The sequence below is a fragment of the Pempheris klunzingeri genome, chromosome 14, assembly GCF_042242105.1.
Source record: "Pempheris klunzingeri isolate RE-2024b chromosome 14, fPemKlu1.hap1, whole genome shotgun sequence".
In the NCBI taxonomy this organism is placed as follows: domain Eukaryota; kingdom Metazoa; phylum Chordata; class Actinopteri; order Acropomatiformes; family Pempheridae; genus Pempheris; species Pempheris klunzingeri.
Genome location: NC_092025.1, coordinates 2,571,736 through 2,643,824, shown reverse-complemented (window position 1 = coordinate 2,643,824; position 72,089 = coordinate 2,571,736). Strand labels below are relative to the sequence as shown.

The window sequence follows — 72,089 nt, the reverse complement described above, 5'->3', positions numbered from 1 at the left end:
ATGCACGGGCCGTGGTTTCTTAGGAGTATGAATTTGAAGTGTGCATGCGTCTTAGCATCAATCAGATGAAAGCCTGACAAACGGCCCCATTCTTTTTTAATAACAATAAATCAAAGCGTGCGCATGACCGTCTCTCTGAGACAGAGATAATGAAAAGCAGAGCGAGAGATGGCCAAACATCTTGTCTAATGTCCCAACAAACTGAGGATCAACTGTTTCCAATTAGGATTACAAAGACACATGCAGAAAGTAGAATGAACCCATCCACCCTGTCTCCCTTTGTACAAAATGTATTTTACACGGCATGTTTGCTTTTCTTTAAAAATAATCTACATTGAATCTTATCTCATATTTTGTCTAATATTTCTCTAGTAAACAAGATATGAGAAAATTCTTGCACATGCACAAAGCCTTGTGCACTGTAGTCCATGTTAGTTTTCTTTTCTCACTTCTTTCATTGCTGTTTAATCCAGTCACATCAGCTCCCTGAGCAGGTGAAGTCAGCCAAAGACTTTCCCACGGTCTGAGAGCAAATCCAACGCCCCGAGCCCTTCCTGAGGGCCGGCCATCTGTCCATTCTGTTTGGAGTGTGTTAGGGGGTAAAGCGTCAGCTGCATGACCATATTCAACGTTCCAACACACCCCTCCTTCATGAAGAAAAGCCCAAAGCATCCATTCAACTCAGCACACACACACACAGCTTGTGCCCAAACACAAACAAATCAACACACAAACAGTCAGATGTGACTCCTCACATTTAACAGATTTGCAATCCAAAGCCCTCACACACAATCTGTTACTGTAACAATTATACACAGTTTTCTATATCTTACAGTTTTCTGCAAATTAAAAACAATAAATGTTAAAGAAAAAAAATCCAGTAAAAGTAAAAACGGATAACTTCCTTTCCCTCCTTCCTCTTTTCATGATTAAAACATGAAAGTTGCTGGTTGGAGAGAATCCTCATTAAGATGATATCTCTGCCTCTCGACAAAAGGGGTTCACCACATAAACCTTGACCTTTGCTCTCTCCGAGGATAAATCATCTGTGCCTCTGACTTCCACAGAACAATACAGTTTCACCACAAAAGCAGCACAAAATGTAGAGCGGGCAAACTTCAGAACATCATTGTGGCTCGCCGAAAAAACATCTTACTTTGAATCAGGATTTGCTACGATCATGTGACGCATTTCTTTCTTTCTCTAGCACATGCTGCCACCCCCATCCCAAAGCATTCCCCCTGCTCTTTTTTCCCTCCTCAAACTGACGTGCTATCATTTTATTTCCCCTCTCAAAGAGCGACTCTGCCGCTGGTGGATATGGTCCTCGCTCCGGCCTGACGCATTTTTAAAATGCGTGACATTGCCTCTGTGGGAGCATGAGAACGGAGCTTCCTCAATAGTAGGGTCCCCATACCCGGCCCGTAACCATGGAAGCAGATGCCTGCCCTCCCGGCCCTCCTTACCTCCTGTCGATCGCAGGCTGTGAGCTGCTTCGGCAGTGAAAAGAGGCTGTGCCTGCCTTTCTCCTCGCTCTGACCGAACTTGCCCCACTCCTCAAAAGGAGCCATTGAACAGGTCACTGGTCTAGACTTGTTTGCACGGTCCAGGGAGCAGCCTTGATGTAACCCTTGCTCTCCTCTCTCTCTCTTTCTCTCTCTGCCTGCCACACCAGCCGCCCAGCGACTGCAGACTGTGGAGGGGTGGCGGGGGGGACATTGGAGACGTGGATTTGAAAAGGAGCCCGTCCGATTTTGCCATTGTGCCTTTTCATTCATCGATCGAATGAATATCGAACCTTCTGTCCCTGCGTGTGTGAAACGGATAGCTTAGCAAGCATTTTTTTCCCTCTCTCCTCTCAGGTCTGTGTTGTGGGCCCAGAGCTGTGATTTATTTTCTCACTAATTGTAAGAATGTCATTTTTATTTAAGACGTGTATTTTCTCTTTAATAACTCCTGCTATGTTTCATTCTGATGTGGCCTAATATTTTGATATGTGATGCTTGCACAAATGAGGTCTGGTTGACTTTTTTGTTTAATCTATCCTCACTAAATAATCTAAGTATGATGTTCATTATATTTTTTTATTGATTAAACAAATTTCTACATGTGAGGGGGAAAAAAAACAAAAATCGTGTACTAGTGCAAACAAAAAATCTACATTTTTCAGTTATAATTATTTTGGTATAATGTGTCATGAAATGAGCAACTTGACATTTGGTGAAACCAGAGGTGTAAAGCAATTATAAATAAAAAATGTTATGCATTTGCTCCACTCCAAAAATACATCTGAAGCCTTTGTATCAAATACTTCAATCTTATGAGGAGATAAAAAAAAGCAAACTAGGTAAAAACTAATTTCTTATTTTCCTAGTTAACATTTCATTTAAAAAAAAGAGATAATTAAAATGAATGCACAAATTATTGAATTATCTGCCCCAAACTAATAATTTGACATTTAGACAATGGCACATAAATAACTATAATTATCATTTCAAGTCAAAATGCACTAAATTTGCCAAATCCTGCCAACTGAAAATGGCTTCAATATAATCATTATTTCAGAGCTGCTAAAATGATATTTGTTAATATTACGATAAAGTGTGTGTGTTTATATATTAACTTCTTGCAGTAAATGGTCATGGCTGAGTGTACGTGCAGCTGACAGGGCGACAGAGAGAGAAGACAGACGAGAGCTTCGATAACAGCTTTAGTAAAAGGTGAGACGATCAACGTTAACATATCAATGGTGTTCAATCAGGGACGAGGCCACTGACTATTTATTCAACCTGATTCATAAAGCAAAACTCATTTTGTTGTTTAGTTGACACATGATTTTATGATTTGTCACCCTCTTCTTTCTCTTTAACATTAATGCTGGTTTAGAAAATAGAACAAATGTATTCCCGGTTTGTTTTCATGATTTATCTTATGCATTCAATTGTGTAAAAAGCACTTAATCTCATCTGTAAATGCTCACAAAGCCAGTTAAACTTGTCAATGAATTTACCTTCATGATAACATCTTTTAAATGTTTTGACTGAATATCTCATAAATAGATCTGATGTATTCTAACAGCCTACAGTAGCAATTATATTTCAGCTGTACTTAGATGCTGTAATGACAGCTAAAAATACAGCACATAATCAAATGAGGTGAGAGCTAATTGCAGAGACTGTAAACATAATAGTTAAAATCAAATTTAGGGAGCAAAGCCAGCAAAGAGGAGCAGTTCCAGCTTCCATGCTCCATGTGACAAGTTGCTATGCAGGGGCCAATCAAAGGGGGCAGAATGGGGAACAAAACAGGGCAGAAAATGAGCAAATTCAAAGGCAGAGGAAGGAAAGCAAAAGAACCAGTGAAGTAAGAAGGCAAAGGCATTGTGTTCGCACAACAATCAAGTCTGCTCCCACAGTGAGTACCAGGCCTGCCGCCGAAAATATTGCCACTACCACAAGCCACATCCAAACAGCATAAAACCAAAGGGCTGCAGCGGGAGGTCTGCTTCTGCTTTAAGAAAATCTGGCTCTATGTGAAAATAAATGATTTTGTAAAATAGAGGGAAAAGCAACACCGCAAACAAGCTGCAAAAACCCTTTTGCAACAGTTCACAACTGCATCTAATTAGAGTTTTATGTGATTGAAATTTAGTAAGACTATAATCTCAGAATCAAACCTTAATAAACATAAATAACTAAATATGTTGATCTAAATAATACTAATGCTGTTGAACACTTCTGTATCAGAACCATGATGTAATATATATATATATATACACACACACACATATATAAAATGTATTATTTTTTATATATAATTTTTACCATTTCACATTTCTATTATGAACAAAAATGAGAATAACATTTAGAAAAAGTGTAATCATTTTAAAGAGTGAAACATTAAATTGTGCTTTAATTTATCATCAATATACTTTTTGCCATCTCTTCTGCTTAAAAGGGATTATCTAAAAATGAAGATGGAGTATGAACAAGGACAGAATAAAGTAGCCCACAAAATAATGCAGAACATTATTTATCCTTTTGGTTAAGAAAAAAAACAGACTGTGATATACTAACAACAGATGTGGCATGTTGAAAATAGAGCTGGTTGATTTGAGCAGGAACAATGGTGGGGGGCTGAGGGGTGGGGGGCTGAGGGGATGTCTCGACTGAACCAACATACAGCACACAGGGACAGGGACAGGCCGGCATAATCTGCCACACAGACACGCTCAACCTTCCTGTCTCACGTTACACACAGGAGCACGAGCCCATATTTTACAGCTCGTCATGTATTTCCAGGTCTAACTAAAATCATTTTTATACTCACTGCAGTTTTAAAACAATTCCAAAATGTGATTATTTTACAATACAACATGGTTAAATAAACAGAAATACAGTTTTAAAGATGAAGATGAAGTTTGTTTTTTCTTGTCAACATGTCAGATTACCCCAGAGGGGATCCTGAACTGACACTCACAGCGCTGGTATTGTTCATACTGTATTAATCGCATTTTGGTTGTAACATAAATGACAGGCAGAGCCTAAATCTATTAAAATAAACAAAGAACAGCGTTGGATTTTTCTGCACCTCACACACACAGATGCACACACACCCCAATGACAGCTTTGGCAGATGTTCCCTGGGACACACAAGTACACCAGCATCCCATCATCACCATCATCCTGCCTGGAAACAGTGGCAGCCGAATGCCAAGTGCAGCTCCACACCACGTCTGCTCACACTGCCGCAAAGACACGACCCAGTGTCAGCGGCACACACGCATCATTACAAGGCAGCCAAGCTAACCAAACACAGGGAGGTGTTTGCAGGGGATAAGAAGTTCCAGCACCCACTCTCTGATTTCACAATTTTTTCCCTCGTCTCTGAACTGATCCTGTCCTGGTTTCCTGAATGCAAATTGGACAGACAGCAAAGAGTGTGACTACAGCTTACAAGTGACATATCTGCAGTGCTACTACTGTGCATAGGAGAAGACAGGCAGTGTTCATTAGTGCTGCTGATAATTAGAGTTTGGCTTATATGAATATAAGATAATAGAAGTTACATTACAGTCAGCAACATTTGTGGAATATATATATGTATATTTATATATATATAGAAAGAAAGATAGATAGATAGATAGATAGATAGATAGATAGATAGATAGATAGATAGATAGATAGATAGATAGATAGATAGATAGATAGACAGACAGACAGACAGATAGACAGCGTCTGGAATTAAAAATGTTTAAAGTAAAACTTCAGTTAAACTCCCCTGAAATCCAAACTAATGAAATTCTTTTAGGGTTGTCAGGGTGATGGACTACATCAATTAAAAGGCGTGAAAATCCTGGTAGACACTGTGCCTTTACTTAAGGATTTAATTCATAAAATTAACAATTAAACTAAATAGTAAAATGTGTGAAGAAAATCTAATTTAATTGCAGTCTTAGTCCTAGTCCATCCCCACAGCGACACATCGGTGTAACGCTGCTGCACACTTCCTTGACACGTACAAAATAAAAACTGAGGCAACTGAACAAACTTCGACACCATCACTCATGATCTGCCTTCCCTTCTCAGGGCCACAGAGACATGTGTCTCCCTCCCCCAGGTCAAGCCCATAGGCTGCTGCACAAAACACAGAGGGCATCATAATCTCCTAACCCCCCTGGAGTCTGCCCTGCTAAAAATCCACCACACTAAGAAGATCCAAAACATCTTCACTACATTATCTGACTCACACCGCTTCACAATGTTTGGCTTCAATGTTAAAAATGCTCAAGATTCAGTTATGACTACTGATTAAAATGCTGCTTTGCTATGTGAAAACATAATTAAATAGGTCAGGTTTGATCATGACTGTGGATGTGAGGGATCATCTTATGAAAACTTTACACTTTCTACATGAAAACATGCACTTATTTGTGAGATGAAATGCAACACTGGACACCCCTGTAGATCACAAACAGCGAGGAGCTCTGATCATTGTGTATGAAAGGCAGCGAGGCCGGCATTCAGGCGCGCACCATCCCTGCCACAAAGTCAAACATTAAGCTTTCGAAGGTGCTTTAGAAGGTGAACTGGAACAAAGGGCCCCTCGCCATAACCACTACTCAAAGCACGGTTTAATTAGGTGTAGAGCAACAAATCCTCCCTATTCAGTGGCCGGACACTTGTGGTGTTGGAGTGGAGTGTATCGTCGGTGAAAGACTCCCGTCATAACACTAGAGGAGTGTCCCCTCCCTCACAAAGACACACACTGATTCACTAATGCCTGTGTGTTAACAAGCCCATCGTCTGCTTCTCTAACTCATTGTCTCTTGAATGGGTGCTAATGGAGAGACAAAACAGCACACACACACACTGAGGCCCTCCTGCAACGCACTGCTCTTTTTATAGACTGACACTGAACACTTGTGCCTATAAGTTGAGGGACAACACACCGGGCTTCAGCTTGTCTGATATTATACGCTGACTGGGTGTCGTGATGAAGACTGAAAAGGCAACTAAACAGCCACCAGAAAAACAGCAAAAATACACTTTCCAATTAAATGAAAATAATAAAACAATTGGTCTACAACAATTTTCATATAATTGTTCTAGACAAATTGTTTTATTATTTAGAAATTTGCTACAAAAATAGTCTTGAATTCATTATTTAATCTTATTTATTTCAATGCTAAATAAAAAGAAATCAACATGCTGATAAAATGCAAATAAATGTTCTTAATAAAAGTCCTGCAATCTTTGTGAAACAAACAAAACTTGAAATCCTTTGTAATTTTTAACAGCAGTTTGGTATTTCATTAAATTGAATAAGAAAATCAATTTTGCACTTTGTATTTACTTTACCATATTTTGTATTTTTAATTCGTAAAATGAGTGGATCAGTGGAATAAGCTAAATTGCAAAGACAGTATTTAAAGTTTAAAAATGAAACAAAATTTCCCACTAAACTCATTAAAGCTGTACAGGCACACTTTTGGCAACTGTCTCGATGCACAAAAGACAAAGTAACTCTGACTCAGGGTGAATATGGGTGGTGGGCTCTAATCCTAAAGGACAAAACCAGCATATCCACCGAGACAAATCTTGTTTGATGGATCCCTGCTGCTGGATCCAACCGCAGCAGTCCGGTCTGGGAGGCCCATTGTACCCGAGACGCTCGAGAAGGAAACACACTCAAAATTTATTAGAAACGGCACTCCTCAAATACAATATTAATTCACAGACAGCATAGTAAAAGCAAATTATCTTAATCCAACTGAGGCCCATGCATTCTCTCAGTGGGAATCCACAATTTCAATACTCTGTTTTCAGTATTTATCTACTCACTCAAAACCCCCCAAAAACGTAAAGCTTTTTTTATATAAATATATTTGTATTTTTTTTGTATATTCTCATAATATAAAACATTTTTGGATGTTTCACACTGAAAATTATAAATCTGTTTTAATTGCAGCTATTCTAAAATATCTCATTTTATCCCAAATGAAGATAAAAACACAGAGGTCTAATTCCACTGTTAAACATGATGAACACAATGAAATGTTGATCATAATTAAATGTAGTAAAATAAAACTGTACCACTAATTGCTCTTTAAATTCTCAGTACTTCATTATCTGGGTATTACATAATTTTCTGGCCTTATCAACAATACAAAAGGTTTCAAAAAATAAATAGATAAATAAATTCAAACTTTCTTCTTGCTGCTAAAGATGTACCATCATCTGGGCACAGGGAAGGTCTGGGTGGGCAAGAGAGGGAAGTGAGGGTTAATAAAATAAAGAAAGGATTTGAAAGAAAAAGGAGCGTATTGCGACAGTGGCGTCTCCCTGGGATTTAGCATGGCTGTCTGTGCATGTGTGAGACAGAGACAGCGACAGAGGATGAGACAGCGCTCAGTGTTCCCAAGTGCTCAAGTGTATCTAATTGTGTGAGCGCAATTATGAGCATCTGCTTTTTTCATCTTTAGTGGAAGCGAATGTATGCGAGCACATACGCGTGTGTGTGCCGCAGCTGAAAATGTGCTCGGCTCTCAGCTCTGTGGTCTGAGGGCAGAGGCTGGCCAGTGCCTTTAAGCCGGCTCTGGGTCAGTCCAAACACTGGCAGCTATTCATGGCCAGATCAAGTTGATGCGAGATTCTGTCCCTCCTCTGCCCCCTATTTCCATATGAATGTGGAATATGCTAAAGAAAAAAAAACAAGCAAGATCCTTGTCCCAGGGAGCCACTGCAGGGTGAGAAAACACACATTTGCAGGGAGGACTCTACATCCTCCCCCATAGCAAATAACAGAAATATTGGCATCATAAGCACATTTAGGCAGAATAATAAAAAAGGGGGAAAACAGCATTTACCCACACACACACTCTTTCTCTCTATCTCTTCTCAGCACACATTCAATCCCGGCCAAGGTCAACGCCGCTATCAGCCTAGCAGCTTATGAACCAAAACACAAATGCATACACATTTTTAGAAAAGCTTTATCATGAATGGACACACACACACACACACACACACACACACACACACACACACACACACACACACAGACACACACCATGCTCTATGCAGGCTACATCCCAGCCACTCTGTATAAAGGGTTTAGCCAGACAAAGGGTTTGTCCTGAAAGACAAACAGCAGGAAGCATGGAGACGGCAATGAACGTGATGCACACAAGACGTACGCATCAAGCGACCCCCAGAAGCGCGAAGCCATGTTGGAGAAACAGCAGTGGGTTGAAAAGATGTGAGAGTGAAAATGAGCAAAAAGCAGAGATGTGCCTACCCTGGATGTCCTGTATTCTCCCTCTGCTACCTGGCAGGCCCAGTTTGAACCCGGCAACATCGACACAACGCCATTTCCTGCTCATACGTGTGTTTCGGACAGACGAGGGCCTCTTAACACACACAGACAATGTCACAGGCTCCTATTGTTCCACTCCATCGTTTGGCCCGAGACAAACCTCTGTGTCGTCTAGCCGTTTAAAGGTGGGCTCAAACCCTGAGCGATGAGGCCATCTATTACCAGGAGGGATGAGGGGAGGGGAGACAGAGACCCCTAAATATGGGGGAAGCTCAGTAAGCGAGGTTTATAACTGGCGGTGAGCACCAGGAGACCAAAGCCTGCGGACCAGGGCGTCCTCAGCCACATACATGCACTAAACATTAAAACACCTTTTCAGATTTACTGCTTGCTACTGTGCAGAAGCCTGGACAGCCAACACATTAAATCACATGTTTTCACTTTCATTCGGTCACACACTGAACCATAGATGACCTTTTGTATTATCAGGTTATAGGTTGGACTCTCCTTTTCACGCTACCAGCTAAGTACGGAGAAACATGATCAGGAGTATCAAACTAATGTAAAGAACATAATCCAGCAGATATAAAAACGTGAAATATTTTGCGTTAAACATAATTATTTTGCTTTTCTATTGTTGTTTTTCTTCCCCCTGATTATCAAATCCATTTGGTAGTTATTGCTGATAACAGTAACCGGCAAAGTATTGATATAAACAACAAAAATAAAATCCCTACATATCTGATTAGGTGCTAGAATGAGGAAAAAGTGAAATGGTTGCATACATATTCATTCATTTTGTTTAATTAGCAGAGGCACCTTTCACTTTTTATAACAGCAATCTTAATGGAAAAACATCTACCAATTTAGTTTATGTTGATTTAGGTTTTTCACAGTTCAGCTCATTTTGCAAAAGGACCTCAAATCTGACTTAATGGGTTTTTTTTATTTTATTTCAGGCTTTCAGGCAATAACTGGGAAAAACAAGGACGTTTAAAAGAATATGTAGATTTTTTTGTATCCAGTGTGGATGCAATCATACACCAGTTAAAGGAGTCACAGCGATGTTAATAAAACACTCCGAAAACAAAAAGAGAAAAGGCAGAGGAAACCACCCTCATGTGAAGAGCAGTTTCCACTGAGGGAAATGTGTTTCAGTCCACACTTATTACAAGTGATGTGTATGTAAAATTACTATTTGTGAAGGCTTTGTAAAACAAATAGCCTTTTACTAATGCCAGGAGCTGCGTGCATTGCTGGCTGCAGTGCAGTAATCATAAATAACGCACCACAAACAAACTCTAACCCTAACCCCACGACACAGAGAAGGCAAACAGCCTGCTATTTTGCAACAACATTGCAGAGTAATTTGATTATAACCATCCCATTTGCAAGTAACTGCATTAATGTAAATTCAGTCAGTGAGATTCAGTCCAAAGTCCCCGGCAGAGTGATGATTCTCACTCCAGCTTTCCATCGTCATTTTCTTTTCCTTTTCCCTCGACTGTGTCCTGACACTGGGCCCCATTTCACAACTGTTGGCGTTTCGAGCACAGTGAATCATGCTACTCAGACTTATCTGTTGCTGCTAATCACTGGGGTACAGCCAGATGTGTATGTACATGTTTTTATTTAGAAGGAACCAATCAGACAGCAGGGATTTTGCCTCCCCTGGTTGCCCCTTGTGAGACACAGGTGATACTTGTTAGGACCAGTCACTGTGAGGCCTCCCCACGATTTACATTGTACACAACCTGATGATATTTAACAAAGTTTGACTGTGCTGCCGTGTTGGAGTTGGCTCATTGTTTTGCGCTGTGATATCTACTGTGAAAGACTTCCGTTGTGTGATGTTTCAGTGACCCAGACATAGTTTGAAAAATAGACCCTTGCCTTCTGTGATACTACAGCAGTGATTTATTTTCTGCGTGCAGACATCAGTCTGGTCTGGTTACCATCAGCCCAGCGCCAGCCACCTGTGCACAGGCCCTCCTGTATTTACGTTGCGATAATCACAAAGGGGATCTCGACCAGATTGTGGGTCTTATCTACAAAGAGTGCTCACTCCCGTCCGGATCAAAAAGTTACAAGAGACTCAAAAAGATTAAACACATGGAATGTTGGTACAAGATTTCAAATCATCTTGTCAAAACAGAATCAAAGAGAAAGCCAGAAACCCACAAACACAAGGCCTATGGATTTTTGTGGCAGCTGGGACAAAAAAAGAGACTTGATTTTATCCTTCCTTTTTGGACAATCTCCTATTGGGCTGCTTTGGACTTGTCTGAGTCATAGTGTGCGACCCTCTCCAGTAGCACGCCGGCCTCTGCCAGCTACACAAACAGTGCGAGAGAACATGACATCACCCCTCTATCATCCACTAGATACACTCGAGGCTCACAGTTCAGCAGGTTCAAATGCTCCATGTAGATGGAGGCTAATGTTAACCCACTGAAGCAAGAGATCTTAGCCTCAGCATGGCTGCCGCAGTATCAGGAGATACAGCGGCTCACCCAGTGATTGCAGGGTTGGCGGTTCGATCCCCGTTCATGTGCCGAAGTGTAGTTGCGCAAGACACTGACTCTGATGGCAGGTCAGCATGGCAGCTCCTTGAGAATGTGAATGAGCGGTAAAAAATACACAAGGTTTTCTGTCCATTACTGTAGATGTAGTTACATGCCCATTGCTGTCACAGGCACCTTTTTTAAACTTTCCCTGTGCTGGCCTGCTTACCACACACTGGAAGTCATTACAAGGGGACTGTGTTAGGGTTTGGTGAGAAGCAGATTTTTTTCTGGCCCTAACCATCCCCCCCAAAAGACACGGACGGAGGGAGACAGACAACAGTTTGCCCACGTTAGATGTACATATAAAGGGAATACAGTCTCTCAGTGCCATCGCCTCTGCAGACATGTTGAGGATGTTCCCATCTGCCCCTGGCCATTGTAATAAGTACGACCAACCTCAGCAGGAGTAAACAGAGACGCAAATCTCTCCCTCCCTCAGAGCGGCCCGGGCAGGAGGCATCAATTCCCCCTTGCAATCACCACGTCTGCATTCAAACAGATTTCATTACACCCACGCGACATCACACCATTCAACAGCTAACATGCGGAAATGATTTTGGATTTTGTCTCTGTTCAATAAACAGACCCCAGTGAAGACTCTACGACTGGCAAAGAGCAAACAAGTGTATTGTTGTTTTTAATGGGTCAGTCTCAAAATGACATGCCATCATCAGAACATAAAACTGTCGTGACCTGTGGTGCATTTTTCAATTTACCTATAACATGAAAAACAGAGGTTTCTGACAAGAAAAATACAACCGTGTCAAACTGAAGCAGAGTGAAGGCTGGTGGAAGGAGAAGGAACAAGAGAAAGAAAAAAAAAAACAGTAGTCCACCATGTGGCCCACAATCTATTCATTGCTCCCGTTTAATTTCTTTTGGGTGCATAATCCTTTCAGTTTCAATAGCAAATTTAACAGTCCCCAAGGCCTAAGCACCAGACTGGTCAATACAAAACCAGACAACTAATTACTGAGCGCACCACGCTCTCCTTTACCCCCTCCTACCTCTTCCTCCCCTTTTCTCTCCCTCATTCCTCTCTCTCTCCAGCAGCTGTGGGGTTCATGTACACAAGAGCAGCAGTCAGGCAGTATTAGGTTTCCACTTCCCAGATCTCCCTTAAAAGCCTGTCCCATAATGGCCCTTCAGTCACACAAACAAGCATAGGGTTTCATACAAAAAAAGCACACACAGTTGGACAACCGCATGTGAATATAAACATGTTCACTTGAGCCATTTTGAAGATTCCTAAAATACAAATCTGCTTGCCTAAACTTTTGGGTTTTTCTCTGTCTTTGCTTTCTGAAGTGATTTTTCTTTCTTTGAAGTGAAATGGGTAATTGTTCTGATTACATTGTTTCCCAGTGGCTAAACAACCCAAACGTAAATTGCATGTTTACTGAGAGTCAACAACATAAATGTTCATAATGTCTTGCAGTTAAGCGGTAGCATTAAGAGCGTGTAATTACCATGTAATTGACGCCTTGTTTTCAAGTAATAAATTAGAGCATAACTTGACAGGCTGTTTAGCTAATAAAAAAGGTTAAAAGCTGACCTACATCTGAGCAATAAAGTGGTTAGTAAAACTAAAACGAGTAGTCAATTAATCAATTATTTGACCGACAGAAAATTTACCTCCAACTATTTTGACAATCAATTAATGACTGAGGTAAATTTTTTAATATAAATACCAGACGTTCTGTTTCCTTCCTCTCCAGTGTCGAGATTTACTGATATTCTCAGTAAATCTCATTGTAAACTGAATGACTTTGGATTTTAGGCTATCGATCAGGCAAAACAAGCAATTAGAAGCATTTTTTGAGGAAACTGTGATGGGTATGGACATTTTATGGCCTAAATTATTTAATAGTTTGTTGGGAAAATAATTGGCAGATTAATCAATAAGAAAAATAATCGTTAGTTGCAAGCCTAGTTGGTAGTACATTTAGGATCTGTTTTTAGAAAGCATATTCAAAAAAACCCATGTTGAATGGGTAAAGCCTTACATTGTGTCTACAGCTCTAACAATCAACCATCATTTTACACAAAGGGAACTGACATGAAAGTTGATTTTTCATATAAAATGATTACACAGTATTGTTGTGCAGGAGAAAACAGATGATTGATTCCTCAAAAACTAAGCTTTAATTCCAACTCTGAATAAAAAGATAGCATGCCTGTATTTTGGCTAACCTGAAAACATGTAGTGTTGGGAACCTCGGTTGACCCTATGACATGCGATGCTTGTGGTGTTTTTAGTGTAGATGAGAAACCCGGGTTGTGACAATGATAACATGGTCATGATAGCATGCTCAGTGCTAACCCAGCCCCATGTTGTGGCGTGTTGTGACTGCTGTCCTATGCTTTACAGCCTTCCTCTATAAACAGACGCACTCTCAAGGCTTTGATCATGACCCAACGAACACAGCGACTCAGCACAGCCCCTAATTTGCTGATGGGTTTAAAAAGTCCCTCAGTTAAGATCACTTCCCTCAGATAATAGGAAGAGTTGCCCCCACTGTGACCTGAGTGCAGTGTCCTTTGTCTCACTCCTAATGTTTGCCTTAGCCCATTGTGTCTGCATTATCCAGCACCTCCACCCCTCCTTGCAGCACAGCTTTGACGCGACAACCCTGCTGCACCACACTGGACTGCCCTCAAAGAGGAAATACTAAATGTATGGAAGCCATTTCCCAGTGTGCCCCTGAGCTCTGTATGGGTTCCTCTCACCCGTGGACCCCGCCCCCCCCCCCTTGTCTGTGTGACCAACCGAGAGGCGGAGATGGTTAAAGAAGCCGAGCTGTTTAAAATGGTGAAGAGTCATGTGGCTAGAAACACTAGGCCCGACATACACACCCGAAGACACACACACACGCATACAACGGATTCCACAAAGAGGTCCTGCACCCCTTTCCCTTGCAAACAAGGAGGACGAGCTCCTGTCGGCTCAAAGACAGGCCGACAAATTGCCTGTGATCTGTTGACCCGGGAAACAGACAACGGTCCAAAATAAACGGCTCTAAAATTGATGGAACACAAAATAAGATAATAACTTCTGCCCAATGATATGTAAATTGGATACACGGTACAAACAAAGATCAGCACTTTTTAAAATGAGGTGTTTAAATAGCCAATATCCAGTAGCAAGTTTGATCTTAGCATTTTAATGGTAGATACAAGGTTGGCTGGAGGTGGGTGGAGAAAGGGATAAAAAACACACTTTGTTTCTTTCTTTTGTTCCTTTTCTCTGCTTTGCATCAGTAAGGACAGCTGGATAAGAAATGGATCACTGGTAAAGGGACACACAGTCCCCAGCACAGACATGACATCACCCCCTTTATAACCAACCCATTGGGGGCCATTTGTGCTAGAATTCAAAGCAGTGTGTGTGTGTGTGTGTGTGTGTGTGTGTGTGTGTGTGTGTGTGTGTGTGTGTGTGTATGTATATGTGTGTGTGTGTGTGTGTGTGTGTGTGTGTGTGTGTGTGTGTGTGTGTGTGTGTGAGTGGGTGAGTGTGTGTGCATGCATGCAGGCTGTAAATGGGTTGACTTTGCAATATCTATTTTTTTTAATCACTTTAAGTTCAAAGACCAACATGTTGTTCTGCTTTTCTTATTCATATGGTAATAATAGGTTTAACTGAAAATGTAGCCAGGGGTATTCATTTAATACAGACAACAATGAACACTAAACATCTGTGCTATTTTCCACTGGCAAAGCCCATGACTTGGCTCAAGTCATTAATAATTCAATAAGGAATCTGACATATGATGCATATCATCTGTCATCATTATCTTAGTGTTGAGTGACATTGTGCATCCATCTGTCCTTGATACGATTAATCAAAGTAAGTCGTGCTAATGACCATAGTGTCGTGACTTTATCAATGAAAAAATGTGACATGTTGAGAAGTTTCAATGTTAAATCTTAAGTTGTTTCCATAACTTCCATGGAATACCTGAAAACACTCCATGGCAAATCATGGTGTTGGATCTCCAAAGCTTTAAGCTCCATGTTGATGTGACTCCAGGTATCACTATGGTACTGTCGTTAGATAATTATGTGATGTCTGAATTCAAACTGCAGCAGCCCAATGCATTAACACATTAACTGTGTGATCAGGGCCCTGAGTGATTTACTCAGAGACTGCATGTACCTGTACCTTAGATCTACTTTGAATCCTCTCAGTACACAAAGAGACGTCCATCGTGGTGGAGTGAGCCACAACTGGTCAGTCAGAAGCTTGTAGAAGTGTCAGTGGGAAAGACTACAGACATAGAGTCTGGGTACACACTAGAGGACTAGGAGTTTTGACTGAGCATACAGCGAGCCAAACTATTTTCACACTCACCATTTCCTGCAGTTTCAGTGTTATAGGAAAAATAAGGAATCCAGACAAGACAACTCAACCAGAGAAGATACACAGTTCTCTCATGTGCTTGTCACAGCTGACCAGGAGGACACAAACCTGACCGTACAAAGAGCTACTGTCAAAGATCCGAACTAGAGATGATACCAGCTTTGAGCAGAATAAACCAACCTGTAACATCAAAACTATTCCTGCTTCATGAGGAACACAGTTGGCCGCTCTCTTTAATAGAGTTTGCCATCCAAATTTGGACAGGGTCTCCTGCCTGAGCATAATGAGGAATGTATGATCAGGTTGGGAACACTTTGTGCAGGATGTTGTCAGAATAATGAAGGAGCAACCATCCAAGCTTGATCAACAACCTGAGGAGGTCTTTCTCAGGAAGTAATGATTGTGCCAGTCAGATTTGTCTAAGCACTGAAAAGAGACAAGGGTCCTGGCACAAGAAGTCTACAGTCTACAGCCTGTTTTCTTGGCCACCAGGGTTATGAACTCCTTAGGCTGCATGAACAGCTGCATTGTTGGAGCAGTTATTCTCACAATTATTTGCATCATATTCCTCCCTGGAACAGCACAGATCCACAGTCACACACTGTGTGCCAACATTAGTCAGCAAAACTTAACTAGAGGAATATCCCTTTATCCAATCTGAAGAGAGGAACTTGTGTCTGCCTTTGGTCTACTGTCAGCGAGGAACTGGGGTGAATCATTGTGGGTAGCTCACGATTTGTTCACATTCATTGCAGAAACAGCCTCACACATAGAATCCAGAGGTGTGCCTGAATTTCTGAGCTAAAATATTTCCTGTTCAAGAGGTAAAAACTGGTGGTTTCTGCCTGTGACAGAAAGTGTTGTGGACAGAACAGTCGAGGCAAACAAGGTTGTCACTCATTGCATTTACATGCACTTTAGTAATTTGATCACAGCCCGGGTAAGGCAATACTGACATTATTGCAGCTGTCATACAAACACCTTAACAAAGTTATCTTACTTGCATTAAGGTGGTAATCAGAGTACACACAACTCAATTTACAGAGATGGATTACCCATTGATCTTTCAAGTGACTCTTGACATGTACACACCATATAGCCGCAGTGAATTTGCACATATGACACAAAAGTCAGGGAGTGGATCGATGTAAAGCAGTGGACAAGCTGCTGTGGAAAAATAAAACATACTTTTTGGACCAACAGCAAATAGATTTCTGACTGCAAGTACCACTGCACGTGACACAAACTGCATTACAGGGATCTGTTTTCCTGTAGGCCCTCACACATCCTCATGGATGTTAACTAACAACTAATGTGAAGTAGGGAGTGGCACAGATGTATCTCCATTAAAATAATTTTAAATATTACATGAATTACATTGTGGCACTATTAGTGGCTCTCTGAACCACTACAACGTTTCTGGGAGGGAATACTAAAAGGTAAATCATGCCATTTCTGTCTTGGTTGGGTGGCAGAAAAGGAAACCACCTTCTATTTCCTGCCTGCTTTCTGAGCTTCTGTTTTCATCCTGAATGGCACCTCTGTCATTCACGTGGCAGCAGCAGGCTAACAACTAATAAATCACTTCTACTAAGTGAGCTTTTCCTTTCACTGCTTGCAAACAACCGAGCTAATTTATAACCGGAGGAGGCATGAGGGAGAGGCTAAAATTGGCTGTGGAGGTCAGGCAGGTTATCTATGACATGTCTTCACCTGGCATAAAAGGACAAAAAAACAACTCCGATCATCTATTGACATACACCAGATGTGTGCTATTAATAAAAACATGAAGCACCTGTACTCCTACACTATTACTGCACTACTATTCATGAACAGTTTAACTCATCTAAAATGTGTGTCTTTTGACTGAGGCTCTCAAATGACTTCATTGTTTAATAACTGTACCGTATGATTTATAGAAATGTAGTGGATGAACATCACTTACAATACACACAAACAGCAAATCCTGGTGCTCCAAAAACGTACAAAATTACACGATGCATACAACTCCCTCGAATCTCACATTTCCCCTTGAGGGATGAATAAAGAATTTTGAAATGAAACACTGTTATAAACCTCTTTTTTGTGATCAAAGCACAGACAGTTTTGGGATGGCAGACAACACAAATATGTTTAGAGTTCATTTGAAATCTTTAGATTAGATTTGTTCAAGTGCTGTGCCCATGGGAGAAAGGATTTGAAAATCTATAAAAAGCCCTTGATCAACAAGAAAGTAATCAAATGACTCATTTTCTATTTCCCAGTGCTGAGCAAGCAATTTTATGTTTCTAGACTTTGTCATTATGTGGCTGAAGCTGAAGCAGTAACCACCCAAACCAAGGATACAACTTTGTGTAAGTTACTTCACAAATCCTTATTAAGAAGGTTTGCAGTGCTGTTTTATTAGATTGTGACCTACATGCCCAGAATAGAGAACTAGATTCTGCAGCAGACACATTTTGTGTGTATTTATATAAGAGTAGTAGTAGTGACTATAAATTAAACTGACATTAGGCTGCGCAGTGAGCAAGCCAGAAATAAATTCAACTTTGTTTTTTCCATCCCTTTAAAATCTTGCTTTAATACCACCTTTCAAAGGTGCCGGTGGAGACACTCTTCTCCCATGTTACTGAGATGTCTAATGAACGGAGGGAGCGAGGGCGGCACGCAGTCAGTCAGAGAGAAGCGCTATGATTTCCTCAAAGAGACGAGGGAGTGAGGTCAAAACCCCAAACTGCCAATGAACCGACAAGGTGAGACACATAAATCACTGCACTGCAAGTTCAAAAACTTCCTTAAAGGGGTTCACTCACTGACCTACTCAACTCAGATCCTTTCCTAAGTATGTTGTACTTTTCTCAGAGGTAATACTCCTAACTTGTAAAAAAAAACTTGGTTATGTATTTGAATTCAAGAAAATGATCATCCATGGTAAAGGACAGTTTTGTTAAGGATTTCACTGGTCTGTTACTTAAATGTGTTTTTTTCTATCATCCAGTTTTATCTCAGGCAACGATCTGTGTGTATAATCCAAAGGATAACAATTAGAGATGTATTAGTTAACATTATTAATCTATATTAATTATCATCTATTGAAACAAAACTTCTGGGAAATGTAATATAAACATGCAACAATTGCTCGTCACCAAGAATAATTTTGAACTAAATGGCCTCCACACTAACTCCTCTACAAGTCAGCTAAAACATGCAGCAGTTTCCACGTTTTGAGGCAGGCACATGTTCCACTGTGACAATGTCATACTAAAAAAGTTTTCAGAGCCATTGTGCTGCCTGGGCCAAGTGCCATTCTCTTTGACCCCTCCAAATTCCCTTCCCCCAGTCGGCCCCCACTCCACCTCCCTTCTCACTCTACCTTGACCCTAAAAACTTGGTACAAATTCAAATGCACAAAGCCCCTCTTAACACTAGAGCTCACAAATTAACTACAACAATGAAACTTGAACTTGGACACATTGAAGGGAAGTGGAGGAGAAATTAGGCATCATTTTTAAGCTCAAAAATAGAACTTCAAATACAACAATAAAAACTCAAAATAGTTACTGTTGGCAACATATGAATCAAAAGCATTGAGGAAACAAACTGCTGAGGCATATGGAGACTCTTGGGGAGTACAGAACTTCCAAAAAGTGCTCAGAGAGAGAAAAAGAGAAGCACTTACCACATAGATCCTGACATCCGAGAACAAGAATGACAGATTCCTCTCTTCTCTATCTCCGATCCACTTCCATTTTTCTGAGCTCCCATATGGCACCCCCCACCCCTCCGAAAGGCAGACAGCAGAGAGAGTGCGACAGAGGGAGAGTCAAATACACAGGGAGAGAGGGAGAGAGCGCGAGGGGGGCATTAGTCCTGGTGTGGAGATGGAGGGGACTGTTGCAGCTGTGCACCCCCGTCAGTATCTCCTCAAATCCAGTCCTCTCCTCCATGTGAGTCTGCAGCACCGCGGAAACAAAGTGATCCTCTTACACACAGCCCAGAGAAAGACAGAGAGGGAGAGAGACAAACGGGGCGAGGGAGGGAGGAAGACAGAGAGAGAGAGAGAGAGAGAGAGAGAGAGAGAGAGAGAGAGAGAGAGAAACATATAGAGGGAACGGCAGGGAAAGAAAACAAGTGAGCTAGTTAGAAGGCCGGCAGGTTTCAAGTTTTCAGCGTTTCCTTTACTGTGCCGTAGAACTCTGCCGGCCGAGTGGGAGGGAATAAGCAGGAGCTTCTAGGAAGCCAAGAAAATAGTGCATAATACCTTCCAGCTTCTCTCTACCCCCACTTCTCCCTCCCTCTCTCTCCCTTTTCTCTCACTCTCTATCACTCTTTCTCTCTCTCTCTCTCTCGTAATAAGCCTGGCTGCAACAACCCCCTCCTCCGGGCGCTGGAATGCAAGGCAAGAGTTTCAAGAGGCCCAGTTAGACAACCCTCAGAGTCAGTGCACCTTGACCCCCGGGTCAGACGCAGTGTGTGTGTGTGTGTGTGTGTGTGTGTGTGTGTGTGTGTGTGCAGGAGGGGCGGGGAGCTTTAGTTGTGTCTATGTATACTTAAATTTGTGGGGCCAGCTTCGCCTCATGAGATCACATATCCGTACCGGGACAGCCACTTGACAGAGATAATACTGTTGGACATTTACACTGCTGTAGTAAGTCCCTAGCAGTGTGACACTGACTGGTGTTACATGCACACAATAGCTGCCTTCAGTCCCTCGGAGTAATTATATGAGGCTGTTTTATATGTGGAAAGAATATTACATTACTGAGCCTCATTCTTCACTTTTAACATTTGCTTTCTCAGTTGTTAGTAGGTTTAGGTTATTCATTTTTGTGTGGCTGACTGGCGGGGGCCTGGACACGGGCCAGAATATTTGAGACTCAGAGGCCGTTTTTAACGTCATAGCAGCATGTCCAATTACACTTGTTTATCACGGCACTCACTGTGCTGCCGTGTTGAGGAATTTTATTTACATCTATATTTTCTTCACTTTAATTCCATGTTGAAAATTAGCTACACAACAAAAACATCTTGAAAGATGACAACACAATGTGTCGCATGGCAAACACTTTCTAATGCTGCATGCAAAATGATATGAATAAAATAATTTGAGTGGGGTCCAGTTTAGCTATTCGTGCCCTCCTGCCAGACACAGCCAGAGTTGAAGTTACAGATAGAGCTTTCCAACATTTACCCATGTTTCTTTTTTTCAGATTTTAGATTAGCGGCACCAACTTACACAATTGGACTTGGTTTTGTTTGGACGGTCTGCTTTAAGTTTTTAAATCCCTCCAATCAGGCAGGTTTGCGTCATTTGAATCAGAGGAGCTCTTACTGTCTGCCAGTCAGGGCTCAGGATTGTGGCCGTTCTGCATGTAAAAACCTATTCTTCTAATTCATTCAAGTGTCCCAGCTAATACAGGTCCCTCCTGCCCTCTTTCCCTCAGTCTACGTCTGTTTCTCTCTTTCTCTCTCACACACACACACACACACACACACACACACACACACACACACACACACTCCCCATCTGTACATTCCTTGCAGCAGACATGTTCACTGTCAGTAATACTGAGGTAAAAACATTACCTTTTGACTTATTGACAGTTTTTCTCTTACCAGTATTTGAAAAATAGTTGACACTGATTTATATATTATACATTTATGTTATTATCATAAACATCATTCATTTATATTTTTATATAGACATTTTTACAAAAATGAAATATGCATGCACTCTGTTACAAACACATTAACACAACAAAAACACCCCCTCACATAGACTACAACAGCTCAATAATACGACAGTGAAATCAAACCAAAAGGACAGATCACTTACCAGATGGAAATTCATATTGCTGCCACAGCTACCAGCGTAGTTCTGACAGGCAGATCCTGTTAGAGGAACGATATACATTATTCTAGGACCCAGCTGTGCTTAAATCATCAAGTGAAGTATAATGAGGTTATAGAACGCACAGAAAAAGACATACCTTGTACAAATGGACACTCAAATGCTTACATAACACCCAAGTTACATCTATTTGCATTTTTAACTAAGCTTGCATAACACGGTGAATAAGATGTTGTTTGGGTGATGGAGAACAAGAGAGTAACAGTTTAAATATGCATTTTTGTATTTCAAAAGCACAATAATGTGAATTGAGTGTATATGCCTCATATTTTGTGATTTGATACATCTGTTGATGCAGAAAATGAAAAATTCAACAAATACATTTTCATGAGATTTTACCCCTCCCAGTGCAATAATGACTACTTTAAAAAAGAGCTCTCTTGTTAATTCATTTGTCAGTAAATTAATTACTGTTGTTATTTTATTTTCACTGGAATTTAAAAAAATTGACAGTCATTGATTTTAATAGTCATGCTAGTGAGAATCATTTGTAATACCTCATTACAACCTGGGTGACCCTTTTAGTCATGACGACCAAGTCTATAATTTTTTTTTTACAAAGTTTTTGATTTTGCATATATTTTTTAACAGATAAAAAAACACATTGCAAAACTTCTAATAAGTCTAGGGAACACATTGTTGTTTGTCAAAACCTTGAACAGTGGTTCACTTCTTCATGGAGATTACTGCCTTTTTCATTTCCTGTTTGGAAATGAAAAATGCAATTCCTATTTTAGACCACCTGCCCAATCTGGTGAATCTCCCAGACTAGCTTTCAATTAGAAACCATGTTTGTACCCACAGTTGTCACAAGTGAAGAGTGGAATGCCTCAGGGCTCCATCTTGGGCCTCATTCTGTTCTGACTTTAGCCGCTTCCTCTAGGTTATTTCATCCACAAAAAGCATGTGTTTTTCTGTATTGTTCTGCTGACAGCCACTTCTATTCACCTATAACCCAAACTGACAGCCATGAACCATGGACACTGAATGAATGGTCAGAATCTCATACCTATAAACAAGAACAAAGCTCTCCATTCTTTTCTGGTAAAAGACTTTTGAATGAAAGTACAGATGGAAACTTTGGAATACAAATTCTCTTATTGGAGAAAAGAACTTCTTATATTGAATTTGAAACACAAGGCAGTCTGGCTTAATAATCAAGCCTTTCAAAACACCAACAATATTTAGTTCTTGACTTTTAAGCATGAAAACATTTAACAACTGGCTGGCAAACAGTTGCCCTTCAAAAACAACAATGCTGTGGCTACTAACCATAACATTACAGTTAGTTTTAAATATTTTATTACAATATTCTGTGCACATATAAACCAGACCATATCAATACATAATATCAGCTATATTTCACTGTAACTGTATTGTGGGGAAGCAGTTCACTTCCAAGTTTACCTACTGTCAGACTGACATGTTATAGCGGGAAAGCTCAGGTATGATAAACACCATTACTGATGGCTACATTCCATTTAGCTGTTTCTAGTCCTGTAATACCTTGTGTGAAATATGGAGGTGACAATTCCTTCAAAAATTAATCTGTATCAAGATTTCTATTGTTAAAACTGCCAAATATTGATGTCAGTATTAGCCTCAAATGTCCAGCAGCAGATCCTACCTCTGCTTCCAGGGATCAGACAAAGATGGCTCCGTTCTATTCAAGTGTCCCAGTAAGCCAACACAGTGTGGCAGCGAGCCAGCATGCACACTACCCAGACCATGAAATCAAAGCAGTGAAATGGACTTCAGCCATATGCATATGATATCCTATGATTCACTGTGACACTCAGACAGAATGGAAACATATTTGATATTATTGGCGACACTGTTGCTATTATGACGAGTCAAAATGTCTGCTGCCACTTCATATCAACAAACATTACATCAAGGATCATTTGTTTAAGCTTTAATATGTAAAATGGTCTCTAATAAAGCTGTATTTGTCCACTAGCTGCTGAAAATCAATAGACTGACTTTAACCTAGCCTGTTGTTTATAGTTTATATACTCAGGAGCCTTAAAATTTAATATTTCCACATACTAATAAAATGATAAAACCTAGCTTACTGTTGTAACTGTATAAAGTCTTTCTCATCACCACCCTCCGTACAAATAAGCCTTTTATACAGTACCTACAATGCACAGCATTACTCTTTATTTAAACTTGACAACCTCCATCATCATCGTACGTGAAAACTATTTAAAAGGTAGAACAAAAAGGTTGATGAGCTGAACTGGGTTGGGTATTGTACACACAAGCATTTTCCCATCCATTGGAAAATATTTCTATAGCAATCTCTCAGAGTTTGTCTCCTCACTGAGTGCTGCTCCTCACCATGTGCTTACCTTTTTTGTCACACCTTTTCAAACTGCATTTAGACCAAAGTGTTTATATAGAGAGTAGTGTTACATCTCAGTCTGCACTGTTGAGTCAGCTTAAGATGGATCTGCCTCAGCAAATGGGCTGGCGTGTTGTTGTTCTCCTTCCTTCTCTTATTCTTCTTTGAGCACTACACGCAGCTTAGAAGCATCTCAAGCCTGCTGCTGCCCTCCACAGGTAATAAACAGACATACGTATTCAGTTACAGGTCAGTGGAAGTCAGATCCACTGTGCATCTTTTACAAAAACGGCAATAAATAGCTTCAGTCCTGTTTACAAGCTTGTAAATGTTTTTGTTTGGGAAATATTAGAAATAAGCTTGGGGGACTGATTGAACATGTGATCTTACAGGATAGGAATGTGCAAGATATTTGAGAAATGCTGAATGCTTGATGTCGCACTGTTTCTCATCGATCTTATTTGGATTCAGGGTGGTAGAAGGTAAATGACGTGCGTACTTTCAAGAGAAAGGGAGCCAGATTTAAAAAACAATTTCATCATCTTTTTATGTGGAACGTATTTCCTGTGCTAAAATGGACAGGAAAGGTCTCACAGTATTTGTTTATTTGATTCTAAATGTGTGACGCCACCATTGTTATTTTTCACAGCAGATTACAGATCCTCAAACCTTTGATAGCCCTCCTCCTCTTTATGGGAAAATGACATGTTTTAATACTACATACACAGCAAGGTCACGTTCATAAACAATCCGAGGAGCATGGAGACATGACTCTGAGCAGGCACGCAACATATCAATTGACTAAAGTCTAAGCTTTGCAAAAACACCCGATGCCAGCACAAATTCACAACTTGCTAGTTAAAGGGTTGAATGAATTAGTTATTAGGATACAGCAGAGATGCACTACACTTACCAGTGTCCCAATACCACAGCCTGCCTCTGGCTCTCTCTACATAGACAGGAGCAAAAGAAAAAAAGGAAAAGAAAAATTGAAACAAGCGCGAAGACTGGCATCATGTGCATTTATCTTGATTTCTAGCATCTCAGATTAGTCAATTCATTAGCCAGGTCAGTGGTCACCTTGCTGATTGGCAGGACAGTATTTCACTATTCATTTCATTCTGACAGTATGTAACAATGGCACCAATGTTATCACTGTACTTTTGGTCTTATTCAATTTCAGTGAAGGAAACACAATGGCCTCAAGTGGACTGGATGGGGATTCCCAGCGACTTTAGTATAGTTTACAGCTAATTTAATACCTAGAGGTCCCTCCCTGTTAACCGGGTGTGACAGGCACCTCTACAGTCTGAGGTTGTTCTCTCATTCATCACTCTCTGTCTATTTCCATAATTGAAATATTATTAAATGGATGTCTGTGGTCCAATACGAGTAGTCAATATGACATGGAAATGAGAGAGAACACCTGAAGCAAAACACGCACACACTCAATAACAGTAACAGCAGCATGGTTCAGAAAACCGTTCTCCCACTGAGGTCCAGCCAAAGGGCCCCACTAAACACTCGGCTCGTTCTCCCAGTTTTCTGAGTGTGTAATACAAGGGCACACACACACACACACACACACACACCACTGGAGAAACCTCCATAGGCCTGCATTAATTTCAGTGTTTTGTTAATGGCTAAACAGGGGATCAATCTTAGAAACAATCCACACTGACCCTGAACCGTTTCAACAGCCAGTCAGTGTTTGAGGAACAGTGAAGAAAGTTAGAAAAGCAAAGAGTACTCTACCGCTTCTCCATCTGGTCAGTCAATGAATTAAAGAAGAGATGGAGATTACTAGAAAACAGAACATTTCTATTTTTCACCAGCAGCAGATGGGAAGCCCCTGCATTTCTTCTGTTTGCTTGGTCTTAAACAAAACTCCCTCTTTGGCTGAGGAGCAGCCAGTGAGAGGACCAACACGGAGCAGGAGGATGAAGGATGAGGCAGAAGTGTCTGCAGCTGTCTGACTGGACTCACCACAAGGCTCCTCTGTCAGCTCCACAGGGGGCCGAGGAGGGGTCCCACACTAAGACTACTGACAGTGGTACATCTTTTCTCACCCTTTTCTGTTCATTCCATGTTGTTGTAGCATAATTAAATAAGCAGCTAATATTATTAACCAGCCTTAGCTAGCTAGCTTATTAGCTAATACAACTAAGCGTGTTAATTAAAACGCAAATTAATGGAAATTATATTTTCATATACATTAATTAAAGTTAATGACAGTTCATAAAGCAAACAGGAGACATTAAGACATGAACTATCGACAGGCCTGTACAGAAAATGGGGTGAGCAGCGGTGTGTTGTTGGCTGTGGTGTCTCGGCATGTCGGGACAGGCCACAGCAGAGAGCCTGAAGGGGGGAGAGCTCCGGCTGGGGACCTCCACTGATAACTGCAGGGAACGCAAAGGATTGTGGGAGAGTTTGGGATGACACCTCTCAAAATAAAAAAAGAGTATCTGTCATGTAATGTCCTTCTCAACAGCCCCCTGGTGCGTGTCCACCAAACTACATTCTCTTTTTTTATGATTTAAAGTTTATTGTAATTTTTAACACAGACTCCGCACTGCACATGACAAATAATAATAACAACAACAACAACAATAATAATAATTATTATTTTAATTATAATAATAATAAGAAGAAGAAGAAAGAAAACCCAAGCTACTTTTTCAAGTATTCAGTCTGAGAATGTTAAGAATTAGGCTTTAACGGCCGCAGCAATTTTCATAGTGATACAGACATCCATGCAGACAGGTCTGACTACACTGAGCACTGTGGCAGTGGGACGTGTTCTCAGCTTGCGTAAATTGGATTGTTTTGCATGAAATGCAAATGAAATTTGGTATGCATACCTTCAATTGGGCTCCTGGCACGCTGAAGCTGCTGCCAGCGACTTCAGTTTTAAGCTGGATGTGGGACAACATAACTGGCTGGAAATAAATAAATAAAATCTGTATAATTTATGCAGTGGATTGAATTCTAAAACTGAAGCTATTGGCTGTTATATTTTAACAGCCAAATAGTTTTTTAAATAGCTTTTTTTTTATTAATATGAGCACTGAGGGAACTAACTACATACAGCAAAGTACAATGGCAGAGAAGCTACTTTTTTAGATCGACTTTCTACATTAACAAGGAAAGGAATCTATGGCAGTGTATGAATTCAGCAACACAGCCTTCAGTTATTTCAAACTGTTTGAAAAAAGGACAAAGACTTCCTACAGGGAGCTGCAGGAATGTGGTATGTGTCCCGGTCCACTGGTCCAGCAGGACGCTGCTCCGCCGTGCTGCTTGCTGCTGATACAGGGAAACCATCTTCAGAATATGGATTTTGGGGGAAATGTACTCACCAACATTTAGGTCATTTAGGGTCGTTTCCAAACATTGTCTTTCATGAAAATCAGTCTGTTTAAAAGCAACTATAATTAATACATGTTGGTTTGGCAGCTATCACAAGCACCATCAGTCAAACAGACAACTCCTTCATAGCTGCTGCCAACATCAAGTTTACTGTCACATGCATTAGTCAAACTGTTGATATAAAGAAAGGTTCTTTGAGGACAACCTCATAAATACCTTTAACGCCGCTTATTCCCTCCTCCTGCCAAACAGCCGGAGGGTTTTATATAAAACTAGATATGCCAAGTGAGCTGGCAGGAGAAACAATGCTCTTAGTGAGTTCCTCAGTGATCTGGGCCACGAGGTGGGGGAGGGAGGGCAAATTAAAGAAGAAAACTGAGGACTGAAAGGGCTTAAGGTAATGATTCATGGCCTTGGGTTTCAGTGGATGTTTCTTCATATATTAAATGCATCAGTCCTTTTCCTCATTGACTGGAAGCCAAGGCACTCTGTCTGCTGATTGTGACTTTGCCTAAATGGGAAACTGAATGCTGAATGTCTGGAGTGCTTTTCATTGAAGTGCTTAGCGCTCCTGCTTCGTTCCCTTCACTCCGTGTTCATGACTTCATTTCTTATTGGCTGCTTCTGAAAGAAAAGTATTCAATAGCAGTTACTTCATCGACACTAATTAAAAACTTATTACAGAGGATTAAACAGAGGCAATAATGCGTTTTCTCGCACATATAAAACCTCACTGGAAATTCCAAAAATATGCATACCATTATTTTAAGATCTTTTCAAGGTGATTTTGTGCAAAAATATTTGATGAAATAAAATATTAGGAAACACAACAGATTTTCACATACTGCTTTTATAAATATTCCTTCTCTACCTGCCCTTCATGCCGTAGTATTGGTTTTAGCAGCATGTCATGAGTGACTCTGCCACTCTCATCAAACACCTCACCTGCAGAGCTATTTTTAAACAGAGCTCAGTTGGCTGGTGGGCAAAGTGCTAACTGCTTTGTTCATGTCAGTCTAACAAAGCAGATACTTGTCCTGATACTGTAACTCTGTACACTGAACTTCTCTGCATTGTTGCCACATTCATCACCGATCAAACGAAGAGCCACAGCAGGCTACGATCTGCACGCTGCTGCAATCCCATAATCCCCTGTGACCATCTTGTGATGTCAGTGCTTCATCCTGTTGCAGTCTTATCAGGGCTAACACATGTTGGGTCCTTTCCACGTGTGCTGATTGAATGCAGATCATGAACATTGTGCCACCCTGTGTGTTTGGAGACTGGTGGCACTTTCTAGTTCTTCAGCCCTCCCAGAGTCCCAGTGTCTCTGATTAGAGGGAACAAATAAAGAGGGATGATCAAGTCTGAGGTAATCTCACTGCCTGCTTTATTCTCCAAACTTCCCAAAAGGAGGAGTGCTGTAAACAGACAATGCTGAGCTGACATTCATGAAAGTCAGCAAGGCAAGAAAGTTTGTTGAAACAAAACACAAGCGAGTGACAGAAAGTGTGCCCAGTTCTCAGGTTGGAGTGAAATCAAAAATAAAAAAGGATTCGAGGAAAAGCGCCGTCAGCCTGCTGCCTACAGCCACACGCTTATTTCCTTGGCAACTGAGCCAACAACAACACAGTCGGTCCCATGAGAAAAGATATATGCTCAACATTACTCATTACCACTAGATGTTGATTAGCTTTGCCCTCGCTGACGGCCCAAAGAAGCAGATCTCAGCAGCCTGCTGGCGGCTGCTGGGCTTCCAGTAATTGAAGCAGTCAGGCAGCCACCTCACCTTTTGTTTGTCCACCAACGGAGGTCTTGTTTGGCCCGACTGCGTCTCCATGGATGTGCCACCTTGAGAGGCTCCCCCTCCTCACCTCATTCCACCTCTCCCACCAAGTTTCTCACCACGTCCCAGTGTAAGGTAGTGCCTGTGAAACACCAGCCTCTGGCACTGAGCCCAGATGGCATTTTTCTCCCTGCGCTACTTTTATCTGAGCATAAAACACAGCCCGACAGGGGCAGGACTCTCCGAAAGCACCGTAAAGTGTTAAGTGAGCAGGCAACAATTTACCATCAGCTATTCTCAAACCTGACTATAAAGAGCTGCTTGTTAATTGATATTCACTTCAAGGGGGATTAAAGATCCACATGAACAAAGATTTTAAATATGTGTTCAGGCTGGTTATGTGAAGAATGCCCTCCGCTGCTTTCTATTCATGCGACGGCCGCAAATTGCCAGCAGTGTGAACTTGGAACGCTCTGTGCTCTGAGAGGCTTTTGCCTGAATCAGCCCCTGCAGCTGCAGGAGGCCGGGCCCCCGCCACACTCTCATTTTTAAAGAACAAATTCTTTGACAAACACAAAATGCTGACTCATCTGAAAGGTGGGTGCAGTGCGCGATGCTACGTGCCTGGTTCTTGAACGTGGGAAGCAAAGCTGTTAGTTACAGCTCATTTATTCAAACCTGTGGCCACAGAACAACGACAAAAGGCGACACATGAGCACGCAAACTAAAATAGAGCATCAAAGGCACGTGTAAAATGAACGATGAAAGAACGATGGAGACATTATATTTGGAAGGAAGAAAAAAGGATAAAGGAAGCAAACAAGCACAAATAAATGAGAATCAACACAATACGTTTTCATAGCTGTGATCACGTTCTGTAACACTGGGATCAGTTACAGGAAAAGACCAAATATTGTCAGATGAGGTGTTTGTGCTCCACAGACACACACACACACACACTAACGTCTGTCCCATCACGGGGCTCCAGACTAACTTTTCCACCGGTGACTCTGATGCTACCAACTACCTCAAATGCTTCCTTGGTGCAGTGTGGTACTAAACCATGACCGTGCACACTGATGAATAGTTGTGAGCAGTGGCCCACATGATAGATTCTCAACCACAGCTACTGTGTCAGCAGTACATTTACTGAAGTACTGTAGTTACATTTGAAGTACTTGTATTTTACTTGAGTATTTCTATTTAACTTCTACTTAACTACATCTGAGAGGCAAATATTGTACTTTGTACTCAGCTATATTTATATTTATCAGACAGCTTTAATTACGTTGCAGAATCCAATTAACTAGACAAAATATAATTCATGAGTAATTTTACATCAGTAGGGGGTTTATTAGTCCCAAAGGGGAAATTCACAAGCTACCCAGCAGTATGTGTGTGTGTGTGTGTGGGGGGGGGGGTATGTATGTATGTATATATGTATGTATACATAAACACATTGAAAACAGCTCCACCATTGCCAGCTGCAGCATTAAATTAATCAATAATTAGAATCCAATAACATATATATATATATATATATTATTCTAAAATGACATAAAGTGCTGCATAATGAGAACTTTTACCTTTGGTATAGTTTGAGGCTGATACTTTTGTACTTAAACTTCAGTAACATTTTTATGACCACAGTGTGGTAATACTACCTTAACTTAAGGTTGAGTCCTCCTTCCACTGCTGTGTGTCAGCCACTAACACTGATGCTTTTTTCTCCCTGCTGCTCTTTCATCACCAGTGGTGTCTGACTCAGAACCTCTGTTGTCTCTCCCTCCCCTCATTTAGAATAATCAGCTTCAGTGTGCTCCATCTGTGGAGCACGGTAACCAGTGTAGCCAGGTGGCAAATGTAGAATTATCGAACCACAGACTCGAAATTATCGTATTTTGGGGTAAATTATTGTACAGACGTCATGACCAAAATAACAAGCTTTACTGTTGGCGATAGTCAAATATAGTGGTTCTATGTGTGTTTAAAAGCGTCCTCATCCACTGCTGTGTGCTCCAACTTAGTTGTGTTACACTAATGTGTCCCCCATAAACAAATGACAGGTGGGAACTAATGAGCTAAATCATGAGGCCACCCACCGTTAGGGAACTGACACAGCAGGTTAACTTTTTTGAAACAGTATTCATAATAACTGAGAAGAAAATAAAGACAATATTTGAATACTATTTGAATTACTTATATGAACAATCTTTTTTCAAAGAATAATTCAGAACATTCTCTCTTTGTCCTCAAAAATGACAAAAAACTGCACATCTTCAAACTTAAAAAGTCCCTGCTGCCAACTATTACTCAATAATGAAACAAATCAATTAATTAATGGGGCATGATCAGCCAATCATGCTCATTATTCCGAGACCAACGTCACTTGTATCCAGGTGCTCATATCTCACGCTAAATCAATTACGATTGGTTGGAAATGTCACATGATAAGAGATGCCTACAGAGTTCACAAAAACTGTGTTTGTGCTGATTGGACGAAAACTGTCAAATTATCGTACTTTTGGCCTTTTTTGGATTATTGATCGTACATCGTACAGAGGGCAAAATTATCGTACACCTGGCAGCACTGACGGTAACACACACGGGTTGTTTTGTAAACTTTTACGCCCCTACGTGCTCACGCTGTGCGCCGTGACGCACACACGCCCTGCGTGAGGCATCACGACCCGCATGAATGACACCCACAGAGATGGTGGCTGTGTGGAGAGTTAGTGCAGAGCCCCCGGGTCACAGCTATCAGATATACTTTAGTGGTCTGGTTGCTTTTCTATCATTGGAGCAGTGAAGTGCTGCAGTGTTTGACTTAGTATTATAAAACCTGATTTTATGATTGGAAAATGTAGATTTATGAATGTGTGATTTTGCAAGTGATAAAATCAGATTAATGATAAAGAGTTGATTTGTTTTGATAGATGGATGGAAACAATACATTTCCCCAGGAAAGGGAATCATTTGAAATAATTTATTGGGTGTGTGATAAATTAACCATTATCTTGCCAAAAGTAGACAAAAATAAATGATACAAATCTTCTGGGCTCTGGGTAGCTGGGTTCAATTTATATATCTTAGTGGGAATACTTTGGACAGATAATAATGATGAATTACTTAATGTGATGAAGAACGATGAAAACATTTACAGAGCTGACACAAATCAAAGCTCTATTTAGGTCACAGACTCCGAAGGTTGACAGAAAACAGTGTAACACCACCAATGACGGCTGACCTCATTGATTTTACATTTGTACTTGCATCTGGTGTGTTTGGGTGGTTTGGCGCTAACGTTGGACCCTGTGCCTAAGTTATTTCCCCAACAACCATTAAGAAAGACCTCCATAAAACACCTACATGTAGCTCTGCTAGAGATAAAAGTTGTCCTGCTAACTTTTAATCTGGCTACATGTCCCGTATGGTGACTGACTACTGCTCCAGGATGCCCGGGCACGTCTGTGACGGTAGCTGGTGTGCTAACGGTAGCTAGTGAGTGTATTTGCTGGTTCTAGAGCACATGTTTGCTGATTTCTCTTTTCTATTGTTGTGTGTCAGGGTCATTGGCTAAGCTGGATTCAGCATGAAATATCTGATCATATTCACTTCACCTCAGGGGACATTTGCACCAAACACCAAAGCAGTGGAGCTGCTGGTCACGAGGAGCACAAATGAAATAAGTGCCTGATATCCTGTGATCCACTTGCATTTAGCCAAAGACTGTAATCAGGCTAATCATTGTGAGGTTTTTCCTACAGTTTAAACTGGGGATTGGTCACTTGTATTCAGTTATAAAAATACAACAAACCAATTTGCTTTCTCGTCTTTACATCCTCGGATGAGCGTTCTATGACCATATGAAAATGAAAATGTCAAACCTTGTTTGACCTGTTTCATTATCAGTCGTACCCCGCTGTACACTGGACAATATTCAATTCAATTAAAAATCAATTTAAGTTGATTTTCTATGTATGAAACAATATTTAAGTCACAATTAAAATTAAAATGCAACTTTTTTTTTTTTTTTTTCAAATTAAATCGGCATTTGACATTTCATGGGTCATGACCGAACAAACTAGATCACAGATACAAGCAGCCAAAATGAGTTTTCTCTGCGGGGTGTCTGGGCTCAGCCTTATAGATAGGGAACAGGGAACACCTCGGGGTCCCCCAGGAGGAGCTGGAGAAGGATGTCAGGCATGTCCTGCTTAGCCTGCTGCCACCACGATCCAACCACGGACCAGTGGAAGGAAATGGATGGATGGATGGATACAGTTGACTTTACTCAACAGCTCCATCTGAAATCTTTTCACATTATGATTATTATATTCTTTAATATGACTACCATAGTGTCACTGTTCTTTAACTAGTCTGCATTAACACACTGTTGTGTTTTCTGTGAGGCATTCTGGGTGATCAGGTCCGCATCAATCAGCTCCTCACTAGAATGCTGGAATATATCAGCATTTATTAGTTATCTATTGAAAATCAGAGTGCAATAATGTTCCAAAAAAGACACAAATGTAAAGTGCTCACAGTAAATGGTGTTACATGCAGATTTAGCCAATGCTGACAGAATGAACCTGCACAAACCACATTCCCACAATATGGTACGTTAAAAGTGTTGTAAATACAAACTGATCACCTGGTTGGTAATCTTCTGGGACTACTGTGGCGAGAAAAATCAAAGTCAGCATGTGTGCAGAAGCAAAAGAACAAAACAAAGACAAAAAAGATATTTACTGGGAACTATTTACACAGAGCAGTTTCACTTCCAGCACCACTTCAAGTCAAAGATGGCGCTGGAAATCTTCTTCTCTCCACCCAACCAACTGCAGTGGTGCTCGGCAGCAGAGTGCTGCTGCTGGTGGCTGGAGGACACATTGCACCTAGAAATGACTGAAATAGTGGTTTCGTCTATAAAGGATGAAGCAAATTGGAAAAGGATCAGAGGCAGCCTTATAAGCATGATACATGCATGTATAATATAAATACAACATGCTGTATATGCACACGTGTTATTATACATTCCAGCAGTATATAATCAGAGGGACTTGGCAGAGGTGACTTTGTTGTCTCAGCTGTTTTTGCCCTCAAACTGCTGCAGGTCATGAATTGGGTGCGTGGGGTTTAAATGTGGACGCTGTTGGAAAACCAGTTCGAACCACTAATTAGGCCCGTCCATCAGTATCATGGACTGAATAAACTGCCACTGTCTCCACTCTATAATCATCACACAACTTGGCTTCTTGCCCTGCTTCAAGCCAATAGAAATAATGGGCAAAATTAGGGGATGCTGCTGCCAGTGATGATAATTAATGCACCATAAACATTTGCAACCCAGCAAGGCCCATTTAGATAGACCAGCGCAAAGGTGGTCACACACACACACACACAATGCAGTGCAGACAGTAACTCGTGCTCTGGTGTTTTTTAAATGAGGGTAAAGGATGGATGGTAGCTAAGGAAGGATTGTGAGGCCTTGACGCAGACTCTCGGAGCTTTTTACAAGGTGAACGGAGAGGTGTGGCAGCTCGGGCAGCTCTCCAGACGGCAGGAATGGGAAGCTGTTGAAAACACTTGAGTGGCCACTTACTTCTGTCAGTGTGTGTGCTTTAAACCAAAGATATGACACAGATATGAGTCAACAGAGCAAATATTAGGTCTGCTGGTAGAATAGCGTTGGAGTTTAGGTTTAGACGTTCCATGTGAGATGGCATCTGCTGCCTCACTGTTGCACTGGTAACAGGGGTGGAAGGTAACTAAGTACAATTTTAAGGTAGTGTATGCTACTTTTACTGACACCCTGGCATATTTCAGAGAAATGCAATATTTCTCAATATTCACAGAAATACGCTTATAAAATGCAACACTTGCCATCCCTCCCTCTCCCCCCCTGGCTGTTGGTGCCTCATTCCAGATGTTTTGGATCTGGATGTGCAGCCTCTGCTCTTCTCTCTCTCACTCTGTGTGAGTGATGTGCATGAGCTTTACCTCTGGTGTGTTTGTGCTGTCTGACCTCTGTCGTGTCTCCGCGGTGGAGGGGAGGCAGGGTGCCTCAGGTCTGTTCGGCCACGCCTGAAGTTGCCCGACAGCCCCCAGGATTTAGATTCTTCATATATGTTCACATTCTATTTCTAAGTCTGTCATTCTGATCGTCTGTGCTGTGATTTTCCGTTGGTCTGTTGTGTACATACAACATCTGTTGCTTATCTGTCCGCCCTGGGAGAGGGATCCTTCCTCTGGCTTCATCTATTCTTTCCCAGTTTAAGGGGTTTTTGGGGGGAGTTTTCCTTTATCTGAATGGAGGGTCTCAGGACAGAGGCTGTCATACTCCGTACACACTGAAGCCCCTGGAGACAGTTTTGTGATATCAGGCTGCATAAATAACAGTGATTTGGTTTGTGGTCTCCAACAATTTTCAGTTGTGACCCCTACAAAAAAAGCAGTGTGAGGCTGAGCCTCTGTCACATTTATCATGTCCATGAGCTGATAGCAGTTCTACCAGTAATTTCCACTGGAAACGTCTCACGTGGTTTCATTTAAATCACTGTTCAGTGCCCAAAGAGGTCACATTTTCCAGTATTGGGAAATACTTCCAATATTGTAAAATCTAACACGCAGGACTTTTACTTGTAGACTCCTTCTCCCACTATAGTCGAGGTGGAACGTTGCCACATAAAGAAGCTTGAGGTCTTATGAAGGATCAAATTCAGCAAATCAATACGTGCCTGGATAGACAGTCTAAGTGTTTCAGGGGCTGTTTCCTCTACTCGTTTTTCTTCTATTGGTTTGCAACAACATTCACCACTCAAAGATCATCCAGCCAAAGACATGACAGGCCTGAAATTGTGGCTCTTTGATAAAAAGGACATAGAAGGCAGACAAAACTGCAGCCGACAAGCTGTCAGCTGACGGCCCAACACTGGAACAGTAAGACGTGAAGGAATGCACAAGTAATTGTGACTTGTCAATGGAAGGTCACCCCAGGCCAATGACAGAGTGTAGATGGTACAAGCCATCAAAGAGGCTGTTTGTCAGGCAGCTTGCCGGCCTAAACCAAACTGAGTGTGTGCAGAACTGTGGCTTAATACTTTACTACAGGCTTGATACTGCAGCTGTTCTTCCAAACTCCAGTTAGTATCTGGTTTCAATCAATAGACAATCCATACATGCATAGTATCTCATTTTCTAGGTGGACACACTGACTTCTTGTTTAACCAAGAGCTCTTTCCATCTCTCTAAAAGACCAATTATACACGTCTGAATATCTCCATCTCCTCCACCGTCTCACTGCCAGCAGCCTTTTCCACATTTCAGGGCAGGGCGACGATGTGATTTGTGTATTTCTAAAGAAGAAAAAAGTCTGAGCAGTTTTTACTGTAAGTTTCCTTGTGACATGTTGTAGATTTATTGATCGGGTATTGATGATTGGCATCAGGCATTTAGTGATCTGATGGGTGTTGAATCTCCTGAATCGTTCACAAATCGTGGGATTTTCTTTGCTGGTTTCTTTTGTATAACTTTAGCAGTTTTTGAGAGCTCTCTGGGCAGCATGTGATGTGTCATGACAGATTATTGGACAGGTAGAGCAGCTGATGTGTGCATGTGACCAAGTGTCATTCTTCCTAAACACTGAGTTTACATTGTTCTAACAGCTTGGAGTAAAATTCTAAACTTTAAAGGATGATTTTCATTTTCTGATCTGCACAATGCTGGCAGCAACGTTTTGAAATGCTTCCTGCCTTCATCACATACTGTTTGTAGTGATCAGTGTTCCCCGGAAATTAGAATTACTGCAGGAAATTAGTCCAAAATTGCATCGCTGAAAAAAACTAATTTCAAAGCAACAAAAATTGAGTCTGTTCTGGATTTTTTATTATTTTGGCCCCATGCTGTTTGCTTTGGAGTTTGTATCCCCGTTATGAAAGTCTGATTTTAATAAGCTGCATGATACCAGCTGAATTATCATTTCAGGATAACATGAAAGATTTAGACTGTTCTCTGACCACAGCGCTCAGGTTTGAGTCGCACTGTTGCGTCCGCATGAATAAACAGGAAACGGAGCCTCTACTTACCTGCCAGTCTCTCTGTCCGTCACCTTAATGTCTCATATGAAAGGAAACATTTCACTTGAAATAACAATAATAATGCCACTATGAGTAAAAATCAACATCAGGCAAAACATTGGTTTATTTGGCCTAAAAGGGCCATAAATAAAATTTTATTCTCTCAATTTATTAACAAGCCACAGAAAGTCCATGGCTGCCTACCACAGCACTTAAAACATCTCATTCTGGCACAGTCCACAAAGACATGAGACCCATTTGAGATACTCTGAGCCGCTGATAAATCTGAAGGCTCTCTTCCTTACTTCCTTAGAAAAATAAAACAAAACATGGTAATACTGTACCAAACTGGAGGCAGAGCAGCAGGGTGATCCTTTTCACGCAGAGAGGGGTGGGTGCTTTAGAAAGGGCTATGAGGGTGGTCTGGGGAAGCTTGAATCAAACAGCAATAACAACAATAATAATAAACTATGAAAAACCCTCAAACTCTTTTTTTTTTTGCAAAGCTGAAGCAGAATGTGCTTGGCCTTCAACCATTGCAGGATTGCCGCTGTTTTTCCGTCAACTTCTACTCTCTCCTTTCTTTATTCCCTCGCAACAGTCCGTCCCCTCCTTCCTCTTTCCTCCGTCGAGTTTTGCTTAAAGTAAAAGTGAAATAATATTTATAATGATAAAACCTATAGCAGCAAAAGAGTAACAGAGGAATAACAGCTAGAAGCGAGTGACCCCTGGATTTATAAGGAAGGCATGGGTTAAGAGAGGTCCATGGATTTGAGCCCAGGGTTGGGCCTGTGATAAGGGAGAGGTGCCCGGCCGTCCCTACGAGCTCATCTACCTTCGGTGGGCACCCTGCAGATGGCGGCCATGATGCGGCTGAATCGTTCACACAGCTCTAGGGTGGAGTAGGTGGGCAGCTTGGGAGGGTCGTGGAAGCTTTTGATCTCAGTCGAGCAGTCCAGTAACTTGGGCAGGAAGTCGGTCAGCTTTTCCTGGAGGTTGGCTGCCGGCAGCAGGAGGAGGGAAGACAGAGAGATAGTCAGTGATTAAGTGTACGAGCCTCGCATCACCGCGTCGTGAAAATCTGCTTCGTGAACACAGAAATCACAGGGTCAATATTTTCTGTGTCGTATCACAGGTTGTTTGAAAGCATGTTCCACTAAAGAAACAGATTGTAAAACTCCAGAGAATAGAGGTCTGGGTGATAACACTCAGCTTTTCCTGAACAAAGGCCAGCGCCTCTGACATCAGGCTCTCTGCGGACTGATACAGGAACACACTGATAAAAGCTCGGGCCTCTTCACTCCTTTTTTTCTGCCAGGAGCATTCTCTCAACGCACTCTGGCAGAAAAACGTTGGTAACGTTGTACAAAACAAACTAGACTTTTGAGGCTGGCTGACTTTCAGTGAATAAACAATTATTGCTGGGAAGCTCTGCAATGGTCTAATTTCTAAAAATTGTCTCCAGCTGTTTTTCCAGATAAAACAACACTGAACACTTAAAGTTTCAGATTTCTGAGGACGGGGGGAAATGCTGCACGACCTGGAAGCCTTTCTAATGTGCGACCTGAGCAGTGGCCTGATTCTGATGATCTTTGGCAGGGGTACGGGGGAATGTGCTAGTAACCCAAGACTTCAACTCTCCAGAAATATCTAGTAGGCCGAGTCTGTTCATTCTCTCCCGGGGACTCACATTCCATCTCTTGGCCCAGGTAGGAGCACCAGCGGTTCCTCATGTCCTCCACTGCCAGCAGGTCCCTCTCAGTGTCGTGGACCAGCAGCAGGGGGATGCAGGGCACCACCAGCTCGTTCATGATGCCCAGGCCCGTGGTCACCTCTGGCTCCTCTCCTGACTCAAACATGGCAGCCGCTTGCTCATTTAATTTCTATTGGGGCGGATAAAGAGACTCATGAATTGTTAATACATAATATTATATGCATTACTAAAACAATCCCTAATGCATTCATACATTAATTCCCGAGGCCCTGAGCCCCCCCTGCCAAAACTGGGACAACTGAGCCCCCAACACTCAGCCAGTTAAAATTAGAAAGTTAATATTAATGGGTTTTGTAACTCCTACTATTATCGTTCTTCTTTGTCTAACTTTGATTTGGGGGATAATCATGCTCTAAGTCTTACAGCTCCCAAATTTCGGTGATGTCAACAGGACGTAGAGTCAGTTGGTTAGCTGTGTGCTACAACTTGAGACGTGCTTTTTTGTATATGTGTGTAGTTTTTCAGATTTTAGTTATGAGTTGGAAGTATGATCTTTGATGCAAACTGCAGAAATTGGGCACTAAGGTTTTTTAGGAGGGCTGACAGCCTCGGACAGCTGTGTGTCACAGCCGCGGCTGCAGCTCCAGCTGCTGACTGTGTCGATAAACAGGCCAAATCAGCAGCAACTACACCGAACTCTGTTTTTAGAACACCAGCACGTACCCGTCTCTGTCTCCTCATGCAGTGTCTTTGCCCCACGTCTCCCATGCTCAACATTTCCTCTTTAACTCTGCTCCCTCCCCTGGGGAGGTGCCTGGGGAGGTGTGGAAACGTCTGCTCTAGACTGTAGCGGTAGCCATTACGGCTTCTAGACAGCAGAATACCCTAAACCAAGGACATGCTTATCGATAATAACTTCATTTTTTGAAATAACTTTGTCAAAGAACACACTTTGGTGACTTTATCACTTTTTATATTTGTATCACCTCATTATTTCATTGTTATTGCTCCAAACTTGAGTATCTTTATTTGTAACTACATCATTCACTTCACTATTCTGGTTTTGTTTTCTCTACTGACGTTTTCCATTGGTTCTAATAGATCAGTACCACACAGCTAAAATGCGAACAGTAATCCCACAGACACCATCACAAAAAATCCTACAGTCACTGGAACTAAAGTGGGTTCTGGCGTTCTTGCATGCATGTGGATACAAGCTTTCCTTCCTGTTCTTGGCCAAAACCACCTTGCTGTCACAGACAAACTCTCTGACCTCCTCTCTGAGGAAATGACCCCTTTTTTGCAAGCCAGTTTGGAACCGGGGACTGTGAGGCTGGATTTGCAAAACATCCAAGTACATTAACTGTGTCAATGTTAGCAGTGTTTTCAATTAAAACAAGAGCTGAAGGTAAACAGCTGAGCGGACGCAGCCAGAGGTTCTGGCCAGAGATCTAAGATGACCGATCGGGCTGTGCAGAGCTGAGGTTTGAGGTTAGCTGAGGACACGCTTGTGTCTCATGGTAATGTGTTTACACTCGCTGGCCCTCCTGCTTCCTATTCCCACTCCAATGATTACATTATGAGCACAATGCTGGTGTAAGGTTACTGAGTGCAGCAGCAAGAGGGCTGCTAAAGACCAGTATGAGGCTGATCAGACCAAAATACCCTCAGCCCTAACCAATAATACCAGAGCACAGCCTGGAGCTTGGTGGGGGTGAAATGAAAAGGGGCTCACATCACAACGCTGAGAGGATTTTCATCTGTCAGTATCAGATGAAAAACCTTCAGTGGAATCTTTTGTGGGCTGCAAGCAAGCCAAAGCAATATCTCAGCAAAAGCAATATGATGTTAGTGCCACAGCTCAGTACTGAAGGGGAAACGTCTGGCCATGTTAGTTTGGCTGAGTCACTTTAGCAGAGGAAGTCTGATACAGAGGAAAGGGGGTGACAGAGAAGAGACGGGGAAAAACTGCCGGACACAAAGGTGTCCAGAACAGACCTCGTTTAACTGAAGAAATATGACATGAAGGAATAAACAAATTCAACAGAGTTAACAAGTTGTTTGAAATAAATCACTGTAATAATGCCTGCATGGCCTCACCAGCAAACACTCTCGACGGTAATGACCAAGAAGCTCCTCATCGTGCCCTCTGTACAGCCCTTTGGACAAAAGCTCCCTGTTGTACTGGTGCGCGTAAATCAGATACATCAAAGCCTCCACGTAACTGGAAAGAAAGAGTCTCACAGATGTTACACTCATAAAACAGTATCAAAGTTACACTGAGAACTTGGAGTGTAAACTATTTCAAAGAAGAACTAAACTTGATGAACCCACTGCACTACCGTAAGGCTAGGAGCTGCACACGCTGTAAGTTGCTGCCCTCTGCAGGTAACACTTTGACATTTACTGGCGACTACAGATTGAAACTCTTCTGATATTAGATATCAGGAGGAGCGCTGGAAAGGTGTCAACGTACTTTGTCTTCTGAAAGAGCTCCAAGCCCGTCATCATGAAGATGGTCGTCTCACGGAAATTCCGGTAAGCCTGATGCCACATCTGCTTAAGATAAACAGAAGTTACCATAGGCACACTCATTAGAAATCCAATCCAAAGAGTCACATGGACTGGTAAACACCAGCATTTTTAATGATTAACTAGGCTACAGCAAAGGCTAAATGAGTGTGTGATACTGCATTACAGGCTGTAGAAAAAAACTCAAATCTACTATTTTAGATAAATACAACCCAGAAGACACCTCTGCTGACCTCATATTCATCCATGTTGACCTCCTCAGGCTTAATTAGGTCCAGTTTGGCACGTGCCACATTCATAATGCTCTTACATCTGTGGGGGAGGAGGGGAGACAGGAAGAGGGACCGGCGTTAGCGATGAGATGGTGAGTCATTGTGAGGTACTCCAGGAGATGAAACAGTCCACCCTGCCCCTAGGCCTTAACATGGCCTAATGAATCACTCTTTAGTGCTGAGAGGAGAAGTGAAACACTCCTCCGGAGGCTCCTATTGAGGCCACATGCACACATAAATCTAATTATCTTGCTCAAAATAGAGGAGAGGGGAGAAATCAATTTTTCACTCATGAATATGGATTGAGGCCAACAAGCGTAGTTGAAAAGTTTTAAGAGATAGTAAGGGGCCTCACATACCCTAATGACATGAGCATCACAGTGTTAAGAGGGAGAGAATCTTGATATTCGCCGGCTGTATTAAAAAACGTCATTATTGGACATGTGTCACCTAACATTTGTGTTTGAACAAAGCACAGAGAGAATACCGTCAGAGAGGGTTTGCAGCGAAAGCACTGTGCAGATGAGACACTGTCGGTCTGTGCGGCAGCAAAGCTGCATGTCCTACATGACGGAGTTAAGGTCTCTGCTACCCTCTGCTGGTTACTTTCAGAAGTTGATTTGATGTAAATGACCTAACTAGATTCTCCAGTAGTGGTAACATTGAAGAGGAGCAGAAGAAAGGCACAAGATGCACTCGCTTGTATACCAGATCGTGTTTAAATACAGTCACGGCAGAGTGTACAGTCCTACCTCTCATCGAACGCCAGGTTCCTGTCAGCAAACTGTGTGAGCAGAGTCCTCTCCAGGATCTTCTTGGGCGCCTGGTTTTGGATGAAGTAGACGATGATGTGCTGTAGTCGGTAGTCATTCTCAGGAGATGTGTCCTCTTGTGCAAATCTCAAAAGTCGAGCATACTCCAGCTTTATGGCCTGACCAGAGAGACAAACATGGGAAGTCATGTTTAAAAACTCTGACTGAGGTTGAGGTAGTAAGAAAATGGATACAAGTGCTTATTCAGATCCTCTTGAGTTGAGAACTTAAGGTGCAAAGGGTTTCGATTTCCAGTTACATGAATTTTGGATGTGATTGTTTTAATCATATTACAAACAGATAACTGTGAGTTGACATGTTGACATGTTTAATGTTCGTATAGAGTTTGATGGAAACACAACAGAGCTTCTACAGCTGGCTAATGTGTTTCAATAGGATCAGTACATCAATCTCAAATATTATATCTTTTATGCTCTTCTCTCTCAGACCTGGAAAACTGTTGGCATATGCAATTTAACATTGTTACTGAGGTGGTCTATTTATGTAAATCTGGTACAGTTACTAAATACAGAAATAGTCCGTCTTACTGCGCTGTCAGGAAGTACACAGGACAAGGCCAAGAAATGGATAGACATAAAAGAGAAGGTGGATGAAGGCGGAGTGAGGGTGGAATGAGGAATGGAGAAGCAGAGATAGCGTGTACCTTAAAAAAGGCTGCCTCAGGCCCATTCTTTTCATATACGCTGCTGGATTTGCCAATGGCCATAATTATACCCTGCATGTTGGGGGTCATCATCGCCTGCCCAGGAAGCAGGAACCATGTTAAAACAATAGGTCCTTGTGACGAGGGGAGCAAGGTCAACAACTGTGTGATGTGCTCTGAGGCACGATAAAGCATCCCGCAGTCAGGGCATGCCAGATATCACTCAGCAGTCCATGCATGGGTTAGAGTGACAAAATTGTGAGGGACACAGCCAGTCAGTTCAGTGACACAATGCGCAATCCTCACAAAGGTAATGTGCAAAAACCATTGCAGCCATGACAGCTGTGTGTGACAGATAGCCAACAGTGCAGGAGACTGGCTGGAACATACTGACGACAACAGCAATTCTGCACTCACGACACACTGACCTAACTCTAATGCTGTTATCAAGCCAACCCAGAAGAAAAAGAACTACGATTCCACTATAACTGCATGAAATCTGTGCAAACTATGATAAACATTTCCTGTAGATGTATTTGGTTTTATGTGCAGGCAAACGTTAGGTATCAAATGGACAACATACAACAGCTTTTTCAAATCGCAACGCCTAAGACCTAAGCTTTCTGCAAAAGGTCAATCTGCCTTTGTGCCAAGATGCAGGCTGGCTCAATGAGAGACTTTTCACACAAGAGTAACGCTGGAAGGCCAAAAAAAGAGGTCAGTTTTACTGCACGGCATTTCAGTTTCAAGCCAATCCTGTAATCAGTTGGCATAAAGGGTCAGATATTCTCAGGTGTGAAAAACCTTGTGTAGAGCCATGTGAATAGGCAATGATGCTCTCACTCCATATATATCAGGCACAAGCACAGACTCCTCAGCACAAAAAGGGAGAGAAGATTTGTCTGGGCGAGAGCTACCTCGTCATCATACCCCCCCTCTTCTGACTCAATGACAAAGGTCCCCACATTAGGAATGGCCACCTCTACCGTGCGCTGGCCAGGGGACTCATCCTCCGTGACCAGGTCAGGAGGAGGGGTGGAGGGGGCGCTCACCTGGACCTCAGGCTGAGGACAGGTGGGAGGGGGAGGAGACTGCAGAGACAACGTGACAGATGAAACAGGAGGGATAGAGTATTGAGGGACATTACAAGTAGAGGGAAAACATAGAGAGCATGAGATATTAGAGAAATAGTACTCATCAAATAAACTCATTTTATATTTGAACACTACAATTTGATGAGGTTTTCCTAAAAGACTGACATACTCTCAGCAGACACCGTCTTTTCAAAATTGTCTTGACAGATCAAATGACTTTCATCAGCTGATGGCCAGCTTTGCCTGTCTGCTATATGGTCCTGGGCAGCAGTTTTCTCCAGCTTTGTTTTGCCTGCTGCAACACTATGAGGGCAGTAAAAGTGAACCAAAACAATGAGCTAAAAGGCCCAATGAAGCACCACAGAGAGGGAAGCTGCACAGTCTCTGTGAATCCATCACTGAGAGTGACACCTTTCACATACAAGTGGTCATGTGATCCACTTTTAACATCAAAATACTGACTATGGAAGCTTTATGCTCTTGTAGTGACACTCCAATGTTACAATTTTGGGGCAAAAAATGACAAATGTAACAAATAAAATAGGACCTGAACAAATAACTATTCCTAGTGTTCTCTGAGCTGAAAAAGATGACTCTGGATGAAATAAAATAAGACCAAATAAAAACACTGGTTGAAACACTTCAGTTTGCTGATTACTATTAACAAACTGACGTATGACAAAACAGGAAGCATATGGTGGGTGACAATGATGGGTGTGATCGGGGCGTACTGTGTCTTTGCACGTTTTACATACAGCATTTAATAATGCTTCAGGGCTTCTCTCCTCCTGTTCAGCAGCAGCCCTGGAGATGGCCCTCTCAGTGTCCTCCTGCAGGTGCTTGGAGTCATTTGTGGGTGATGGCTGCTCCATATACTCTGGATCCTGCTGGGGCACTGCGGGGGGGCAACGACACCATCAGAGAAATGCAAAAACACATGGTTCTTTAAGTTGAACTTTTCTTTTCACTTTCTACACATTTGTCATTCACACAAATGCTGAAACAGCAGTGAACTAGATTTCAATGTGCATCTGCATTATTGTGATTGTAGAGATTATTATTATTCGTGGCATTTATTGAGATGTAGTTTAGGTTATAACAGTGTGTCCACATTAAACTGTGAATTGGGTTCCATTTCATGTTTGGTTGAATAATAACCCAGTAACACCTTTCACTTCTAAATGTAGCCAAGGATGCCATTTCCACCATAATTCAACAATTCAACAGAAATACATTTGAGTGCAGTCGGCTGAACAATGAACATCTAAGTTAATTTTCATAGTCAGCAATTTATCCTCAAGACCTTTCCCGTGATATGCTGTACATATTGTATACAATAACACATTCAATAGAGAGTTTGAGTTATAAGGCTGCACGCCAATATTTCAAGGTCATTTCCTCATCCTGTTATAACTGTCTAGGGACAAGAGTTTTTCTGTATTTATCTTCCAACCAAGTATTGATTCTCAATTAAGTATTCTACTCTGTATTGTGAGCGCCATGACCCTGACCTGTGTTGTCTGGAGGGCTGGACTCAATACTCATGGGCTGAGGGGAAGAGGAAGAAGTGGAGGTGCTGGATGCTGCCGTGGCTGCTGCTGCTGCGGCTGCTGTGGCTAAGGCCAGCTTCTCCTGCTGGGCCTTGCGGGCCTGCAGGACATCCCACTCTTCAATCTCCTTGTCAAACAGCTCGTTGTCCTCCTTCACATATTGTTTCAGGTCCGGAGGCAGTTTGTCCATGCCGCTGAGTATCTGTCCTGTTTCTTTATCAAACTCCTCTGCACAGACAACAGAGAGAGATGATGATAAAGTACATTATTAATGGGCAAATTGTATTTTCCGTTTTTTTATTTTTCTTATCTAGGCTGTACCTGCAACCAACAATTTGTGTTTGAGAGAAAATTGGCTGAATTAATAAACAAAGACAAACTAACCTCTTACACGATTCCTACAATTGTGCATCAAAGATACATGTTAACCCTAACACTGGCTAAATCCTAGCCTATGTGTACCTTCTATGAGAAAGGGCTTCTTGTCGTTGATATACATGAGACAGTAGGCACTGGCATTACGGTAGCCTCCGAATGAGTCCCTGACCAGCTCCTCCCAGGATGACTTGGTGACAGAGATGTCGTTGTACTTCATCCAACAACGCTGATGTGGGTCATAGATATAAGCCCAGTAGTGGCCTGCATTAGCCTGACCTTCATGGACTAGCACTGCATGAAGCCGGTACGGGACCTGGAGCAACACAAAAGAAATTTGAAATACTGATTTATCAATCGAATTGGCATTTTGTATTGCAGGTATGACGGATAAAAGCAAAGTGCTGCTCACCTGCATCATGGACTTGTCAGAGTACATTAGCTCAATGGTTCTGTGGATTCTGGTTATACTGCCCTGCAGATCTGCAATGCAATGGACAGGAAAATCATGCAACAGGAACCACAATTGAAACCAGCATTAAGAGCTACAATTAGGAGGCAGGTAGACCTACCACGGGTATCATTTTCCACTTCACTCCTCCAGCGGTGCAAGCAGCCCTCGAGCACCCTCAACTCTTCTTCTGTGATGTGGCGCGGGGCAGGGTGCATGGGGAGGTCAGGAGGTAGCCGTGACTGGGTAAAGGGCTTATGTATGGGTACTCTCTGCTGCTGGGCTGCAGTAGGAGCTGTCATGGGACCTGAGGCAGGGCCTGAGCTCTCTAGGGGAGGCAAGGAGTCCTGCTCAGCTGTGCTGTAGGGTGGGACACAGGGAGAACAAGATAAAATAAATACACAATAAAAACTTATATAAAAAGGGCATGATTCAATATTCCAATAGCAGCCTTTCTTCAGCTTAAAATGAAACTAAACCTATACCTATCCAAACCAATTCAGACATGAGGGTCAAAGCAGAAAGACCCTCAAGAAGTGTTGACATTGCCAGTGTGGTTAGCTCAGGGCAGTGTGGCTGAAGCAGCAGCTGTGGTCAAGGTAGCTTCAAAGATATGTAATTTTATGGTTTATAGTATACGGTCTGCCCTTCAGGTTAAGACACAGTAAGTAAATACACAGTACAGCTGAGACTGATGGAAATATCATTACTTTTGCTAGTATGTGGCCATTAACCAAAGTACTTTACAAATCAAAATTTCGTCCCGATGGTGGTGCTAGATGAAAACTCAGTGGATCCCCAAAGAGAGGACACAGAATTGTCAACATAAAGTTGCATGTCCATCCATCCAATAGTTGAGGCTTCTCACTAAATGCCAAATAATGTCAGCCAGCTGGCTACACTGGAGGAAAAGTATCTCCAAAGGAAAGTCATTTAGCAGCTTAAGAACCAAGTATTTCCCATAGAAGTTGGAAACCACAGGACAGTAAAAACAAAACAGAGTGAAGAGTTAAAGAAGTTATGAAGTTAAGATCATCTGCTGACTTATGTTCACCAGGTGGCCAAAACACGACTCCAAATAAATGTTAATGCTGCACCATAGCTACATGTTCGCCACATCAGCTTAAAAGGTGATAATATGTCACTGCTGTTTAAAATCAATTATTGCAGGCTGAAATTAGTTGTCAAACTCAATTTAGAAAAAAAGGAAAAAAACCTTGATTGACAATTAATATTCTGTTCACCGAATGAGAGTAGTGAATATTGCTTTTAGCCAATTTACTAAGATATGTTTAGGCAGGACACAGTTCTGGGTCACTGTCCAGGTGAACATCCCCCGTTACAACACCTGACAGTGTCACGTCACCTGCAGTGCAAAGCATCCTCATGTAATATTTGTATATGTTTGCACCCACTCATGAACAGGCAGCATTCATCAATTCCATGAGAAAATTATGGCAAGTTTGTGCAGTTGAGAGGGTCTGCTGAATCAATTATGGAACACATCCTTATTTGCACACTCCCTATAAGAATAGCAGTGACAGCAAACAGCAGGCTATCTGTTATGAAACTTGCCTTGGTGGGGGCAGCTGTTGTCCTGTTGTGCCACCAGGGGGTGCCGATGAGTCAATGTCTTCCACTGGAGAGGTGCACACTGGCTTACTGGAGGCAAACTCCATGGCATACTGGAGGACATCTGCCAGAGGAAACCTCTTGGGGCCCGAGCCATAACTCAGATACCTGAGAGAGAACAGAGAGAAAGAGTGAGTGTCAATGAGAGGCAGGGAGGCCAATGAGAGAGAAATAAGAATAGAGGGCATGATGACAAAGGGAGAAAGGGCACAGTCAGAGTGAGAAATTACTTCCCGTGGCTGTCTAGAGAGCTTTGTTGACCTTGACTAAATAAACAGGTATTGGTGGAGAAATAGTACCTCTCCAGTCGCTGTTGAAGCAGCGTCAGATGCTCCTTCAGCCTTCTGATCTCCTCCCTCTTGATCCTGGTTATTTCTCTGTTCCTATCCATGTACCTTACAACACAAAGACCAGAGCAGAGGCTTCAGCCTTAAGGTGACCTGGGATGAATTGTTATTTACTGTAGAGGCAAATACTCTAGACTCTATGATAAAGGCCAGTGCTAATATTTCTATCACCTGTCCATGTAGAGCATAGAGGGGAACTCAAGCTTGTTGTGGATTTTCTCAGGTCGTCCCAGTGCTTGGTTAAACTCGAACCTTGACAGTTCAAAGGTCAACACAGGAGGAAGTTCTGTGAACCAGTGCTGAAAGAAAAATGATGTTGATATTGAGATTAACTCTGTTGTCATGTTAGAATATATAGCTCTGTAAACACATTTTACCTTTAGAATAGAGTTTCTTGAACATTCACAGATCCCTATGACTACATTTAGTTTGTGGTATTCCCATCTGAGAGGATTTGTTTTGATTGAAAGAATCATTTTCAGCTTCATTTACAGCAAAACTGAAACATTCTGCATGGAAATTCATTTTGACGAACATTGCTTGGATGACAAAATCACAGTGTCAGTTGAGACACACACAGGAAATTTGGGTGGGTGGGGAGGGGGTAGCATCTATTTATTTAATCATTTGGAAACAGCGCCACTCCTTTTCTCCCCCCTTGTGCACTGCATTTGCATTACACTATTAAGAAAATACTTAAGGTACAATCTCTTTACTTCAAGTCACAAGGGGAACTTTAGGTTTAGAGCAATTTGCCAGTAGGCCAAAGCTCTGTACATCAGGGCGCTACAGTGACATTTATTTTAAGGGGCAGTGGTGCCCATAAGACAGGCAGAGAGGAAAGGCAGCTTGTGTGACCAAAACCATATTTTCCAACCCACTAATCTCACTCATCGGTGTCTTTAACAACAGATAAAATTCTTATTTCAGGGTTTCAGGGGCATACCCAGGAATTCATAGTCACTTGCACTGTTGCTCCAAAATCATTTTTCACATTCACACACTTCGAGTTAAGCGCCAGCTAACAGCCGGACATTAAAACATTTCCAGCTGACTACTTTCTCACTGTTTCAAGTCACATCACTGCCACTTTTTAGGGCTTGGTTGTTTCTAATTCTCTGTTTTAACAGGATGAAGGATTTTAGGCAATTACGCATCCGGATCTAAAAACTCATTCATTTGTTATTGTTTTGATTGCGAGGCCCCCAGCAGCAGAAAATTACATATTGTGCGTTGAACTCATGGTTAAAGCCTCCCAAATCGGCAAAGCCTTTGTAGTTTCTTTTTTCACCTGTCATGCTCTCAGATATGTCCCCTTGCTGACTGGAAGTTTCTGAACAAAGCATGGTATACTGTAGCTCTCCAGGGTTTGACATACATTTGCTTGACTAAATAGGCATTCTTACCACAAACATCTCAAATTCAATGGACTGTGTAGTCAATAAAAGGAAAGAAAACAACATTATATTGTCAATAACATATATGAAGGAGGGATGTGATGACTTCCACAGTTTAGAAGTCACAGTCCTGGGGCTTATAGTCTGATCAAGTGTGAAGTAGATTCACGTCAATCGAGTCATGATTTCATCACCTGACTCATTGTGTGATTTGACGCAAACCATTTTCCTGGGAGAAACCCTGTATTTCTTTATGATGTGGATGGAGCGTCACTGCGCTCTGCTGTCTCCGGTCCTCCCTCCCATGTGCTGATGGCTGTATCTTTCCAGCAGGCTGGATGCCATACTCATCTGGGGACTAGCCTGGTAATTAGCGGCTCCCAGCTGCTGTGGGACAGCGTAGGCAAGGCTACAGCTACCCAGAGGTCAAACCCAGAATAGCACAGGTGTCACATAAGGACAAGAAGGTCAACTCTTTTGGAGAGGTGTCACTGCACAACCCCAAATTATTTAACCTGATTGTCTACACTTATAGGTGGTAACCGATAATTGCTTTGTTGAAGACGTCATTATAATAAAATGTTTATGTCTTACCACAGTGCTATTAACAAATCTAATGCTGAAAATAAACTTTATTAATTTAATGTGTATTCTTCTCAAAATTACCAGTTTTTCAGTGGAAACAACTGTTGCACACTTGCTTTGACACTGACCTCTTGTCCCGACCTGGCAGAGTTCTCTGCTGAGTGCAGGGACTCAATCTCGCCCTCAATCATTGCTGCCTCAAGACATTCATGGAGATCCTTGAAGCCATTCACCTGCAGGGGGTACTGCCCAAACATCTCTGTGTTTTCAAATTTTTTACCTGTGAAATAACACATGTACAACAGAAATGCTAAGATTAGCACTGATAATTCATTAAGTTAAGCTAACTGAAGGAGGAGCTGTGCACCTTTTTAGAGATGTGTCATCACCATGTAGGAGAGAGAGAGTGTATCATATACATAGGTCAAAGGTGTACCAGGCGTAACAGAAGAGTCGGAAAGTAAAGAGCGTGAAAGAAAAAGCAATAACGAGCCATTTCACACTCGTTTGCATCCAAGCTGATTTTCACTTGTTCAGCAGTCACTCACTCATCATTAAACAGCTGCACAGGCCTCCCCGCTTCAACTACTGATGAGAAGCCCAAAAAAGAGAAGAGGGGAGTTGCTAGCGGACATGCAGATGAGGCATTAAGGTCATTTTATGAGCAGCCATGAGTCCACTGGCCCAGCTTTTGGTGGCTCTGGGCCAGTATTGTCATGCATAATAAGCGCAATGTCAATCAGCCATCAAGGTCTTCCGCGATCAATGCAACCACTCTCCTCTTTTACATAGACCACATCTCATTAAAACAAGGTCACCTTTCATTACTAGGGGCAAAGACTTACTGGCTCTCTGGCTTCTGCAATCAGACCATGCTAATGCTTTATCTCTCTGTGATTGTCTAGCTACCCCCTCGCTTTTTCTCTTTATTGGTTTTAATTTAACACCTCATCTCACCTTCCAGAACACCCACAGCAAGGAAGCGACCGTAGAAAAGCTCCACCATGGGGTTCTTAGGCTTCTCTCCCTCCCTGAAAGCAAAAAAAGTACTATTCAAAAACACAGGCCAAAGATCTTTACCAAAGGCATCTCTGAATGAAGTCCATGTAAACGATGTACATTTGATTCTCCCACCAGCAAACATTTGTCTACTGAATGTTCATTCTTTCGACAGTGATCTCTGGACATTAGGAGCTGTACTTACCTGTCTTCTTCAGCCTTCATCTGGAAGGCATCCTCTAGCCAGTCTAGCAGCTTGTGGGTAAACTCGCTCACATCCTGCTGTTGAGCAAAGCACAGAAATACACGCAAAATGACCAATTACAGGCTGCCTTTGGCACATGGAGGTCAAACTACGGGACTTAACTGCACCTACAAGCAAAAAAGTCCAATCAGTCAAATCAATGCCATGTCTGTCATCTGCTAATATACACTGAGCTTTGGATACAAGATGACTTGTCTTGGCAGAGGAGTTCACCGATTGCTGGACTTCAAAGGGAACTTGAATGCCACGAGGCCACTCTCTCATAGACATCAATGTTGGACGGTAATTCAGGTCAAAGCCTCTCCAGCCCGACTGATACACAGAGCAGCGACATGACTGATGAGTACAGAGGCCAGAGGGCTGACCTCAGTTAACCTCCGCAGATACACTGGCTTAGTGTGAATGCTTATGCCAAGAGAAGAACAGAGGAGGTTTGTACATTTGGCATGTGTGTGTCACATTATAGGATATATGCACAAAACAGCTAATTCCAAGTCAATATTATTTTCTGCAAAGTTCAGAGGGGATGACGTGGGTTTGAGGATTAATAATTATAGATAACAGAGGTTAAGTGTTTTGGATTCAGTAGAGCTGAGTCAGGAGAATGAGCTGAAATTGAGCAGTCGAGCCTGATGTTGAAAAGACTAAAAGGGGATAAAGGGTGTTAAATGCTTCCGGTAGGTGCAGCAAACAGCAAAGAAGTGCTCATTTTTTTATAGGACAAAGGAATAATATAGAATATTTATCCAATACATGCTGAGCAAACACAGGAATTATTCACATTTCATATGTGTGGCTGTAAATAGGCTTGGGTTGATGTAAACATTTTCAAACCTATTTGACATTAAGACAAAAACTGGACTAGACATACGGGATTTTAACACTAGGTCTTGTGCGTGACTCTACCATTCCACTGGGGAACGGAAGTCCATGAATGACAGTGTAGCACAACTCAACTGGTTGTTCCAAGGAATTAGGCCCACAGGAGACAAGCAGCAGGGTTGTGAAATCAGTGAAAATTAGTAGCCAGTGTCTGGACCAAGCCACTTGTCATGTCATGTGGAGGTCTGTCTTTCCAGTTGTACTTGTTTGTTAGTTTTCAGATTTTATTGAGTGAGATCCCCTGTGGACTTTACATGCCCTGTACACACAACAGACACTGATCAATACTCCGACACTAGTGGCTCTGTTTTTAGCCTAAACAAATATAATATATTAATCACAATGTCATATTGCTTGCAATGGAATACCAGAGATTTGTCAGCCACTGGCACAGTTGCTGATGTAGGCTACTTCTTAATTTGCCAGAATGTTTCATAATAACAAATGCTGGTTCAGCCGGTGCTCATAAAATCAAACCTGGTTAAGCTTGTACACCGAACTGGAGCAGAAAAACCAACGGTAACTGTCTGAATGAAACACTCCTCATCTTGCCTGAGGCAGTGGCAAAAGGAGAGAAAAATATGTGGATGGGAGAGGGGAAAACTCCACCTACTAGCATGTAGTGCTAATTGCTAAATCAGTCAAACCCTTTTTCATACTGGTTAGTGAAATTCAAAGTGCTTTACAGACGACTGAGAAGCTGATACTACTAGTAGTAAAAACTCTAAAAGTGATGAGTACAAAAAAACAGATGGAAACATTTCTAATTTACTGTTTGAATTCGGGAAACTACTGGATTGCATGGAAATAGCAATTTCCAGTTACTTAAATTTGGAAGATTAGAGACTGATCTGTTGATACTGGGTATCAGAGGAAAAATGTTTGCCGTCTCTTTGATTTCATCAGGAGGAGATAAAAAAGCAGTAACAAGAATATAATCTCTCACCTGCTTGCAATAATGATGTTCTCTTCACTAAACACTGCCTTCACTAAGTGAATGTCGTCATGTCAGGTAGGTCCTGGCAGAAAGAGGCTTACCTGCTGCGACTCACTGGACTTGAAGGCGTCTTTGAGGATTTCCACAGCTCGAGAAGGATCCACATACTTCCTCTTGGACCCAACCATGAGGGAGAAGAGGTTCCTCAGCTCCTGCATGAAGGGCAGGTTCCTGTGCTCCTGGTCGGTGCAACAGAATCAACTACTTAGTGACTTAAACTTCAGTCAAATCAGTGCTCCTCATCTCACAGGGGAACTGAAAATATTCCCCAATGAATACACTATGACTGCGTTTGGAGACACATATAGACAGAGGAAGTGACAGCCTCACACACTGTTGGTTTTGGTCTTTCATCTTAATAAACTAAATATAGAATATCACAAGCTTGACAAAAGTTAGTTTAACAGCTAAGAGGTGTTTATGTCAATTTATTTGGAAAAAAGGTGAAAACATTCAGCATTTTTTTGTTTTTCATGTTTAATTTGGATGAAGATTAGTCATTAGTCATTAGGACTAGTGTGTGGAGTTTTTAGTGCCATTTTAAATTCTTTAAATGATTCCTATATTCAGTTTTGTGTACTACAGTTTTTAGTAGCTGCTGAAATAATCAATGTTTGCATTCATTAAGCTAGCCTAATTAACGCAGCAGTTAATTTGATTTAAAACTACATGGCCAAATATGAATCTCATTCATGGTTACAAATGACTTGTGAAGAAATACCCCATCAGTTGTTGTGTTAACTTGAACATACTTTATATGTAATTGTCTTTTTACTTTCTCATTTAAAGGTTCTCCATACAACAGAGCATCAATATAGCTTTAAACAACTTGCTATGTAAAGATACAGTGGAGTATTGGTGACCTGAGCATAGACTGAAGTCACACTCCCTCGGAGTGTGTTATAAACTAGCGTGCCCGTTAGTGCATGTGGACGCAGCTAAGCTACTGCACTATCACAGTCACACCAAAGCTACGAGAGGCTGTCAGTCAGCAGCTGTGTACGGAACAAACAAGAACAAATGAGAGACTTGGCAGCGGAGCGGCGGGGGCTGGGGAGGGGTGAGGCGCACATTAGTTTTGATCTAACATGCTCACATATCATATAGATAACCTCTGTTTTGGTCATTTGCCACTACCACAAGTTTTTGTGTAATCTTTAAGTTGTGCAATGTCACCACAGGGACATGATGACAGTGAGATACAGCGGTGACATGACTTAGCAGGACCTAATAATAACAGCACACTTATTTTTCTGTGCTAGTCATCAGGATGCTGATCTAAAGATTAGATTCCAAGCTGTGCCAATCTTGAACTGCTTAAGTAAAATGTCAGTGATCTCAACCAATAGAACTGATATGAAGAGACAACTGCTCCAAAACACACTTCCACAGCAGAGGCTTAGACCAGATTAGCGACAGGCTGCTGACCCTATGGTAAGCACTCAGTAGGGAAAATATAGACAAACAAAAGCATGCAGAGAACTATTCTGCCGATGTAGCTGTGACTGTAGCTAGACAAATGTATGCATCTCAAATTTGAAAAACTCCAGAATCAACCAAAACACACTCTCTCTGCATACTCATTTCTGTCCTGGTGGAGAAATACAGAGGTTTCACCTAAACATTTCTCACTAGTTGGCACTGCTTGCTAGCAGTGAACTATCAGGGGCAAAACACTAAGCTGCTGTGACCTTAGGGCAAGATCACACAGCTGCTGAATGGTGGCTCACAGCTCTTAGAGGGTCAGACCCTCAGAGCTAAAGCACTGCTAGCTGTGATAGGCTGTAGAAGGGCTGCCATGATATAAACAGAGCTGATATGGGGTCACACACACATACACAGGCGACGCATTAAAAGACACCACACACTGACTTTGTTATTGCTGCTTCATTTTCCTGAGTCGAGGACCTGGGAAGAAGGGCAGGGCTCTTACCTTCTGGTTGCGAGGCAGGTCATGGACTCTGGCTGGAGGTGAGTAGTTGAGCACCAGCCTTTGGAACTCCAGCAGGTTGAACAGAGACTTGAGGTTGAAGAGGGACCAATGTTAGTTACAATGCAATGATGAGGCAGACTTGACTCACATACATTGTTTCATGTTGCAAAACAAGCATGATAAACTGCAATTGAAATTTAGTTAGTGTTTTGTATCATCTTTAAGTCGATAGGCTTACCAACAGGCATAACGTGCTTTGAGAGCAGCATTCACCTCTTTGAGGCAAGGAAGCTGCAGTAACTGCTACGGCATCAACTTTGTATAATTATTCACACTACTTGGTACACTTTACATGCATAATATATGTACTCTGCTTCTCAGGCACTTTGTATCCATTTTCTATATTTTCCTCAATAAAAGATTTTTAAACCAAAAACTTATGCCCTCTGCAATTACTTTAGGTTTGGCAATTCCAACCAGTACACATAATGCTGCCAGCTCTGGTTCATATAACAGAAACTAAAGCAACCTCATGCACAAATATGATGCAAACCTTTTCCTAATTGCTTGGAATAATGTGTAGACAGTTCTTGTTGCGTCATGTGATCAAAGGGAGCAAATACATTCACACATCATAGAGTGCCTTACGCAACATGCAAAATCATATTTAAGTACCAGAATACCGAACTCAGTTTGGTGTGACTTTGTAACGGGTAACAAACACTGCACACACTGGTGACAGCAATAACAGGAGTCACTTATGCTCACGGCTTTAACTCGTGATGACATGATGTTCAGATCTAGTGTAGTTGTGAAAGTAAACATTAAAGTTGCGTGGACATCTTCTGAGGAAAAGAGAAAGTTGTTTACTTCTGTTCATGTACCAAGTGCAGCAGGCTCAGGTTCAAGCAGTGCCTTCTTCTCAACCGTAGGGGTCACATTACACACGCTTGCCAGGCACCATGTGATGGTGTATCCAGTGTTCATCTGGCTCAGGTCACATTCTACCACTGACTCATAGCTTACAAAAAACTTCTTTGTGACAGGAGAGCTAAAGATTTCAAGCATTTCCAGTATTTTCCTGCATATAAATGTTTAAATGGCTCTTTAATCCAGTACTGCCCTTGCAGAACTGGAGCAGATTAGAGTTGATTCCTGAATCATTGCAATAACATGCAACTAAATCGGACCATATTAAGAAATGCAAAAATTAAGACCTTCTTGCCGCTTGCCAAAGAAATTGGTGTAACAGCAAAATACTAGAAGAAATGGCAAGATGCTGACAAACAAGAGTGGTTTTTGAGCAGAATCTGAAAAAAGTCTAGAGAAAGAAAAGGGTTTAATTGATTTTTTTTGGAAATTTAAATGACACCTTTCACTTGGTCTTAGACCAGCAGTGAGCATTTGTGTGTGCCCACCTGTATGACAGCACTGAACCAGCAGGTATTGCCAACATTTTTCAGCCCCACTGGGCAGCTGTCTATCCTCTTCCTGTCGTGCGGGTTGGGTGAATCGCTCCATACTTCAGTGTGGGTACGCTTCAGACTCGCCTTATTCTCTGCAATGCTGGCTTCCAAAACTCTACAGAAAGAGTGGAAAAACACAAACAAATTCAATTAAAGTAGCACAGTGGAGAGTGCAGAAGAGATTTCCTGGATGCCTCATCGCTCTCTGCTGCACTTAATCCTGCACTGTATCTCCTAAAAATGACATGCTACTTTAGTCTCATTCTTCTTCTTGTCCAAAAAAACATGTAACAATGCTACCAACCTGACTGAAGTTGTATCCCTCTATTGAAGTACACATTGAGTTCAAAGTGTTTCTCAAAAGCAACATGTTCCCGTTTAAACTTCAACATAATGCCATTGGAGGGGCTTAACGGTCCACATCTGTTCACTCAGAATGGGGTTTAACTAAACGACCACTTAGTGGCTCCTTAGTATTGTGCTTCAGTCAGATCATCTTGTACTTGATAGTAAGGGTTGTGATTTAAAATGTAATGTTCTTAAGGATTTTATTCTCCCTTGTCAGGACATGATAAGTTAATCACTAGGTGGGTGACCATTAGCTTCCCACGGTGGATAAAAGAAAAAAATACAACTCTTAAAAAGTGTGTCCTTGTTCAAATGACATTAATCCTCAGACCTGGTCTGGAGATATTCATGATGCAATTTCAACACTGTGTTTTTAAAAAGAGTGATAGAAAGGTTGTTCAACAGTTTACTCTCTGACAGAAAGGGTTTATTACACGCAACTACTAAGTTGCAATAGTGTATGTTCTGACCTGACCTCATTACATTTAATACAGTAAGGGATGTTCCAACCAACAGGGTTCATACAGACAAGGGTCAGTCAAATTCAAGGACTTTTTCTAAGCACCCCTTTTTACCTTCAAGGACAACAATAACACTGAGTAAAGAACAACCCTTTATTTTGGGTTAGAGACCAATATGTTACGTAGGTTTAACCATTTACAACAAAAACATCCATGTCATCAGAGAGATCTGAAAATATGACTACATAATATGTTGTTATTAAGGCTGGGGATATGGTCAAAAATTTTGATATTGCTAATCAATAAATGTCAAATCCTTATTTCTTTGGAGTTTAAAGGCTGATCTTTACTCCTGAGCGAAACTTAAAGAAACCAGGAAGTTACTTGTGGTTTAGAGGGACTCCAGACCACCACCGCCAACGAACTGTCCAGAAAAATCATTTCAAACGTCTTGAAATCTCTCCAAACTGTCCAAAATTCAAAATTTTATCCTTTTTACTTTGATATTGTCTTCTATATGGATTACTTCTTTAAAAAAATGAGAATTCAAGTTGTTAGAAAATAAATTATTGCATTTTTATTCTAAAAATAGTTTGATAAAAAAATTGTCTTGGCAATAGTAGTTTTAATTATGTATTAGAAGTTGCTAGAGTTTGGTCTAGACCTGCTCTTTTATGGAAAGTATTGAGATTATGAGATTATGTTGAGATAATATTTGTTACGCTATAAAAATAAAGAATGAGTGATTGAAATTGATTGATTGATTGATTGATTGATTAGGAAATTAAACAGTTATCTCTAATATCTGTTATGAAAACATCAACAAATTTATCCCTTAAACAACGATATTTATTCAGGTTTATCACCAAAAAAATAGATTTTACAAGACACTATAATTTGCCCAATGCTCATTTTTACTGAGTTGAGCTTGAGCACACCATCATGTAACCTAATGATAACGAGGGCCCAACAGCAGCTCAGTGACACTCAGGTCTTGGGAAACTGTGATCCTGTTCCAACTCAGAGCTGGTTTTCGTTGTAGATTTGGTTTTCTTATCTTCTTCTTCTGTTTAACGGCAGGTGGAAGTTAGCGCTTAAGGTGCATTGGCATTGAAAAAGGTCTGGTTTCCATGGTACCGAAGTACTTAACTTTCTGAATTAAGGTACAGTCCTTCTGTATTATTACTGCTGACACTGAGTCAAATCTGATAATTCTGTTGATCTAAATGTTGATTAAATTTGTACCTGACACAGTGAAATAACAGGTACTACATTGGACACACCTCATTCTTCACAGCTACTTTATCCAAACACTGAACGTTCTGATTCAAAACTGCAGTACTGTACAAGTGCATACATGCATTTTGCCAACGTGAACAGAACAGAGTCACTCACCGGTGCGACCACATAACCTTTCACATTTACACTTCACACAGAGTACATTGGTTTCAGTGTAGAGCCTGGCTGTCATTGAGGAGAGCAGTGCTGCTACACTAGCAGGCTGAGGTGACCAAAACACGGTGAAGAAAGGATCAGATTTTGCTCATCTTTATTTTTTCCGACCCAATAAAATCTGCTCGTATCTACCAGGAGACCAATCCTTAGGATCAGCTCGGGACATCTATGATTAGAACAGGGGTCTTGTGTTTTGTCTTCACTACAGAACGACAACTCAACATTACACAACATGAATGTATACGAGATATATTTTCATCACCCCCTGGACAAAAATGGAGACAATGTTGTCAAATGTGGATAATCATCCAAGACTTTGTGCAAACAGTTTTGTAACTGTTTGGTGAGATGTTGAGTCCAGGATTTCTTGGCCCACCTGCTGATGGCCTGCTCCTCATCAGTGATGCCCGTCTCCCTGAACGCCCGGTTGGACTCCTCCAAGCTGAGGGCGATAGCCCTCTGCAGGTCATCTTTATCATCCCCAGTCAGGTCAATCACATCTACATTAAGAACACACACACACAAGGATTGAGACCTCCTCATCTGAAACTGAGCTGATATATTTTTTCTTTCAATCATCTCTGTCAAGGCTCTAGAAGTTCTAGTAAGCTGCTCACTTGTGTCTGCCTGGCTGCCCACACTGATATATCTGTCACTGGCCACCTGGGATGTCTGGTAGTAAGTTGTCTCATCTTGCTGAGGAACTTTGGCGTTCTTCTCCGTCAGAAAAGCCACAGCCTCGGCCAGGTCTCCGTTGCTCACCTGCACCAACAAAGTGTTTGTTGAGGCTTATGTCAGTTGGGTATGAACACAGTCAAAAAAAAAATCAAACGCAACTAGATGTTTCAGTGTCTTTCAGTTCAAGCTTGAATATATTTTTTCAGCTTAAATTTCTTGATAAGACCTGAAGACTTCAGCTATCTAGGATGGCTTGATGCCAGCAATAGTTGAGGAAAACTACTCATCTAAAAAAAGAAGACAGCAAGATTGACATATGGAACTACTTGTACATTCTGTGTGACGACCAGAGCTTCACCTGTGTCATCAGTGTCATATAAATAGGTCAAACGTGGTGTGAGGGAATAAACACAGTAAACTATTAAGTATAAACTAGGGGAATAAAACAACATAGAGTGCATTAGGGTTGCCAACTTTTAAATCAGCTGTGTGACAGCAGGTGCAACCATCACACATGGGTTTGATGCAGAAAAGCCTCCCAACTGTCTCATACATGAAACGGGCCTTGCGCCATATGAGATGATGCTTCTGTGAGAGCGGAGTGGCTTTTTCTGCTGTGTGCATGTGTGTTTGAATGAATTATGTGAAAACAGCTTGCAAACAGAGAAATTAGCAAATTGTGTGTGTGTGTGTGTGTGTGTATGTGTGAAAGAGATAGAAAGACAAACAAAGAGAGAACATAGATTTATACCATGGTCTGGGTGAATACCCGATTCTGATTGGCTGCTGGGTGTCCGTTAAAATGTGATATAGGACACCTGCTGAGTGGTTCCAGTGAAACTATCTGCTCACTGTTCTAAATTATTGCACTACCTATATGTTTAATTAGTAACCATGGCAACAGGGACACAGTCAGAGCCTCTGTTTAAATGCAACACGTTAACAAGCGAACTTATTTCCAACAGTGACTGTCTTCCTTCAGGTCCTCATCATCACTCTCTGATGGTGTCTTTGAACAGTTTACAGGGAGACTGTGATCTGGGGCTTTTGTCAACAATCTTCAATAAAATAAAAAAGAAACAAATGAGGGCTACAATCCTATAGAGTGAAGTGGACACAAGTGATCATCTCATATCCCACATTCAACTCGCTGCTTAAGATTGGCCATTAATTTGTTAGTGAAAATCTTGATATTGGTCAGAGGGCAGTCACATAGCTGGTTAGCTAGCTAGTCTTGTTGTTAAACATGGCTGTCAACCATACACAGCATTACTGACTTTGAGTCTTGCTAGGATAACATTAGCTCTGTGGCTAAGAGATGAGCCAAAGGGTTCTATGAGCTAAGCGGACTAGAAATATCTCCTGTTGCCAAGTTGTACTTAACTTTCATGCTGCTTACTGGAGTAGTGAAAAATGTTTTCATTGCATAAGAACCTTATGGGACTGGGATGACTGTTCCAGGTATTTATTGGATGGATGGATGGATGGATGGATGGATGGATGGATGGATGGATGGATGGATGGATAGATGGATAGATAGATAGATAGATAGGTAGATAGAGAATTATGGAGTCCGCTGTGTGTTAGTTGGTTCTCTGCCCCCCCGTCATGCATTAATTCCTCATAATGGACACCTCATTGGGCATTATTCCTTATGTATCCCTTATGTATGTACTGCATGTGTTTGATGATGTACCTGCAGGGCCTGCTGAAGCAGCTGAACATCTGTGGTGCCTGTGACCTCCCGCAACTGGTTTAGTAATGTCTGCTGGTGCTATCGAAGGAACAAGAAGAGAGAAGGAGACAACGCAGTTCAGAGCACAGCACAATGGAAGTAGTTTGTGCCAAGGAACCACAACTGTAAGGGTGGAAAAAAGCCAACATTTCAACCAAAATAAACAATCAACCAACAATACATTTACTGATAAGGATATTACACACCTATAGTGTCGTTACGAAAGGCACAATAAGGTTACTATCTCTGTCTTTTTCTAATTTTTTTTAACAATTATATATTTTGAATATTCAACATTATAACAGTGAGAATTTGCAGAGTGGCTCATGGTTACTCATGGTACGCACAGCACAGTAGGCCATTCTTTATGGAGGTTAAACTGCTCCCAACAGCTAGATATATGGAACTGTAATTGCGGGGATACACACATAATGCTGCACTCACATTGACAGCTAACATATTCTTGATTGATTTAAAGCCACATTCTATAGAACCAACGTTTGAAGAGTAAGAGCTGAGAGGAGAAAAAGAAAGCAAACGACTGCTTTAGGTTCCGAAAAAATTTCTGGAGACCCTCAACTTTATCAAGCATCACCATCAACTGCATTAAAAGTAACAATTAAAAAGCACAAGACAACCCTAATGCCAACTCACAGTGTTCTAAATTGTAATTCAAACATGTATAATATGAACTTGAACAACGAATACAGTATCTAATCAGACTTGTCAATTCTCATCCCTATTAATGAAGTGTGGCGCCCTGCTGATGTCAAACCCAGCTGGACTGCATGGTCTTACCACACAATGCACGGCTTGCAATGCACGGCTTGAATAAATGCACTATAAATAATGGGGGAGTGCACTTAATGTCAGCGTCCAAGGCAGAAGTCTTAAGTCCTGAGTGAGAGGAGCACAGACTTCTTTCTGACTGCTTTCACAGGTGCAGCAGGCAACAGATAAGAGCGTCAGTCACAGGGTCACCGGTTTAGGACTCACTACTGTAGGTTGTTTTCACATGTCACAGTTGATTGCACAATTCACATCCATGGCAACACTGCATACAATCTACATTACAGACATTTCTAAACACTTGTAATGGCGTTGCCACAGATACTACACAAAAGGCAATGAAAACCAGCCATGCTTGGGAACGTGACATCTTATAAAGCAGCAGCACTACCAAACAGATGACACAGGCTTTCATCCAGCGTGTGTTTCGTGCTGAGCTCTTTTGCAGTGTATGGATCTGCACTGTGAATGTGAAATGACGAACATGAACAAATCTGGACTGCTCCTTAATTGAACATCAGATATTGAAGTTCACCAAAAGTTTAAAGAGGAAATGATCTGGGACGTCAAACTCTCTGATCAGTCATAGTGTGAACATGACACCATGTTGCCACATACACCAAATTTTGATTAAAGTGATGTCAAATAAATCTCTTCCATTTACCTGTAGTGATTTGGATATTAAACTCTTTGATCAACCACTAAAAGGCCAGCTGGCTAGCAGAGGAAGAAAGAGGGCAGCTGATGCACAGATGTCATGATACCAAGTGTTTAAAATATTATTTATTTTTACAGTTTTGATGTAAAAACAGTAGTCAGAACAAACGGCATACTTGGGAAGTGCACAATTGTGCATAATTTACAACATACAAGCTGACTGGAAAGTAAATTAAATTTAATTCATGGTGGGCTAAGATCTAATTTGGGAGGACTTTGTTTTAAGACAGAAAAACTGTTGATCTCAAATGGGGTTTGGGTTAGTGTTTTATCCAGCACATTGAAAACAATGCATCGCAATTACTGTAAAAACGTTAACAGAGCAGTAACTCAAAACGATGTGCAATGCAAGTACTGTTGGGTTGTTGTCCTTGAAAATAAATTGGAGTCTCAGGCTTACATTAAATGTATAGATTACTTCATTACAAATTGATGCTAGAGATGCTATTGAGAGATTTATATTAAGCTGATCTATAGTAAACGTGAAAAGAAGAAAAGTGAACTGAAGAATATTGAAAAAGCTTGAAAAAAAAGCACTGACAGCTCAGTTGAAGACATCAGAGCAGCATCTGCACTACTGTTGTGTCCTGAAGTAGGCACTCAATTCTTCCAGCCCTGAGGAAGCTGTTCTGTGTCGGAGACCTGACTCCAATCCTGCAATCAGCTACAACATGTTCTGAGCTTTCAAAAGCAGTAGTGCTTTATTAAACCCCCATGGGCAAATGTGCTCACAGAGTCACTGGAGAAAGTGAAAGGAGAGTTCACGCCTTTGTTAGAGTAACAGCATATAAATAATGCACCAAACCTAATTTGTCTGTGGCCATGCTGGCCGTTTACTAGACAAGGATACACAACTCAGCAGTGCATCGTGTTGGGTAACAGCAGTAGACTGGTAAATGACAATGTAATGCTGTTTTCTACCAACCTTACAGAGGAAGCGCTCCTGTGATTTATCGGACTCATCACAGTAGAGAATGACAAATATAGCAGTGGAAGCCTGGCAGTTTCTTCATTTACAACAAACACATCATCTAAAATACAGAGAAACCATCAGAGCACATTAATATCAAGCCTCATTTGCACTTTTCTTTCTGGTCTTCAAACAGTTTTGATCAATGTTTGCAACAAGTTAGAACTGAAGAAAATACAGCTTTTTCCCAAAGGCCCTAATTACAGCAGTCCAGTACACCCTTGACGGCTGCATGTGTCTGTGGAGATCCTAAAGAGCTTCCACTACTGAGGCATTCAAAGAACTGTGACTCACGAGCTTATAAAAGCTTTACATTTTGCCATGTTTCAATAACTGGAGACAAGTAAACATGGAGATCACAGTGTGTTGTTTGATCACTGTCAGAGACGGAGGGATGCAGGTTTGTTGGCACAGAGGATGGCAGGGTCAGTGAAGTGTGAGGGAAGTTGCACCTGTGACAGATTTGGGCCAAGTCAACTACAAGAGCAGTTATACACACTACACACACACACACACACACACACACACACACACACACACACACACACACACACACACACACACACACACACAGAGTTCTCATCTCCATGTGACATGTCTGGCATGGCTGCTTGTCACACTGGTCATCAGCCATAAAGAGGCAGCTTGTGAATAACACCCCATAATTCTCTGCATGGCACAAGGAACGGCCTGAGGCTTTACAGCTGGCTACAGACCGGGGCATTCCCAGTGAATCTACTATCGGCTCGCCCTGGCTGAGTTGTACGTGCATGTCATGGAGTTGCAAACAAAAACAAATTGAACAGACAGGATTGGAAGTCCTTCAACATGACCTCACCTCACCTTCTACACATCACTACAGGAAAACCTGCACCACACCCTCCTCACATGATGTACTCTAATGATGGACCGCAACTGTAATGACTATAACTAAATCCCACCACACATTCATGCACTGTCAAAGCAAATTAAACCTGAACAGCTTTCCATATGAAGGAAAAGTATTATTTAAAAAGTACGACAAATAAGGAGAAAATCCACTTGTACAGTCGTGTATAGTGGACTGAAACTAACTAAAATGTTAGTCTGTCTTGACCGTCATCGTTGTTACTCATGGTCAAGAATTGGGACGTGAAAAGGTCGCCCTGCTCAATGGGGTTTGTGTTACACTGCTACTTTTAAGTTTGAGTCATCTACGGAAGGCTAGGTATTCATTTCCCCCTGTCCTCCAGACTTCTGACTGTCACAGCCCTGCCAGACATCCACCTCACACTGCTCGCCCAGGTTTTTAGGTGGGTGAGCTGAGTCTCATTTTGGCGTCACACGGTAGCCCCATGCTGCAGAACAAAAGGTACTGAATTGTATGCAGTATGGTAAACCTTGACTATGATTACATAACTCTCGTTTTTCATTCAGAGCAGCAGAGCGAATATCTAACCTACGTTTTAGCGAGCATCCGTTCAAGTGGTTACATAACTAACCAGAGCTATGCAAAGCTGGTCACGGTGGCCACAGAGTAAATCCCATAACCAGCAGCCTGAGCAACAGAATCGACCCTTAATGCACTTTAGCAAACTGAGAGTATGATCAAGTGTAACCTGATAATGTGCCTTCTGAGTTATGAACCATCACACATTTGGCTTGCTATCCAGCTACTCCATCTCGGCCAAGGCTCGTCTGTGACTCTCCCTTCGCCGCTGGCCATACTTTGTAAACAAAGATATCAGATGTGTGATGAGTAACCTGGGAAACATTTCCCCACACAAACACGCAGTATCCACGTATAACTAACCACTGCTGTTGGTGGTAGCCTGCATCAGAAAATGTCTTCGGCTGCGACTGAAAATGTACTTACTCATTATTATGAAGTTGACGGCACCACCGTTAACGTTAAATCTGTCACTGTCACTTGGCCTTATTTATTTCAATTGACGACGCAGTTAGCCCGAGATGCTAACGGTACCCAGGGACATACCGTCCGTATTAAAAGGTATTAACGACTAGCCAGAGTCACCATCAGACAACTTACACAAACGGCGCTGAGGTTTGACTTAACTTTGCGATGTACCGTTAGCTAACGTTTGCTAGCAGCTAGCAAAATACTGGATAACGCTTTGCGCTAGGATAGCGTTAGGCCTCGTTTAAACAAATGTACTTGCAATTTACAAACGGTTTCTTACTAACGGGTTGCCCGTAACCCAAATAAAACCACACTTCAAGGTTAACCTGACTACCCAAGGAGCTGACTAGCCGACTGTACAAGTAGTATGAGCCCTAAAACTATGTAGCTATACAGTTAGGCTAAAGTTAGCTAGCCACCAAGTTAGCTTCTGTAAGCTTACCTTCTGAGAATGCTGCTGGAGGACATTCTGCTCCACGGTCATGGCGGGTTCAGAGATAAATTTAATTAATTTCAAACCAGGAGTAGCAAAACGCACGGGATAATTTCCACTAAGGCGAGTTAAAACACGATGCTATGAGGTCCCCTCCTTAATCAGCGCCATGGCAGAGTGACTAGCGCAGGTCGTCAGCAGGCATGAAAACATTGCTCTGCCTCGGCTGCGATCAGGGATCGATTACTCGCGTCTGTCTGAACTGCGGCTACGTCACGGCTCACACTTGGAAATCATGGATAAAAAATAAGAAAAACATCATTTGTGCGCGATGTTTGTGGTCTTATTGTGAACAACAGCATTCCTGGACTGTGGACATGTGTTTCTTCATGACCCTATCATGAACACATGCAAACGCCACTATCTTATTAACCTGAAAATATTCTTGGCAAAATGTCACATTTTCAACATCTTCGAAATGTTGTCGAAACAATATACATTTACAATTGTATTTGGAATACAATGAAAGAAATCACACTTGCAAATGTAGGCCTTATGAAGGGCCTTGAATATTTCTTGTGTGTAGTTTTTTTGTACAATTTTATTTGTTTGTTATCCTCAGGCGTTTCCGGTCCCAGTGTGTGCATCGGCAATGCTGCAGTGACCATCTGTTCTTTTAAAGGAAGGAAAGAAGAAACCATATTATACAACCTACGACTACAGTCTAAAGGAGCCCCTTTACGGAAAGGCAGTGTAAATTGGTTCTGACATTGTTCTAAAATGTTTAAAAGCTTGATCAATACCTGAACATGCATGCAATACTCTGTCCACCTGAGGATAAATGCTTTGGTAGAATTGAGTGCAGTGGAAATAATTCGACTCAAAAATATTTAAATGATTTTACATCTATTTCTATAGCCCAGGAGCATGTAGAAATAATGCTAATATATTTATACAGACACTGAACAAGGATGTAGGAATGCTGTGGTACATTCCACAGACAAGACAGTTGTGAAAGGTGTGTTTCTCAACATTACCTCTCCTGACATCATCTGCTCAGACGTGTACACTCTGCAGGTTGTGTCTGTTGTTTGTTCTTCTTATGCACTAAATGCTTAAGGCACACTCAATATTTCATTTGTGGTATTTCACTTTCCTTAAAAACTGGTTGCGATAAGAAGCAAAGTAATCAGTACGTCCAAATATCCAGTGAGCCAAGTCAAACTTCAGTGTGAATGACCATCAATAGAAATATTAACAAAGAGAATACAAACAAATCCTCATATTGTCTGCTTTGTGAGATGTAGTTTAACTTAATAACTCGGCCCTAGATACTGAAATTCTAGAGATTTTGACCCAGTGACTTATTATGACAGACATCACCATTGCTTATTAACTGCAAAATGATTCTTGCTTCATTTTGCACTGACATTTTCTAGAGTGATTTACTTTATTTGATTCTAAGTATTCTGAGCCATGCTATTAGGAGACAGGACAGCAGCGAGCAGCAAAGAGAGGAAATGGTGCCGTGTTATTAATGTTGGAGTAGGATATTTTCTGTGTTTTTCCAATCTTTATACAAAAAGCCCTTTCATGAATCAGCCTCTCCTTCAGGGCTGATGTCAGAGTTTTTTTCGGTTGCCATTATCTGATATTTTGTGTTGTTTGTTCAATAGAGTTTCAGACAAAGGCTTCTACAACCTCATAGCATGTGTCCTTCAGACCTACAGTGAATCTTCCCTATCATTTAGCCTGCAGGAGGTGCTACAACAATTTAATAGTTATCTATGCTTGATTTCAACATGAGTGACCACCTTGTGCTTAAAGCCCTTTTACATTCAAAAAACCTGTTTTTGAATATAATCAATGAATATAATGTGGTGGTTTTGGGAATCATTAGTTTTTAAGCCGTTTGCACTTAGACTTTGAAAGCAGCAGCAGCAGCAGGGTCTGAACTCCCTGACCAAACCAAGTTCATCAAACGTGTCTGTTTTTGATCATTTATCTAGTCACAGTAACCTCTCACTCTCTCTTGACCTCTAAAACCTCCAGCTTTACAGCCTGAAAACCTCAGAATCATCACTGTGCCGGGCCCTTCTACTGACATTCTATTGACAGTGTGATGTGAGTGCTGGTCAAATCATTTGTGGATAAAAGGACTAAATTCTGTTGTCCAGTTTCTGGCCTAATCACGCAGATATCAGATAGAATAACACCAACACCCAAACACTGGGCATTCAAATCTGTCAGCTGTGATTAATTCAGTGCAAGTTGGAAGAGAACAGTCCTCTCACTCAGAACTGGGTCATCCTTTAGATGTTCAGGAATAGCATTGTTGTAATAGTCATAACTGAAGCAGTCAGCGTGCTTTGTTAACATGAACTGTGTCATCTAACTGGTACATATGAATATTAATGGGACTAGTCAGAACTTTGTGGTGGAAGGATTTAGAAACAATAACAGGGATTTTATGAAGGAAGATTATATCCGGCTATATTACATACATATCTATTAAATATATACAAGGAGAGGGGTTATTAACACCATGTTGAGTGCCGTTTCATTTTACCTGCAAGTACATGTAATGCACATGAATACATTCTTTTGCCATAGCCTTAATGCTTCACTCAGTACAAACATTGGCTATTCAATGTTGCAATGTTGTCATCTAACCTTCATCCAGCAGGTGGCGACATCCTCCTTCACAGCGTTAGCTTGCATAATGACAGACCTACAAGAAGCAGTATGGTTGTGCTAAAGGAAATGAATCATGAAAATGATTCCACTTGGTAAATCAAGTAGCATTATAAATCACAAAGTCTGTTTCCAATTCTCAGCACTGCACCTTAATCAATATTTTATACTTCTATGTGCAGCATGCTGAAATATTGACTGACCAGCAGAGTGTGTGAAGGTTACCTTAAGCACCCTGAACACCTCTTAAAACAGCCTTCTTGTCTGGGCAGACACATCACACAGTTGAGCTCAAGGCAGGAGGTAGAGCTATCAGTCAGAGAATCTGGGAAGCTGTCAGGAAACCAATCAGAAAATAAGTTGATGAATCAATTGGCAAAGTCAAACAGTAGCCGCTGCAGCCCCAATAGATGCTTGGCTGACAGGCTGATATAAAGAGCTCAGACTTGTTTGCTGAAGATCAAAACGGATCCTGAAAGTGAGCCTGGGGGCTGTATGATAATAGCGTCATTCACACCAGACACCCCCGCCCCCCCCCTTTTGATTCATTATGCAATAATGTATATCACATCTGTATTTCATGTAAAATCAGAAGATCAGTGATAATAAAAGTCATAAAATAAACCATATTTGTTACAAAAGTATGAACACGGTAGGAAATAGGCAGTATTTATAATATATTATGACCACGATAGACACAGATTATATCCTGCTGTATTGATACAACTGATGAAAATGTCATTTGTTAACATACAGACCTTGTTCGTGAACTAGGGGGCCTTTAGAGACACATACTGTACATGGATTAAATTTCAATGTTGAATTTCAAATGCATCTGCAGTGAATATGCAGCTTTTTTTTTTCTCAAAGACATTTTTATTGAATTTTTCGTGAATATGCAGCTTTAAGGTCTCTTCATGACCTGGACATGTACTTGCTCTGAGAGTAGACCCAACACGTGTTCATCCATTTAACTACACGCTGAATGAAACAGAGATCATATTGTGCTTCAGCTATTAGTTGTCGTTTGACTGTTCTTCAGATTGGCGTCCACATTCCTGAGATCCCGAGGAAGAATAAGAAGGTGTAGAAAGTGGATGGATGAAAACATTTTGAGAGGCAGTTCTTCCCCTAAAACAGACCAGGGTGAGTTGGCTCTGTATACAAGTTCAACAATCTGGAACAAAATCTGGAAATGCATCCACGGTCATCTCCTCTGTGCTGCCCTCTTGAGTCTGTTTGTGCACTTGCCAGGTTTTACTCACTGTCCATGTTGTACTCTGGGGTTTTAGAGACAGGCCAGGCTCCAGGGCTGCAGATGGATACTGTGGAATTATTGTGACTAAAGTCATTTTTTTATTAACTGAGGGCTTGTGGCAATTACATGTCTCTGAATCTGGCTGACAAAGCACCATCCATTAGCACCCACCCGCTCTATAGTGCTGGTCACTATAGGAAATTGAGTTGTGATCATTTTTACGAGTGCAGTCTATCACATAATGGCTTTAAGTCCAAATGAATTGGCACTCACTGTGAAACTTGATATAACTGTAGGGATCTCTTCTTGAACCAGAGTGCAGATTCTCACACACTGAAACTCATATTTCACCATTCACCTGGTGAATACTCATTATCCAAACATTTCAATAACATACTCTCTAACATGAGGTTAGTTTATATATAGGAAAGGAAAATACTATGTAGGTACATGTGGATTACCACCATTGCATCTTTCAAAGTTGCTTTTCCAGAAAAAGTGTCCAGCCAATCAATATATCAGTCATATTCAGCCCTTTTCTTGCAGAGACCCCTAGAAGTAATTTTCAACACTGCTGACTTATAGTTTCCCAGCAGGATATTTATCTGTCATAAAACATAAAACCATAAAATCTGATGTGTCATCTGAAAGCAATTTTTCTTCAGTCTAAAGCATGGGACCATATGAGGTCCTGGTCTTCATATAAGCAAGATAAGACCCTATGTTTTGCGGTCAGGGGAAATTACAGTGCCAAACAGAGATTTCAGCGGCTGATCCTCACATTTAATATCAAATAAAGACACAGACGTCTATCATAGATGTTAATATGTGATACAGAAACTATGAACATAGCGTACCTGGGAGGCAGCACAGCACAGCACAGCACAGCACAGCACAGCACAGCACAGCACAGCACAAGGACTATAGTCAGTGAACGCATATCAATGTGTTTGTCTAGAAACAGTCATGACAGAAATAATACATAGTTCATTTAATTATAAACAGCACTGATTGTGTCCTTTCCCTTTGCTGTTCTTTTCCTCAGAGTGCAATATGAGCATTGATTTTCTGACAGTGTAAAGGATGAAGTAGTTAAACCCTGTCGTGGCTGGATGTGGGTCATCCTCACGAGATCTTTGTTTGTGAGACCTGCAGCAATACACTACATTTTATGTTTATTATGATTAAAGACAGGTTAATGGCCCAAACCTGAATTTGTCCAAACAAATATTTCCTCCATGTCCTAGGGAGAAAATAGGGAGAAAATATTTCCTTGATGTCAAAGATTAAGATACCTTACTTGTTTCCTTTTGCATCATGTTTTTCATGTACTCACCTGTGCTGAGTTCAAAACGGGTTTAAAAATCACACAGAAAACATCAAATACACAGAGATGTCATTTTCATCTACACTCATTCTAACAAAATCCTGGCTGCATGCTCACAG

At 41.5% G+C, this 72,089-nt stretch overlaps 1 protein-coding gene across 3 annotated transcripts; it reads right to left on the bottom strand.

Annotated features, from left to right (window-relative positions):
• Positions 1–37,356: 37,356 nt before the first annotated feature.
• usp25 (ubiquitin specific peptidase 25) lies at positions 37,357–66,896 on the bottom strand. 3 transcript variants are annotated; one of them, XM_070843103.1, is made up of 26 exons: positions 66,701–66,896; positions 61,844–61,921; positions 60,087–60,231; positions 59,846–59,969; positions 57,158–57,320; positions 55,740–55,826; positions 53,848–53,985; positions 51,868–51,944; positions 51,621–51,694; positions 50,792–50,943; positions 48,853–48,980; positions 48,634–48,729; positions 48,278–48,442; positions 46,824–47,062; positions 46,664–46,734; positions 46,339–46,567; positions 45,838–46,104; positions 45,082–45,221; positions 44,150–44,323; positions 43,233–43,328; positions 42,509–42,687; positions 41,718–41,796; positions 41,429–41,508; positions 41,053–41,176; positions 38,929–39,121; positions 37,357–38,238 (listed from the first exon to the last, which is right to left on the bottom strand). In XM_070843103.1, the coding sequence occupies exons 1-26, from the start codon at positions 66,740–66,742 to the stop codon at positions 38,066–38,068; spliced, it is 3,513 nt and encodes a 1,170-aa protein (XP_070699204.1). In that variant the 5' UTR covers positions 66,743–66,896; the 3' UTR covers positions 37,357–38,065. The 3 variants fall into 3 exon arrangements, with proteins under 3 accessions (XP_070699204.1, XP_070699205.1, XP_070699206.1); XM_070843104.1 differs by having other exon boundaries at positions 44,285–44,323; XM_070843105.1 differs by lacking the exons at positions 43,233–43,328; positions 44,150–44,323.
• Between the last annotated feature and the right edge of the window lie 5,193 nt (positions 66,897–72,089).

Coding starts and splice junctions, on each gene's coding strand:
- usp25 (XM_070843103.1), bottom strand. CDS start 66,742: ATGACCGTGGAGCAGAATGTCCTCCAGCAGCATTCTCAGAAG. Junction 60,232..61,843: donor TGCTTCAGCAGGCCCTGCAG/GTACATCATCAA, acceptor TTGTTGGTGCAG/GTGAGCAACGGAGACCTGGC. Junction 39,122..41,052: donor ACCGTCGAGAGTGTTTGCTG/GTGAGGCCATGC, acceptor CCGCCCCAATAG/AAATTAAATGAGCAAGCGGC.